The sequence below is a fragment of the Natrix helvetica genome (genome assembly GCF_964273705.1).
Source record: "Natrix helvetica genome assembly, chromosome: 9".
In the NCBI taxonomy this organism is placed as follows: domain Eukaryota; kingdom Metazoa; phylum Chordata; class Lepidosauria; order Squamata; family Natricidae; genus Natrix; species Natrix helvetica.
Window position 1 is genome coordinate 1,442,220 of NC_138560.1, and position 68,726 is coordinate 1,510,945.

The following is a 68,726-nucleotide window of genomic DNA, read 5'->3' on the forward strand; positions in this document are numbered from 1 at the left end:
AACATCGGCGCTCTGCGTCCTTTGAACGCCTAAGTCCAGGCAAGCCCCAGCCTCACTCCCTGCCTTGATCTCCCCTGCCCTGGGAGCGGTGGCCCTGCCTTTGCCGCCCTTGCAAACGCCCGGGCGTCGGGGCAAAGCTGCACCCCTTGTCCAGGGGCCTCTGGCACGGACAGACGGGTCCCGATTCGCCTGGGATCAAAAGACAGGGATGAAATGTTAATTTCCGCCTCCTCTTTGCCCCCCCCCAAAAAGACAAAGGTGCTCAAGAGAAGCCGGAGGGCCAGTGGGGGGGGGGGCATTGGCAGGCCGTCCACATTCCTACAGGGATGAAAAATCAGAAAGGATTCCTGCCGTGGCTTGCTTGCCAAGGGAGAAAAAATTGTCCCCCAAGCGAAGGCAAAGCCAGCAATTACCTTTGCGTAACTCTTGTCAGAATACAGGTGGGGAGTCACACGGGGAGCCTCCGGGGGGAATTCTGGGCCTTTTCCCACCTGGGCAGGATCCCCTGGAGAAGAGGAGAAGATCTCCCAGAAAGATTACCCCATTTCGCTTCCTCTCCTCCTTTGGCCTCCACGGTTTTCCCACCAACTGGGAAACGGCTTCTACAGGTAGTCCTCGAGTTACGACTGCAAGGGAGGCCAGAAATAAACTTACTAGGGTTGCAGGAACTGGGTATGGCTAGTCTGGCAAACAGAAGGTCTTGGGGGGGGGGGACATGATAGCAGCCTTCCTGTATTTGAGGGGCTGCCACGAAGAAGAGGGGGGTCAAAATATTCTCCAAAGCACCCGAGAGCAGGACAAGAAGCAACGGATGGAAACTAACCAAGGAGAGAAGCAACCTGGAACTAAGGAGGAATTTCCTGACAATGAGAACAATTAATCAGTGGAACTCTTTGCCTCCAGAAGTTGTGGATGCTCCAACACTGGAGGGTTTTAAGAAAAGTTTGGACAACCGTTTGTCTGAAATGGTATAGTGTTTCCTGCCTGAGCAGGGGGTTGGACTAGAAGACCTCCAAGGTCCCTTCCGTTATTCTGTTATTCTGCTATTCTCCTTCCTTCCTTCCTTCCTTCCTTCCTTCCTTCCTTCCTTCCTTCCTTCCTTCCTTCCTTCCTCCCTCCCTCCCTCCCTCCCTCCCTCCCTCCTTCCTTCTCCATCCCTGGAGGTTTTCAAGAAGAGACAGGGCAACCATTTGTCTGGAATGGCATCAGGCACGGATGTCCGACCTTGGCAACTTTGAGGTCTGCCAGTCCCAGAAGTCCCCAGCCAGACGTGCTGAGCCTGCTGAAGTCCGGAAGTCTTAAAGCTGCCAAGGCTGGCCATCCCAGGCACAGGCTCTCCTGCTTGAGAAGAGGGATGGATTGGAAGACCTCCGAGGTCCCTTCCAGCTCTGTTCTTCTGGTTGGAAGCCAGACCAGCCAATATCCAACCTGGGGTGGCAAATTCCAAAGTTTGATCCGATGGCCTCTTGACTACTTGCCCAACTGCTGGCCTCAGTGAACTTCTCTCGATGGGCTAACGATGGAAGGGATCCAGCGGGAGACCAAACCTTTAAGCCAAAAGGAAAAAAAAAACCAGTCTTGGGATCCAGATGATCATTTCTTGGGAAATGAAGAATTCTCCCCGTCAGTTTTATTTGTGCATCGCTGACTTTGGGAGGCACGTGGTTGCCGACTCATCTTTCCTGGTGAGGAGCCATAAAGTTCAGAGGAACGCAGAGGTCAGCCTGTCAAAGGGCTCCGTGTCTGGAGCCTGCCTCTTTTAAAGCAACCGACCTAGACGGGGGGACTCAGGGAGCCGACTTACGACTGCAAGATGGGGAGGGGGGACTGGAAGTTCCATGGCTAAGCAAGGCAGTTACGAAGTGAGTCGCGTCTGATTTTATTGCCCTTTTTTGCCACGGTCGCTAAGCGAATCACTGCAGTCATTAAGTTAATCATGTGGTCGTTAAGCGAAACCAACTTCCCCCATTGACTTTGCTTGTTGCAGGCCAGCTGGAGGGTTGCAAAATTGCAGTCGGCTGATTCTGGGGCGTTACAACTCTTGTGAATATATGCTGGTTCCAAGAGCCTGAATTTTTATTAAGTGACCATGGGATTGTTGTAATGGTCGTAAGTGTGAGGACCAGGCCTAGGCCCCTTTTTTCCATGCTGTTGTAACTTTGAGCAGTCACTAAACGAAAGGTTGTAAGTCAAGGACTAGAGTCATAGGGGTGGAAGGGACGTTGGAGGTCTTCTAGTCCAACTCCCTGCCCCAACCGGTACAATTCAGGTAGTCCTCCACTTACAACAATTCATTTAGTGACCATTCAAAGTTACGATGGCACTGAAAAAAAGAGACTTAGGATCATTTTTCGCACTTACAACGGTTGCAACATTCCCCCGTCACATGATCAAAATCCAGGCACTTGGCCACTGACCAATATTTCTGATGGTTGAAGTGTCACGTGATTTCCCCCTTTTGCGACCTTCTGGCAAGCCAAATCAATGGGGAAGCCAGATTCACTTAACAACCGGGTTTCTAACCTAACAACTGCAGGGATTCACTTAACAACCGTGGGAAGAGATGTTGTAAAATGGGGCAACACAGCTGTCCCACATAGCAACAGACATTCTGGGCTCAGTTGTGATGTAATTCAAGGACTACCCTTTTTTCTCAATCTTGGCCATTTTATGATGGGTGGACTTCAACTCCCAGAATTCCCCAGCCAGCAGAACAGAATTCTGGGAATTGAAGTCCATACATCTCAAAGCGGTGAAGTTTGGGAAAACACTGTTCTGAATAAATTTACTTTCTGGCCAATGACCAAAAACAGCTCTAACCTCAGTGAATTTTCCCAAACTTTCTACAGTAGTCGAAATCAACACAGCACCAGCTTTGCAAACTGCAATGTTAAGTTTAGAAACATCTGTTACAAAATAAAATTTTGTGCCATGAAGCCGGCTGCTCTGATCAAAGCCAGACAGATCCTTCACCCATCCCATCCCTCCAAAGCCACCGATCCTCATAAAAAGGATCTATTCTCACCCACTCCCATCCTTGATGACACAACTCTGCCCCCCTCCAGGGACAAAGTCTTACTCTCCAGGCATCTGCCTTGATGGAGAAAGGTCTCCATGGCAACAGGTACCCAAACTCCTGGTTCATCTCTCTCTGTGTTTTTCCCCTCTGGGAGAGCATCTCAGCAGCTTGGATTCTAAATGGCCCAGTCAAATCTGCAACGTCTCTTCTCGGTGGATCTTCCGAAGGAAAGTGGATCCCATACCAGGAGCCACTTTCTGCTGGCAAGAAGCTGTGATTGATGGTTGGGCAGGCAGACTTCTGGGAATTGAAGTCCACAAGCCTTAAAGTGGCCAAGATTGGAGACCCCTGGGACTCTGGCACATCTGTTTACTTCTAGCAAAGGCAGACAAGCCGTTTTTGGGGCACACCAATGGCTCTTCTGAACAGGGAGGAAATTCGTGAGAAGAATGCCAATGCAGGAAGCCAGAGACTTGGGACAGGGAGGGAAAAAAGAGGAGAACACAACGGCCATGCCATATTTTTCTGTCCACTTACGCAAAGGGACACCCAAGGAGGATCCGGGGGTCTAGAATTACCCATTACATAAAGGAGTCCCTTACATAACCCAGCACATGGTTTTAATACAAACACAAAATACTTGTAAACAGAGGAGAAAATTCTTCCTTCTGGCTTCGTTGTTTTGTTTGCTTTCATGAGAGTATAGCTAAGTCCTCAACTTACAACAGTTCGTTTAATGACTGAAGTTACAGCACTGAAAAAAGTGACTTTTTTAAAGAAGTTTTTTATTTTTCTACAAAAACGCATCGTTGTGTGAATGAGTGTGGATGTACAGAGTTACATTTTAGTACAAATACTAAACAACACCCTTCATATTCAACCCAATGAACAATCTTATAGATTCTCTAACTTCCAACCCGCTTTTTAACTTACCTCACTGTTGTTTTAAGGAAATATCAAGGAAAAAAAGTGACTTACAATCGTTTTTTCAGACTTTGCAGCATTCCCAGTGTCACGCCAAATTCACACGTCCGACAACTGACTCGCATTCATGACAGTTTCAAGGGTCCCAGGACCTTCTGACGAGGGAAGTCAGTGGGGAAGCCGGGTTCACTTAACAACGGTGTGATGAACTTAACTCCAGCAGTGATTCACTTAACAACTGTGGCAAGAGCAGTTGTCTTGTTTAGCAATGGAGATTTTGGGCTCTATTGTGGTTATAAGTCAAGGACTACCTATATGTAAATATTTCCTCATTTGGTTCAATCCCCCCTCCCCCCAGCCCAGACAGAGAGTGTTATGGTAACTCCTGAATTGCAGTAGAGCAGGGGTGTCCAAACTTGGCAACTTTAAGACTTGTGGAATTCTGGGAGTTGAAGTCCACAAGTCTTAAAGTTGCCAAGTTTGGACACCCCTGCAGTAGAGGAAGGCGATCCAAAGAGTTTTTATTGGCGGATTTGAGTTAAACGGTTACAGCGTTTAATGATGGCAACTGATCTACAACTCGATCACAATTGGTCCAAATTCTATTATGTTTTTTTATTGTACTATAGGTTGACAGACAGTCTGCCTTTGACAGACATTTCTGACTGTGCAAATAATGGGTGATAACTCTTCATTTTGCTGAACTTGTTCACACTGTGTAATCTTTTATCACCCGCAGTGTGTAAAAATGGTTTCTTCTAATATACTAATTTTCTACTTAGAATACAGTCTATAGTTAATGTGTGGTTAAGGACATGTGGATAAGTAATTCCAATAATTTTTAGTTTTAAATCTCTAATTCTCTCGGTATTCTAACAGTTTAACAGCCATTTATTGCCACAGAGCTCTCAAATCTACCAAATTTTATCCCTCCCCCCATTTTATTGAAAATTTAAAACATTACAATCCAAATACCTTTAAAATAGTTTTGTATAAATTACAGTATACAGTATTTTGACAGTACTAACATAACCGTTTGTTATTCAAATACACTTTTATACATTCCTAATGATTCCTATATCTATGCATCTATCTTTCGAAGTTGTACATTTCATGTTCCTATTATTTATCGATTGAAAACCAGTTTTCCCAAACTGTATAATATTCTGAGTCTTCCTTGTCCTCTAACTTCAAGGTGAGTTTATCCATCTCTGAACAATCCAGGATTTTTTGGATTATCAAGCAGTCTGCCCGCATGGTATCTATCAGATTTCAGATGCTCTGGGAATATCACTGCTAAACCTGAGAATTTGGAGGTGACAAGCCCCTAAAATCTAAATCAGCTTTTCCCAATCTTGGCAACATTAAGATGGTGCCAGGCTAAAAGTCTCTGCAATCCCATCTCTGCGAGCATCAGGGAAAATAAGGCAGAAGTCCACCAATAAGAAGGGATTCTACCTGTTGGACTTCTGCAGACCACAGCTGGAGTGTCCCTCAAATACAACCTCTGGCCAGAATGCCCTTCACTGAGTCAACAGCTGTGGAGGACTGGAGTCTCCAGGTGGTGTCCTCCAGAGGTTGGCATCCTGGCAGGGAATGAAGGGTTTTGTAGTTTACATCTCTGGAGGACTGGAGGTTGGTGCCCTCGGGATGTTGCTGCCCTGGCAGGGCATGAGGGTTGTTGCAGTCTAAACCTCTGGCAAAAGCGCCCCTTCCCTGAGCTGGCTCCTTTCAGGATATTTGGGCCAGGAAGGAAGGAATGGGGATCACTGGCAGGGGAGGAGGGATGTTGTAGTCCACCCCCTTGGAGGACCAGCGTCACCAGCTGTTATGCATCACATGTCGATGCCCTGGCAGGGGAAGAGGGAAGTTCTAGTCTTCCTCCTCCAAATGTCAGTGTCCTGGCAGGGGATGAGGGAGGTTGTAGTCTACACCCTCTGGGACACTAGAGGTTGGTGCCCTCCAGAATGCGGGTGCCCGCAGCTGTTCTGAAGCCCGACGCCCATTCCTGCTTAGGACTGGGCTCCCTCTGGACGGGGTTGATGGGACCTGTTGCTGAGCGCACCTGGCGGGCCCAGGTGCTGCTCCACAGCCCCCCCCCCCCCGCCGTGCCCCCGCTCCGGAGCCGCACCCGGGAGCCGCGCAGGCTGACGCAATCACCCCCCGCCCCGCCCCTCCTTCCAACCCCCCGCAGAGCGGACTCCCGCCGCAGCCAATCCCAGAGACCCCCTCTCCCTCCTCCCCCTCCCAAGGCTATAAAAGGCAGGCGGGATGCGCGCGAAACCAGCAGAAGGCGGCGGCTCCTTGACGGGACGGGTGGTGTAGCAGCCGGGAGCCGGAGCGAGGGAGCCACGTGTGCCCAGCCGGAGCCGAGCTTCCCTTTGGCGGAAAGCCTCCGAGGACCATGACGGCCAGCAAGGGCGCTTCCAACGGGGACATCGGGCCGGAGGCGAGGGGGTCGACGGTGGTGATGGCCGGGCGGAGCAGCCGGCTCTCCCGCCTGCGGGGCTTCCTGCGGGCCAACCTGCTGGTGCTGCTGACGGTGTCGGGCGTTGTGGCCGGCGTGGCGCTGGGGCTGGCGGTGCGGCGTCCGGGCGGGCTGGGCGCTGCCGAGGTGCAGCTCTACTCCTTCCCGGGGGAGCTGCTGCTGCGGCTGCTGAAGATGATCATCCTGCCGCTGGTGGTCTGCAGCCTGGTGGCCGGCGCCGCCAGCCTCGACCCGGCCGTGCTGGGCAGGCTGGGCGGCTGGGCCATGCTCTTCTTCCTCCTGACCACCCTGATGGCTTCCTCCCTGGGCGTCGGGCTGGCCTTCGCCATCCAGCCCGGCGCCGGCGCCGCCGACCCCAGCCTGGCCAAGTACGGCGACACGGACGGGCTGCCCCCGCGGAAGGAGGTGGTCGACTCCTTCCTCGACCTGGTCAGGTGAGAGAGAGGGCGGAGGCCAGCGAGGCTGAACCTCGGCGTAAAAGGCTTCTCCCAGGGCGGGCGGGTGGGTGACGGACGTCCCCTTTTAGATCAGGGGGTCTGCAACCTTGGGAACTTTAAGCCTGGGGGACTTCAACTCCCAGAATTCCCCAGCCAGCTTTATTGGTTAGGTGAGAGGCGGATGCCAGCGAGGCTGAACCTTGGCGTAAAAGGCTTCTTCCAGGGCAGGGGATGGATGCCGGCTTTCCCTTTTAGATCAGGAGCTTCGTGGACTTCAACTCCCATAACTGGGAATTCTGGGAGTTGAAGTCCGCCAGAATTAAAATTCCCAAGGTTGCAGACCCCTGTTTTAGATCCCCTAGCCATCATCACCTTCAGGGGTTGTTTTCCAAAAGGCACCTGGACTTTTTCCCCTGTTTTGGGGAGGAAAACATTTTGCTTCTCATCTTCAGTTCATTAAAAGAAGCAACATGCTTTCCAACCCCCCCCCCCCCCCCCAAGAAACTACAGTTGCCTTTTGGAAAAGAACCTTCTGTCTATGACCTGGATGATTGACAGCCTCCATGGAGGGACATCTTCAAGGCTTCCCAGATGTTGGGGGATTTGCTTCCTGCAAACATCTGGCAGGGGAGGAAAGATTGCCCCCCAACTAGAAGGGGGCATGCACGTCTTGCAGCCTGGTGGGCTGGATTGTGGCCACGTTCTCCTGTGTGCGATGCTCACTTTGGAGACCGAACCCTCCCCCTCCCCCCAATGTGGCTGGGTGTATGAATGAAGGCGTGTGTCTGTGTGTGTGTCCATGTGTGAATGAGCCTTTTGTGTCTCAGCCAGTACAAATAAAACATCCCATGCTTTGCATTTGGGGCTGAGCTCGGCTAGGGAGCCCTGCAACATATGGCAGGGACCGAAAGGCCACGTTGGATTGAGCCACGCAAGGAGCAGCGTTTCCGAGCAGTGGGACTTCCCCCTGGTGTATCCGGATCCGGGCTGGGTGATTTGTTATCAGCCCCTTTTCTCAAGAAAATTGTAGCACACAGCAACCCTCTGGGAACATTGCATCATCGAACTGGATCCAAAGATTGAGCCCCCTTCAATTAACCACAAAGGGCGCGGAGAGACGGTTCGGCCCACTCAAGTTAGCGCTGGCCAGGGGGGTCCCCAGAGGGCTGGTGCTTGGTCCCTCCCTTCCCCTCCCTTTTCTAGCCTTCTCCCTCCCCCCCCCCTCACCAGTTCCACCCCTCTGTGACATTAAAAATCTGGCATTTTTTAGGATGCAAAATTAGAAAGAGACCAACTTTCCTGCTTTCCTGGGGCATCCTGGGTTCTCCTTAAAAGGGCATTGATCATAGTCTGTCCCCCGTCCCCCCTTTACACCCAGACATGGTACAGAATGTTCTCTGGTGGCCCCTCCCCAACAGGCTTTTCCGTAACTGACATGGCTTCTGATGAAATATTTGGGGTGGGAGGCAGAGTAGAGAGACGTAAGAGGAAAGCAGATGGCTTTTGGGATCCTGGTTTGCAACCTCAGGTCTGCCCTGTCCTCCCCCCCAAGAACCATCTGTTGCTTTGAAAGATCCTTTTGGGGGGGTGGGCAGGTACAGAGGCGGGAGTCTCTTCTAACCAATTGTGGCTTATTAGCCAGCTTGTCTTGGTTCCCTCCTGCCATGCATGGTTAAAGCTAATTTCCAACATCCATTGCAATTGGGCAACCCTGCTTGTGTGTGTCGTTACCTAAAGGAAAATAAAAAACTACTTTTTTTACAAAATTTGCACTAATTGCCCCCAAGTTTGGGAAGCCCTGTTGTAACAGCTGCAAAGCTGGCTGGGGAATTCTGGGACTTGAAGTCCCCCCATCTTCAAGCCACCAACTTCGAGAAACACTGCTCTGTCTAAGCATCTTTCTGGATTTCTCCTCGTGTTGTTAACGGAGGTAGCCAAGCAGCCACAATTGGCAGTCCCTGGAGGCAGAAAAAAAAATCCCCGATGTGGGTGATGACTTACACGTCTTCCAGCGAAATTTTAAACTCTGGTGCTGGTTTTGAGAGGTGCCAGGACTTGCAGCTTGGCCCTTGCGTGTCCCGGGCGCAAGTTTTCCCTTCAAGCGTCTTGGAAAAAAATCGCTCTAAAAACCCATTTAGCAACCAACAAAAGCACTGCGGTTTTGCCCAAAAACCACAGTTTGCAAGTCGCCGTTCACTTGAATTATCCACCCCGTCTCTCTGGAACACCTTTGGCCTCAGGATAGGCATATACAAATTCCCAGAATTTCCTAGCCAGCTGAGAATTCTGGGATTCGGAATAATGGCTTAGAAAGAGCCTTTACAGTTTTCCTCCAGAGCTTCTGAGGAATGGAAGTGAAGACAGAGGGTTAGACGCACATCTTAGTTTGCAAAATGCCAGCGAGGCTAAACCTTGGCGAAAAAGGCTTCCTTTTTAGAGCATCGTTTAGAATCGGCAAACCTATGGCATGCGTGCCAGAGATGGCACACACAGACCCCTCTCTGGGCATGCGCGCTGTCACCAGCTGCTTTTCTAGATTTTGGCGCACGCATGCTGGTCTTCGCAAGCACCGGAGTGCTGGAAAACAGCCCGAAAAATGGCCAAACCCCAGACCATTTTCTGAGCCATTTTAGGCTGTTTTGGGGGGACAAAAACAGCCCGAAGAATTACCCCAAAACAGGCATGGATGCACCGGCCACCTCCTTGGTGCTCCGGCAGGGACCCATGCATACAGAGGCTTTTTCTGGTTCCTCACCTATTTAGAACATTCTATGAGAAATACTGTACAGGGGAAGAAGAACAAGGAAGTGAAGAGGAGCTAGAAAGTGGAAGGCAAGGCCAAGAGGAAGAAACATCAGAAGACAAAGAAAGAAGAGAGAGAGCAGAAAAGGAGGACGCGAGAGGGAAGAGTCAGATACAAACTAGACTAGGTGGCTTTTGTAATTCAGGTTTTTTTTCTGACTAAATAATACCTTAAATAAAATTGCTCATACTGTGATGTATGGGCAGTGATATATCCTTAAGAATTGGCTCTCCCCTTTTTTTTTTTACTCTCTCAACTCTGGTCATTACAAATACGTTCTTTTTTTTTTTAAGTCCAGAAGGAGTCATTATACAGACTCCCACCTACCCAGCTTCCTTCCCCTTTAAACAGCTCACGGCCACGAGGCCCTTCGGCTTAAACCTACTTCAACAAAAAATCAGAATTTCCAAGTTTAGCATCATGGAAAATGTGATTTATATATCTGTCCTGTTGACGTCTGCTGGAGGGAGAGAAAGAGCTTTTTAAAAAGCCTTGAGAGGCAGAGAAGATTTAGCTAAAGTGGTGATCGATGCCCTAAATGAAATCCTTCACCTGCAACCCATTTTTTTCCTCTTTCTGACCGTTTTTTTTTCCTTGCAAAATGGGCGTTGCAAGGGGATGGATCTTTCCGCCAAATCTGATGCAACATTTCCCTGTTGTTGAGTTTCTTTGCCAGGGGGAGGTTGGCTGGTTTTTGTTTTTTTCTCTTTCTGTCTTTTTCCTCTTCTTCCCGAAACCTGCCTTAAAAAAAGGTCTCATTTATGAGGGGGGGTTATTTCAAGACCGAAAAGCAAATAGTTTCAGATTTGCAGGCATTTTTTTTCCAGTAAACAGAAAAGGGTGTTGAGTTGTATTCAGCGCATCGAGTAAACTGAGGAAAGCTAGTAAATTGGGGGAAATGCAGATAGCATTTATTGGGGGTGGGGTGGGGTGGGGGACAAAAACTTCAGGAAGGGGAGAAAGACACGCTGGCCTGAATTGCTTGTTTTTTTTGGAAAAAATCTGATTTTTGCAAGTTTTTGAGAGAAGTTTGTTCAAGGAAGACATTACATTTTTTCTTGGGTTCCAATTTTTTTTAACGGTGCTGAATTTGAGCACAATGAAAATCTCCTGGGGGGGGGTTGCAAAGACCCTTGCCCTCCCCCCTTTTATGGGATGGTCTGTCTTCAAACCATTTGCCGTGTTTTCTAGTTTGCAAAGTTATGTGAGTTGTCCTGCTTAAAATTAAGAATTAAAGTTGCAGGCTTGGGGGGGGGGGGGGGGCTTAACAGAACCCAACACAGCTCCACAAAATATATAGTCCTCGACTTACGACCACAATGGAGCCCAAAGTTTTGGTCACTAAGTGAGGTGGTTAAATTGCTTGTCAGAAGGTTGCAAAGGGGATCACGTGACCCCAGGACACTGCAACCGTCATAAATGTGAGTCAGCTGGCCAAGCGGGCAAATTTTGAACACGTGACCATGCGGAGGCTGCAACGGTCGTCCGTGTGAAAAACGGTCGTAAGTCACTCCCCCCCCCCCCCTGAAAACAAATGACTGGAATGACTCTTGGCCTTGGTTTGCAAGTTACCAACATCCAACTTAGCCTCTTGGTAAAACGGGCGGGCAACCGGTTTAATAATAAATAGACTTTAAATCCTTGCAGACAAGGATGAGCCAGGCTGCTATTTGCACACACATCCGGAAGAGCCCAACATAAAAATGAATGGCCAGCAATTCAGGCCGAGAATGAGCCCTCGTGATGACTTTACTACCTGTAGTCTGGGAATTGTGGAGGCTTCGGGAGGAGACGGAAACGCCTCCAGTGGCTGGAGGTCAGCACCACCTCCAGATCCAAGAGGAGCTGGCCAGCTTTGTGCTCCTCATTCAGCCCTCCTGCGGAAGCCGGCTTATAGCTGGCTAGGCTGAACTGAGGGGTCCTTGGTGCACTCTGAGTTTGCTTGTTTTCTTGCAGATGTTTCATGACCCAACTAGAGAACATCATCAATGCTAGAAGGGAGAGTTGAGTTTTGCACAGTGGAGGAGGAGGAGGATGACAACAACAACTATGGGGTCCTTGGTGCTCTTTGAACTCAGTTGCTTTGTTGCAGACGTTTCATTACCCAAGGAAGTAACATCATCAGGGCTAAATGGTGCAAAACTCACTCCTATATAGCACTGACAATGTTACCTAGTTGGGTAATAAAAACCTCTGCAAGAAAGCACCAAGGACCCCTCAGTTCAACACAGAGATACCAATGTTCTCCATTATTGGTACTCCTAACTTTGGGTGACGGGTATCTCTGCCCACTGAGTGCCAGGGGCAGGAGGGAGTGAGCAGAGGCATGGAGATGCGTTTGGGACTTCCCAGATGTGAAGCCACATGGCGCACAAGATGGATCTTGATCTGGCCCAGCAATGATGTTACTAGACTGCACTTTTAATGTACTGAGGATTAGTTGTGGGTCCTGTATTCCCACAGAGTTGTATTCTAGGGAAGCTGGGGGCTAAGAGAAGCCACCAGCAGGTGAGGAGGTAAGAAGGGGGAAAGGGGAGGTGTGGACTGGTGGACATCAACTCCCAGAATTCCTCAGCCAGCCATGGAATTCTGGGAGTTGGAAATCCACAAGTCTTCCAGGCGCCAAGTTGGCAGAGAGCCCCGTTCGTTCAGATGTTCTCCAGAACTTCCTTTGGTGGCTCCTGATGCCAAGGGCACAACATGTTCCTTTTGGAAAGAGAGCCACCAGCTTTGGGGAATGAGGGTTTGATCTTAGGTTGTCCTCCGGTGGTGTCATGTCCAGAACAGGACGAAGGAGAGGAGGCAGAAGGGGTGTGTGTGTGATGAGACTGGACAGGAGTCCAAGCCTAGATCTTGGCCAGGAAAGTTTAACTCCACGATACCTGATCTCTGCGGGGTTTATTCTTGGTGAAGCTATGCTCCTGTGACTGAAAGGCCAGCAAGCATGTTGGCTCCTGTGTTGACACGGTTGCCAGAAATGGATAAATGGACAACAGGTGTGGACGCAGGAAAAGTACTGTTTGAGGTTGCACAGTGCCAACCTTGGAGGGGGCTCAGCTGTTAGCTGTGGCGGCTAAAAGAGAGGGAGAGAGTTGGCCACTTGAACATCGGGAGCAGAGGAAGGGGGGTGGGGTGGACACCCCCACTTTCTGGACCCCCGAGGAGAGAATCTATGCAGCTCAGGGTTGAGTCGTGGGGTCCTCGGTGCTCTCTGAGCTGGCCGGTGGGCTTGCAGAGGTTTCATTTGTTAAACCAGGTTACAGGATCAGTGAGAGTTCTGAATTTCTTGGGCTGGATGTGAGTTCTTTGTGGCTTAGATCCAGCTGGGGAGCATCCCGATCGTCTCTACCCAACGGTGGCAGTTGGAAGCAGTACGGACTTCAACTCCCAGAATTCCCCAGTCATAAGTGAAGGTCTACTTGTGTGTGTGGGCGTGTGCGCGCGTGCTATATCCGTATCTCAAACTGAGCAGCATATAATAATAATAATAAGTTTGAATTTATTAGCCGCTCCCTTTCCAAGTAGGACTTGGGGCGGCGTACAATGGGGCATATAAAACATAGAGAATATACAAAAACACATAGGCATACATACAAAACATACATACGCATACACGGACACGGACTCGGAGGAGGTAACAATTTACACCATATAGATAGTTAAAAACCAGCATTAAAATACCCCAATTGTAAGAACCCAATATACAATTAAAATTTAACGTTTAAAGTACAATTTAAAAACAGTTAGGAGGAATAAGAAAAATTACGATTGAGCCAGGCCAGATAATTGAAAGAGGTGGGTCTTCAGCTGAACACGGAAGGAGCGGAGATCGGAAGTAATCCTGATGTCACGGGGGAGGTCATTCCACAGGGCTGGGCCCATCACAGAGAAGGCTCTGCTCCTGGGTGTCGCCCCCCGGCACTGTTTGGCGGACGGCACCCGGAGAAGTCCCTCTCTGTGTGAGCGAGTTGGTCGTAGGGATGTGTGGGGCAGGATGCGATCCTGCATGTAACTAGGCCCTGTGCCATGAAGCGCTTTAAAGATCATAATCAAAACCTTGAAACGCACTCGGTAGACCACAGGAAGCCAGTGCAGCTCGCGCAGGAGAGGTGTTACAGGGGAGTATCTAGTCCTCCCCATAATCACCCGCGCGGCCGCATTCTGGACCAACTGTAGTCTCCGAGTGCATCTCAAGGGAAGCCCCATGTAGAGAGCATTGCAGTAATCCAGGCGAGACGTCACTAGCGCATGGGTGACTGTGCGTAGGGCATCCCGGTCCAATAAGGGGCGCAATTGGCGCATCAGGCGAACCTGATGGAACGCCCCCCTCGCCACAGCTGTCACATGGTCATCCATGGACAGCCGGGCATCTAGGAGGACGCCCAAATTGCGCACCTGTTCCATGGGGGCTAGTTGGACGCCCCCAATGGCCAGAGATGGAAGCACCTCATTGAACCGGGAGGCCGGAAGCCACAGCCACTCCGTCTTGGAAGGGTTGAGTTTTAGTCGGTTGCCATCCATCCAGACCCGTACGGCCTCCAGACACCGGGACATCATTTCGACGGCCTCATTGGGGTGGTTCGGGGTGGAAATGTATAGCTGAGTATCATCAGCATACAGATGATATCCCACCCCAAAACCACGGATGATCTCGCCCAGCGGTTTCATATATGTGTTGAACAGGAGAGGCGAGAGCACCGATCCCTGTGGCACTCCACATGTGAGTGACCTCCGGGTCGAACTCTGCTCCCCTGCCAACACACGTTGCGTCCGATCAGAGAGGTAGGAGCCAAACCACCGTAAAACGGTGCCCCTGACTCCCAACCCCTCTAGCCGGTGCAACAGGATACCATGGTCGATGGTATCGAACGCCGCCGAGAGATCTAATAGGACCAGGATAGAGGAACAACCCCTATCTCTGGCCCTCCAGAGATCATCCACCAATGCGACCAAGGCCGTCTCCGTGCTGTGCCCGGGTCGGAAGCCGGACTGGCACGGGTCTAGATAATCATTTTCCTCCAGGTGGCGAGGGAACTGCTGTACCACCACACTCTCTACAACCTTCGCTAAAAAAGGAAGGTTGGAGACTGGACGATAATTGACTAGGTCCATTGGGTCCAGGGAAGGCTTCTTGAGCAAGGGCCTCACCACCGCCTCTTTCAAGGCGGCCGGTAGAGACCCCTCGCCCAACGAATATGAATTAAATAATCAAGAATTCCAGCGTTCTCACAGATGCCCATTTATCTCCTCTTCTCTTACCCCCAGGAACATCTTCCCTTCCAACTTGGTGACTGCTACATTCCGATCGGTGAGTTATTTCTTTTTTTCTTCCTTCCTTTCTTCCTTCCTTCCTTCCTTCCTTCCCCTCTCCCCTCCCCTCCCTATAAAGTGGAGGAACAGAATCTAGAGTATAATTTAGATATTACTAAGGTTTTATATTGTGATGTCGTAAACTGCCCTGCTGCGTCGCTTAGGTGAGATGAGTGATGGGGACACGTAATCAGTAAACAAATAAATTGAAAACAAATAAATGAACTGGGCGCAAAGGGTTGTGTGAAAGAGGGGAAGAGGACTCGGGGGCCAAGTGTAGGGCTGAAGACCTTTGGCAACAGCTGTTTTGATGCTCTGGGATGGGATTGAGACAAAAAAATAATCCTGTTATTTGAGCCGCTCCCATTCGGAGGCTCTTTGGAAAGGGACTAAAACTGGGGGCTGTCACCACATCTTATGACAGCAGCACAGGCTGCTCTCTGTGACCCCGGGTGACTTATGGAAGAAGAGAGTTCTGTGGATGGATCAGAGGTTTTCCAAAGCCTCTTTTCCAGAAAGAATGGGAGGATGCGGGAAAACTCCCTTTGACCATCAAGAAGGTCCAGGACAATTACTGTATTTTTCGGAGTATAAGACGCAGCAAGGTTTTGAAGAGGATTTTTTTAAAAAAGTTTTTGCACTCTACAAACCTCCCCAAAATGGCCCGTTTTTCGCAAAAACGGGCCCATTTTTTTTTCAAAAAAAGGGCATGATTAGCCCTTAGGAGGCTTGTAGAGTGCTGGGGGATTGCCCCCCCCCCAAAAAAAAAACGAGTGAAAAATAGCCCGTTTTTCACGAAACCCATTTTTGTAAAAAAAAAAAAAAAAAAAGGAGGGGGGTTGGATAGCCTTTAGGAAGCTTATAGTGCTGCTGGGGGCTGGGGGGGCACAAACTGGGCCGTTTTTAGCTCATTTCTGCCCTCCCCAGCCCCCAGGAGCACTCTGGAAGCTTCCTAAAGGCTCTGCAAGGCCATTTTGGTGAAGAGGAGGGGGTTTCAGGAAGCAAAAACTGCTGTATTCTGTGTATAAGACGCACCCAGATTTTCAGCCTCTTTTGAGGGAAAAAGATGCGTCTTAAATACGGTAATTGCGGGTGTATGTTTATCATATTTAGGGATCACCCATCTCCCTGGCAGAGAGACTTGATGGTGGACAAATAGACATAGCAGCAGCTATTCATAACTCCCGTGTTTCCCCCAAAATAAGACAGGCTCTTATTTTCTTTTGACCCCCGAAATAAGCGCTTGGCCTTATTTTCAGGGAGGTCTTATTATTTTTGAGGTGCAGGAGGCAGCGAGCGTGGTGACCGCATGGCTGCTGCTGGGTTACAATATTTTCAGGGAGGGCTTATTTCAGCACATGCGCTCAAAAACTCAATTGGGCTTTAATATTCGGGGAGGTCTTATTTTCAGGGAGAAAGGGTATTACAATAAAAAAAGTCACAATCAAAAATAAAAGAGTTAAAAATTAAATTCAAATTCAAAATGTATCCAGAGATGCAGGATGAGGATTTCCCTACCTCACTGTTTGAAGGAAGAACTATCTAACTATCTATTTATCTGATTTATGCGTTGCTCATCTTGTCTAGAATGCAAGACTGGAAGAAGGGCCGTGTTTCTGCTTTGGCAGAGAAAGGGTGGGCGAGATGTTCTGTTCCCTACCCTCTCGTAAACTCTTGCTTAAGACCCCCGCCTCGCCCAGCCATTTCAAACTCTGGCATCTCATCATTTTTGTTTTGGGTACACAGGTCATTGAGTCAGTTTGGCTTAATTTTTAATGGCCGTGTTAATTTAAAAGGCCAATTTCTGGACCCCGGATAGACTTTTTGCTGAGTTTTAACAATTTTGTCCTGGCATTAACTTCTCATTCTCCATGCCCCTGCCTTCTCAGTGGTGCAATCACCTGCCTTTTCCAAAGATAAATATACCAGCTGATTTTGCTTTTTGTTAAAGGCAGAAACGGGGAAAAAAAAGATCTCTTTTTCTTCCTTCCATCCCGGAAGCCGATGCAAAGTGGCAAAGGCTTAGTCTTCCTTGGCACGGATTAGGGGCAAAGCTTTTGTCTGCCAGTTTGTGTAAACTCTGAGCCTGAATCAACAAAGACAACTTTGAAAGGAGTGGTTTCTTTTTATCCAGATATTATGTGGTGTGGTCCTCCTGCCCTGGGCATACTGGGTCTTGTGAGGGCATGTGGTTGGCACAAGAGTCACCAGGAAAGATCTGACGGGGTGTGTCTCTCCCAACCCCAAATCCTTTTTCCTGGAGAAAGCGCAGCGAAAACAAGACAATCTGTTGTGTTTTCCTTCTTAGTACTCAACTGTTCATAAAAAGGATGAAAAGAAGAACACGGGTCTCAGCAGCATGGCAGCACTTGAGAATGGAACCAACTTTATGAACAAGACAGTCTTGATGGTAAAAAAAAATGCAAGAATGTTGTGTAGTGTAAGGCAGGGGTCCCCAATTTAGGGCCAATTTAGAACTGGGCCAAGTGAGTGGGGTTCAGCTTGACTCGTATCGTTCACATGAATGCAGAGGTCAGCTTGCTTGGGCAGCGGGTTGGACTAGATGACCTACAAGGTCCCTTCTGTTAAAATAAGTCGAGCGGTGCGCCCATGGCCAGCTCAGGAGTCCTGGGAGTTGAAGTTCGCGAGTCCCAAAGGGGCCGCCGTTCCCTACCTCTGGTTTTCGGTCTGTGCTGACGGTTCTCTCTCTCCTGCAACCAGAGGCCGGTGGGCGAGGAGGTGGAAGGCATGAATATCCTCGGCCTGGTGGTCTTTGCCATCGTCTTCGGGATCGCCCTGAGGAAGCTCGGCCCCGAAGGGGAGAACCTGATCAAGTTCTTCAACTCCTTCAACGAAGCCACCATGATCTTGGTTTCTTGGATTATGTGGTAAGGATGCTGCTCGTAAGGACCCTCTTCTGGGCCACAAAAAGTGTGTGTCACAAGCTCCTTTTGAGGGCCTGAATTTAGGGTTTGGGACCCTTAACTGCTCCAATCCGGTGCTGGTTGACTGTTGTGGCCTGTGAACCACGGAGGAGGAGGAGGCGGTGTGGGGGTCAGGGTCAGCATGAGGGCAGCCTGAGAGCTCCGAGGAGGAAGAGGGAATGGAGCTGGCAGAAAAAGAGAGGCGGATTCTGGGCTGTCCATCAGCCCTCAGGTGGAGAGTCAACAGCCCCCAGGTCTGAAGATGCTGATGAGGAAGAGGAGGAAAAGCTGGGCCCAGTGCCTGACAGAAGGCAGAGGAGAGGAGAGCAGTGGAAATCTATGGGCCGGTCCTTGGGAAGGAAGAGCCAGCCCTGCTAGCAAAGCCCCACCCTAACTCTGGGGATAAAAGGCAATGGGTGGAGATGAATAGCTTTGGCAAACAACTATTCATCTCCCGCCCAGACGAACTTCTTAGCCTGGGGTGAGAGAAATTTTGTGCCGGCGCTCCTAATAAAGGAGTTTCTGAGTTCACTGAAGAGGCTTGTTGTGTTTGGGGAGCTGGGTCAGAGCATTGGTTTTTTTCTTAGGAAAAGTTGGTTTTTGAGGCTGGAAGTGTTTACATCTCTACGGCTTCTTGCCATGTATTCTTTGACGCAGGAGAGGGGTCCTGACCCCTTTGAGTTCTGCAGTGGAGCTGGGTTTTTTTTCCTGCAGCCAGAAGGACTAGAAACTTGAGGTGGGGGTTGTTTGATTGAGTTTCTATAACCTTGCGAAAGCCTTCTTGGATTAAGAATTAGGGCCTAATCCCAGTTTATCCAGAGGCTGAATTCGCTCGTTTCCCCACTGTTGACTGAATAATTAGTTAGCCTGCAATTAAAGTGGGCTGACTCAGTCTCTTCATTCAGCCTTCCCCAATCACCAGAGGTGGGAAATCTTGCCAAAAACCGTAACCCTGGTTTGAAGCGTCCATATTCCCATGGTACACTAAACGCAGACAAGCCATTTTATGGCCCAGCATTTTGTGAGGCAACCAAACCAGCAAATGTTGCAGGTGAGTCTGGCTATATCCTAGCGTGGTATAAGTAGTCCTCGACTTACAGCGGTTCATTTAGTGACCAAAGTTACAACAGCACTGAAAAAAGCAACTTATAACCATTTTCCACACTTACAACGGTTGCAGCATCCCTGCCTGGTCACGTCATCAAAATTCAGATGTTTGGTGACTGGTTCACATTTATGACAGTGGTAGCGTCCTGGGGTCTTTTGAAATTAAGGTTAAAACTCAGTTAAATTTAAAAACTACCTAAGTCATTGCTTATTTTGGGTCTTTCCTTTTTTTGTTCCAACCATCAATAAGATTTATCCCAGATCATCTAATATTCTGATTCGTCTTTGTTCGTCAATTTATCCATTTCAGCACAAATCAGAATTTTCCTAATTACATTCTCTTCTTGTGGGATTTCCCTGTTTTTCCAGTTTTGGGCAAACACAAATTCTTTGTATTATTAAGTAGATTACTCCCTTGTTAAAAAAGACATTAAACATTCAAAATGAATCAAGAATTGGGTGATTTTTGTTAATTAAAAAATTAACAAAAATTGGGTTTTCTGCCTCTGGACAGAATTGCAAGGTGGGTTTCAGTCATGGACCCCCAACCTTTTGGGTACCAGAGATCAGTTCCACGTAGAAAGATTTATCCATGGACTGGAGGGGCCGTTGTTTCGCGTGCTGCTGGCATCCCTTGGATGGGGCTTCGCTTGTTGGCACAACCAGGTTTCTGGCATGCCACGGACCGGTGCCAGTCCACGAACTGGGGGTTGGGGGCCCCTGGGTTAAAGTTCTGCTGATGCCCCCAACTTCCCTCCAGCACTGGATGCTGCCCTGGGACTGGATCTCCAGCTGGGCTGATGGCCTCTTCTCCTTCCCAGGTTCGCCCCCGTGGGTATCATGTTTCTGGTGGCCGGGAAGATTATGGAGATGGAGGACGTGGTGCTTCTCTTCACCAGCCTGGGCAAATACATCTGCTGCTGCCTGGTGGGCCACGCCATCCACGGGCTGCTGATTCTCCCAGGGATCTACTTCGTCTTAACCCGCCGGAACCCCTACCGCTTCCTGTGGGGCATCTTCACCCCCTTGGCCACCGCCTTCGGGACTTCCTCCAGGTACTCAGAGACCACCAGAGGGGCAGGAGGTGGGGTGGGATGGGTGGAGAACCATCCACAAAGATGTCTGCTTGGGATGCAGGCTTCATGTCAAGACCCGTAGAAGACAATCGTTGGAGCTGGGGGTTGAACTGGGGGGACCTGGGTGCTCTCTGAGCTTGGGTTTTTTCTTGCAGACGTTTCATGACCCAATTAGGTAACAGCATCAGTGCTAGAAGGGGAGGATTGTGGACAGGAGAAAGAGGGAGGAAGGGTCTGTTGTGTGTGGTTTTCTTGCAGACGTTTCATGACCCAACCAGATAACGTCATCAGGGCTCCAAGCGAATAGAGGTTGCTCTCTAAGGCAAGCAACTTGTAAATAAATAGAGAGCAAACCCTTCTCCTTTCTAGCACTGATGAGGTTACCTAGTTGGGTCATGAAACGTCTGCAAGAAAACCCCCAAGCTCAGAGTGCATCAAGGGCCCCTTTAGTTCATGTTAAGAGCATCCCCAGAATTAGCTCACTTCAGCCTTCTGGCATCCAGGCAGATGTTGAAGAAACAAAAAGGTGGTAGCTCAAGTGGATGATATTGTGGCCACCATCTTGCCTTCATTGGACACCCCAATGTGCTTTGCTTCCTCGGGACGACCTCGAAGGACTGTTTTGAGTCCGTTTTGGCAAGTAGGTGCCCCTGTTGAGGAGAACGTCCTGTTCTCTCCAGGCAGATCACAGAATCTGCTCTGCTGGATGAATGTGATGGGTCCCAGATGTTGGATGGGTGCTCAAGAACAGGTGATGGGGAGGGATGCTTCGAAGGCAGGAGGAGAGGTGGCGGAATCCTTCCGATACCCCAAGGAACATCTTTGGAGGCCTTGATGGCCCATCCCATCTCTGGCTTCTTCCCCCGCAGCTCTGCCACGTTGCCCCTGATGATGAAGTCTGTCGAGGAGAACAACGGCGTCTCCAAACACATCAGCCGCTTCATCCTGCCCATCGGGGCCACTGTCAACATGGATGGGGCAGCCCTCTTCCAGTGCGTGGCCGCCGTCTTCATCGCCCAGCTGAACAACGTCTCACTCAACTTCATCCAAGTCATCACCATCCTGTGAGTATTGAGGGGCCCCCTCCCCCCCGATCTGTCTTGCTTAGAAGCGACCCCTAAAACGCTTTTGCGTTCACACGATCAAAAGAGGAAGTGCATTGAAGATACGACGGACGTATCAATGCATCCCCCTGGTTTTAATTCCAATTAAAGCTACATAAATTGAAGTCAAGAGTTTCTTTTTGCAAGATCTGCTTTCTGGACCATGTTCAAGATCAGATGTCAACTTTAGAACAGTGTTTCTTGACCATGGCCATTTTAATATATGTGGACTTCAAGTCCTAGAATTCCCCAGCCAGCTAGCCAAGGTTCAGAATCACTTATTTAACTCACCACAGGAATCTTACTCATAACTATAACCCAATCAGTGATCAACATGGTTAGAAACAAACCATGATTACCTAGTTGTGTAAACAAGCCCTGATGTTCCTCTGGCCCCGTTTAAAATTCTCCATATCTTGTGACTTCTCCCAGCCTTGCAATATTCTGCAAAGTTCACCAAGAGGAGACTGTAAAACTCCGGACAATCCAATGGGCAACTTATGAATTTAATAAAATAAAATAAAGCCTCTTTAAACGATTTAATTTGGGGAGATTGAAGCAGTCCTTTCAACGGAACTTCGATTGCTCATTTCTCTCCGTGAGAGGAGTCTGATGTTAAAATTTTAACAGGCTGTAATTTTGTCGGCGGAAAAAAGAGTCATGAGGATGCCCCAGAAACAAAGGAGAAATTCATATGTAGAGGTTGCTTTGGGACACATGGTGATGGAAAGACGCATCTCCCCCCTCCCCCCCCACCAAAAAATAAAATGAAATAGTTTTCAGACTAACAGACTTTAATGAGAGATGCTGAAATCACAGGTTCTGGAGAAATTCAGGGTGGAACCTCAAAAGCTGAATTTTGGCTTGTGTCTTCAGTGAGTTGGAAACTTGGCAAAAAGTTTCGCTCTTTCGGTTGTGCGAATGAGCAAGAAAGCTCCTGCAAGGCAATAAAAAGAGCAGATCTCAATCCAGATGTTCTAATGTCACGAGATCTTGGAAGATGAAAATCTGTAGAGATTCTCTGTCCTCCAGGTCATGGTTATCCCAAAGGTGCTTTTTCAGGAGGCAACTGGACTTGTTTTTTCTTTTGAAGATGTTTCGCTTCTCATCCAAGAAGCTTCTTCAGCTCTGACTGGATGGTGGGAAAGGGGAGGATTGATGCTGCTTGCAGACAGCTGGTCCTTTGCATCCTTTTAGAGGGTCGCTGAGGCAACTTGGAAGCTTCTCTGTGTCCTCAGGGTCAGCTGAGTGGCGCAAATGGTTCCTGCAGTCTGCAATTTTCCTCTGGGAATCCATTCCTACTCCCACCCCATTCCAAAGGTTTTCGTCGTGTAGCTAAAAGTTCATATCTTTGTTTCTTGGAATATGAAGGTGTGAGGTTAGAGGGTCGGTAGCCGACAGCTGCCCCAAAACCCGGGTTCAACCAGGGTGTCTAAACTTTCTTCTCTGCCCTTTTTGTTTTGTTTTGCTTTTTTCGGGGGGGGGGGGGGTAGATATTAGGTATTTTAATGAACTTGAGATAACCCATGCAATTATGCTCAATTATCATGGTCTGACTCACTTTGCTTCATTCTCTGAAAGTTGTTGACTTTCTCCTTGGAAGTCTGTTTTGCAAACTGTTTTTTTTTAATGTCCAGTCTGGGGATCAGGAATTGCTGCCCGCTGAAGGTAGTTTGGTGGTACCTGGATTTACCATGCCAGTATTGCCCTCATCTGCACCTGTACAGGTTTTTTCTGTGAAAACATTTCCACCAGGTTGACGCTGATGTTGAGAAGTCGAGGAAAGAGGCTGCTTCAAAGCAGGAGGGAGTGTCTCTTCCCCTTTGGCAGGGTCATTCCCTTCTATTCCAGCCATGCCTGCGTCGTCTCCGAGGTTCAGCTTTTCTTTGCTATCCTTTGCTAACCGTTTCCATCAGATACACATTGTTGGTCGATGGCGTTTCACTCTTAACGTCTCTGCCCTTCTTGGTTTCAACCACAGCATCACGGCGACTGCGTCCAGCGTGGGAGCAGCTGGGATTCCTGCGGGGGGCGTCCTCACCCTGGCCATCATCCTGGAAGCCATCAGCTTGCCCACCAACGACATCTCGCTCATCCTGGCGGTGGATTGGCTTGTGTAAGTATGGCCGGCGAGATGGGCAACGGCCCACGATCAGGAAGTAATCGGGATTCACGGGTCAGGCTGTTGAAACCATAGAGTAGGTGGGCCAGCTTGTCAGGGAGACCCTAAAGCAGGGGGGTGGGCAGATGGTCCGAGGATTAGAGGTCCTCGACGTAGGACAACAATTGAGTCCAAAATTTCAGTTACTGAGTAAGACCGCTGGGAGTTTTGCCCCATTTTACGACCGTTCTCACCACAGTCGTAAAGCGAATCCCTGCAGTTGTTAAGTTATCAACCCGGTTGTTGTTAAGTGAATCTGACTTCCCGGTTGACTTTGCTCGTCAGAAGGTTGCCAAAGGAGATCCCGGGACATGCCGACGGTCATAAGTACGAGTCAGCTGCCAAGGGTCTAAAGTTTGATCTCATAATCTGGGGGTGTTAAAACGGCCGTAAGTGTGAAAAATGGTTAAAAGTCGCTTTGTTTCGGTGGCATAACTTTGCACGGTCAGTAAACGAACCGTTGTAGGTCGCGAAATAACCTCCATTTTCTTCTTGAGGTTCTGCAAAGGGAAGTGAACTGTGGGGAGGGTCTTTTTTCCCAGTAGACTCCGAAGGGCAGATCACGAGAAGACCTGGAGTAGGTCTCGGGGCTTCCCAGAGATCCTTGCTCTCCGCAGTCCTTCGCAAGACGTTATGTGAGATTTGGGACTTTCCACCTGCAAGGCCTGGCTCAGGAATTCTGGGAGTTGAAGTCCGCAGGCCAGAAAGGGGGCCCTAGCTGCCCACCCTTGCTCTGACCTTTGGGTGCAGCCTGGAAGGAGGACTTAAAGCCAGTTGCTTGTCCAGCTGCCCTCTGGAATCTTGTTGTGTTTGTGTGGAACAAAGTTGTGTAACCAAAGGGAGGAGGGGTCTCCAACAGGCTTGTCTGGTACAGCTGGAGGAACCTGGCGGTGGAGTTGAGGCAGGCTGTCCCTGGGAGATTGGAGTGGAGGTTACTCCTTCCCAATGGGACAAGGGACCTGTGCAAGAAGTCCTCGACTTACGACCGTTCTCTCATTGACTATTTTGAAGTTACGACAGAGCTCCCCATTAGAACTCTGACCTGGTTCTGAAGTTCTACTGGCTGCCAGGTGCACGGGTGACCCGTTTTGTGACGGACAGGCCCTGTTAGATTATAAGCAGAAGGCTACCTATGGACGGCCAAAGAGAACACCTTGGCTGCATTAGAGCCAAAGGTCCGTTATAGCAATCATGAAGATCTAATCAAAGAGAATATTTGTAGCTCAGGGTTGAACTGAGGGGTCCTTGGTGCTCTCTGAGCTTTGGTGGTTTCCTTGCAGACGTTTCGGGACCCAACTAGGTAACATCATCGGTGCTAGAAGAGAGGGGCTTACCTCCCCCTGCTTCTCTCCAAGGGGTTATTTTGCATGCATTCTCACACCCAGTTCCTCCTCCTCCCCCCCCCCCTTGCAGAGACCGGACGTGTACCGTCCTGAACGTGGAGGGCGATGCCTTTGGTGCAGGGCTGCTACAGGTGTACTCGGAGAAGAAATTGGGCCAGACGGGGAGCGACGACCTGTTGGAGGTGAAGACGGAGGCCGTGGAGGCCAGCAAGGCAGAGGGGATAGAGGAGGGGTCCCCGCTGATTAAGCAGAACGGTCCAACCCATTTGGAGGGTAACAAATCTTGCGAAAAAGAATCCGTGATGTGATTGAACTCATCAAAGTCCAGGCCGTTTAGGGGGAGATATTCTTTTTATCAAAACAAAAAAAAAAAAAAGAATTTTAAAATTTTGCTCCGCCTTTCAAGGTCGGAATTTCCCAGGTGACGAGAGATTTCATAACGGGAGAACTTTTCTACCGAGAAATTGGCTTTAAACACAGCCTGCCCCTCCCCATCCCCAGGTTCTTCCTTCTTTGAACTTCACGCAGAGTTCGTACATTTGGAAACTTCAACGCCAACGGATGCTGTGGGATCATCACTCCATTCATCCCAAATTTTTCTCCCTAGTTCTGGTGGCGGTTGTTGAAAATCAGCAGCGAGGGAATATTCGCTGTGCAAATCCAGACATTTCTCTTCGGTGACATTCAGTTAAAAGAAGAAAAAAGAAAGAAAAACTCAGCCAATGAATCGACCTATCCAGATCGCTCAATCCTACTTTTGTTTGTTTTCTCTTTCGGGTGCAATTTTCTCCGCATTTATTTTTATATTTTGGACCAAGCCAGAAGAAAAAGTCTTCAGTCTTATCCTATTTTTTTCCCTCTCATTTGTTTTCCTTCCATTCTTTACTTGATGTTCTCTGGCCAGTCGAGCCAGGAGGACGAGAAATGAACTGGGTTCATTCTTAACTCCGTTGGTGGGTGGGTTTTTTTTTTTCCAAATCCAAAAAACTTGAATATTGTTTGCAAGGCGACCGACAAGACCTTCCTAAATGCAGAAACTGGAGGGGAAGAGATTTCTAATGGAAATTCTTATTTCCATCTTGTAACACTCCCTATGCTGACACTGGGACCTCCGGATGAATTTTTCACTGCCTTTCGACGTGGCTAACTTCGTTTCACCGTCTTCCCCTCGACCCGTTTTTTAAATTTCATTTCTGTGGATGATTGTCCTTTTGTTTTATGAACGGCTGATTTGCGATGTAATTTATTTCCAAAAGAGGGGAGGGGGAATTGCTCGGGTTTGGTTTCACAGCAGAAATACGGGAAAAGAATTTGTTCTGAAATCTTCACGGACCCCCCTGAAGGTTCTCTCCTCTCGTGATTCTTTGTAAATCGATATTCCAGGTTTTGTTTTTTTGTGCCAAACAAGTTGAAAGACTTTAAACGTGGCTCTAAAGAGTTAGCAGCTGGCAGCCTCGTGGCTCTGGTCTGCCCAGGTTTTGAGGCCAGCTTTTACACATGTAGATGTAGCAAGATAGGAAGGGGGGGGGCAGGGGAATAGCAGCCAAATTTTTCAAATTCAATAGAATGGAGTTTGCTATTCCTCCAGTAGATGTGTTTATGGGGCAGGTAATCCTTGATTTATGACCATAATTGAGCCCCAGATTTCCGTTGCTAAGTGAGACAGTGGTCAAATGAATTTTGCCCCAGGTTTCACCCCCTTCCTTGCCACAAGTTGATAAGTCAGTCGCCTGGTTGTTAAGTGAATCTGGCTTCCCCATTGACTTTGCTTGCCAGATGGTCGCAAAAGGAGAATCACGTGACCCCGGGACACCGCAACGGTCGTAAATATGAGTCGGTTGCCAAGTGTCTGGTTTTTTTCCCACGGCCATGGGGACGCTGCAGTGGTCGTAAGTGAAAAATCAGTCCGGGTTTTTTTCAGTGCCATTGTACCTTTAGTCATTGAATGAAAGGTGATAATTTGAGGATCGCCTGTGGTGTGTTTGCAGAGGAAAACGGGCACCGCCTGGCATCCTTGTGCGCAGAGTCTGGGAGCTGGGCAATGTAGAAAGCCATGTAAATAAATAATGAGAGCTAATCTTTTGCGCCTCTGGATAATGCCATCTGAGCATTGGACGGGCACTCCAAGGGCAAATGGGCCACTCTCCCAGGTCTTGGCCATGGCGCATTGGGCCTGACAAGTTCTCTGAAACTTTGGGGCGATCAGTCTGGGTTGGGGCTGGGCTGAAAGAAGACCAGATGAAAACCATGGGGCTGCTCTGTCAGGCCCTCGGCGGGTGGTCCCGCTTGGCGAGAATTCTGGAGAAAAACGGGAGAATTTGGGATCTAGTTTTGTGAGCCTGGGATCCGTGACTTCCTTCGATGTTTGTGTGTGAACATGAGTCCTTGTTTTGTAGCTGGACAACCCGGGGCGATGTTTCTCTCCCCCCCTCCCCCCCCCCCAGGATGAGTGGACACTCCATGTGCAAAAGAGCAGGGTCAAACTGGTTTTTTTTGTTTACTGGCCAACGAATAATGCATTTGCACACGGCACTTGGCTGGGCTTTACCGAAACAATTGCTTTGAAGAGGGGTGTCAGCTGCCCCATTGCACAGAATAAAAGCTGTATTGGGGATTTTAGCAAGTGTTTTGTCTTTTTGGGTTTTTTGCAAAAAAAAAAAAGTGGGGGGGCTTCTCTGGGGCCAGGCTGAGGCTGTGAGCACATGAGTTCCCATCACAGGATTCTGGTCATTAATGCTCAGATATTTAAAAACAAGGCAGCCGCTATTGCGCGGCGCATGGCAGATCACGCTTGCCTGCGTTTTCCGGCAGCAGATATTTCCGTAGAATCTCACCCTTTTAAAATCTGGGCATCGGTGGTTCCTGCCAGTTCTTTCCCGAATTCTGAGGAGCTGTTGAGTTTTCCTCCTTTTTTGAAAAAGTAATGTTATTGAATGTTTCCGTGGGAAAAAAATGAGAACTTATGCCAGCTTGAAAAAAGAAACAAAATAGGGCAGAAAACAAAACAAAAAATAGTTGAAAGAGGAAAAATACATAAATTAGTTCCCCCCTTCATTACAACACAAGAGTATAAACACTTTTAGGAACTTCATACCACCTCTTAAAACAAATGATCTCTTCTTCTGTCTATAAACAAACCCTTAAAAGCCAACCTTGATGTCTGGAAAAGTCCATGAAAGGTTGCCGGAGAGAACGTATCTATTTTAAATTTGATGAAATAAACCAACTTCATATTCATTAAGTCCTTAACATTTGTCCTTAAAAGTTCCTTTTGCTAAGGATTGAAGAAACTCATCTGGGCTATTAAACTTGCCTTCTGAAGGTTCCAGATCTCTGAAAAACAGTTAAACAATTTCCAAAAGACAATAAGAAGGTTTCCCTAACGGCCTAACCCAAACCTGGTTTGAGGAAGATAGCTTATTCTCTCGTCTTCCAGAGCACTAAACCTTTCACAGTTTGCTTTCTTGGTCTCCTTATGAGGAGCAACTGTTTGGAGCACGTGGGCGATCTCAAGCCCTCTTCCTTGTCCAGAGAGGAATCCTGCCATCGTTCCTTCATCATACAATACAATACAATAGCAGAGTTGGAAGGGACCTTGGAGGTCTTCTATTCCAACCACCTGCCTAGGCAGGGGTTTGGACTAGAAGGCAGGAATCATGATTGCCTGCTCGGCTGTGAAGTTTTCCTGTACGGCATTTGAGCTTCACTTGAAGGGCAGGAAGACTTGAGAAACTGGCAGGTTGCCCGCCTGTTCGTGACAACAAAATGCAAAGCTTTGAAATGCAGGGAAAACTATCCTTGTCTTAGCTTGCCCCTCCTGGCGCTTGTAGGGGAGGCATGCGTACGTGGCAAGGAAGGGAACCTGGAGTCCTGACAGCAGGTAGGGGATGTGGGCGCACAGCTCTGGCACTATGCCCTGCGGCAGTGTTGGTTTTTCTCAGGAAATTGATCTGGGCAAAGATGGGTGCCTTCATTTGGCAAAGGCCCCTGAAGCACCCTTGCCATGTTTCCAAGCAATCAAGGCGAGGACACCTGGCAGGGATTTCAGGAAGGCAGCTTTAACGTTAAGAGTTGGAAGGGGCCTTGTAGGTCACCTAGTCCAACCCCCTGCCCCAGCAGGTCACCCTACCTACACCATTTCCGACAAATGACAGTCCAATGTGTCCTTGAAAGCTTCCAGGGATGAAGCTCCCACAACTGAAGGATAAAATTACAGAATCTTGAAAAAAAATCTGCAAGTTTCTTCCCGTTTCCAGTTATACTAAATAAAGTTGAGACACAGTTACTTTGAGTATTTTTTTCCCCCTCACTTCACACAATACCTGAACGGTACAATCTCCCAGTTTCTCTGCGGCTGTTTGCTGCCTTACGACTGAAGGCGACTGAAAGCTGCTTACAAGAATATAAAATCATCATATAAAAACAATAAAACTCATAAAAGAGAGTTTTGAAAAGAGCAGCTCACTTATTCCTTCTGGCCTAATTGGCATTTTCCTTGTTGCCAGACATTAAAAGCCAACAGGGTTTCTTCTGAAGCTAAACCCACCTGCATCTTCCCTGTTTCCAAACTGTCCAGAAACAAACCAAAAATGGGGTTTTTTTTCGTGCCAGACTTTAACTGGGAAGGATCAAGGGGTCCGTGACCTTCCTGGTATTGCGTGCCTTGTTCCAGTGCAGGATTTCCTGTGTTTTTCCCAGCAAGAATTCAAAAATGATTCTTCTGGGCTAGAATTGGAATTAAATCTGGAGAAGTGCCCTGGCCAGCTTCGGGACTCTTAAGTTGGCTGCTGATCTCTGCTGGCAGGAATGTGGCATCGCAGAGGGCAGGACAGGCGATCCGAGAGGTTGTGTAGGGACAGCAACATGGCTACACAATCCTTTGTCCTGCCTAGTGCGTTGAATAAACTGAAAATGGGGAGTTGGGAAGTAAGCTGCATTTCCCCCCCTGGGTTTGATTTCCCTTGGCTCATTTTCAGTTGCTCCGTAAAGACCCCTAAACAGGTGGCAAAATTTCAGCGGATCCCACCAGGGCAGCAGCAGAGAAGGAGCTAGAGATCTCAAAATCTCACACCTTACAATAAAAAAGCACTTGGGTTGCAAAATTCAAGGGGACGCTACCACCGCAGGGAAGATAAAAAGCTGGAAATCTCAAAAGCTCACGTCTTTCAATAAAAAGAAGAGGCTTCCGGGCGCTTGGGATTTTTTTTTTAAGGCCAGGAGTTCGATTTTAATTTATATTCAGGAGCTGGAATAATTCTCTGCCTTTAAGACTGTGGATGAACAGGAAGCCTTTTTGACCCCTAAAAACTCCCTGCCCAACCCACTAGTCAGATGAGATGAGATTATTGCTGGATGGTTCCTGTTTTTGCAATTCTTCTGTCTGGTATGTGGGTAGAAGGCAGCTGCAAAAAACAGATGCTTTAATCGAAAACCTTCCTCCCACTGATGACTGCTCTTTGCCAGGAATTCGAAGACCCTTTGGGGGATTCCAGTAAGCAGATAATCTTCGATTTGGATCATAATTGAGCCGGGAATTATGGCCATAAATTTATGCGGTCATTAAATCAGGGCATCAGGTGACCGGACCAAGCGGTTTCAGGATAAGAACCATCAAACACGATCCGCCATGCCAAGCCTGACTCCTGGCGCTTATCAATTTCTGTCTGTTAGGAAAAAGAAGTGGGGGAACAGCCCACCCAAGAGCTGTGGAGGAAGCCCAACTAGGATAGAAACCAATGTGGGGAGCTTTGGGAAGATGGGAGATCAGAACAGGGAACTCTGTTCTTTCCCCCAAAAAATGGGTGTTTCCCAGAGGCCCAGCCCGGTTCCCATTCCTTCATGCCCTTGCGCTGATGACTGACATGCCCTCTTGCCCTGAATATCTGGAGGGCCTCCACCCACAGGAGCCAAACTTCAAAGAATGCAATCCAAAGGATGACCAGAGTCACCTTTCCTTCCAATTTTATTCCTGAGCCTTGGACAAAGCCCTCACGGGCACTGACCAGGGAAAAAAGGGGGCAGGTCCCTCCTTAGGCATTCCTAGGACAATCGCCCTGCACCTGGCACAGACGAGAGTTCAGACTACGTTGGCATGAAATGTTTGGACACAATCCAACACAACTGCTTGGATGTGGCCATCTTTGGAGCAGCCTGACCTTTCTTAGCTCCCAGCTTTCTCTGGGAAAAGGTCTGGTTCGCATCACCAATGCCAACGTCTTCAAAAGGTTTGGGGAAAGAGACGGCTGAATCGTTCGTGTGTGTGTATGTGTCCGTCTGTCTGGGACAAACTGCCACAGGGCAATTCACTGAGGAACAAGAGTTACACTAATATAAAAGGAAGTGTGGCATACAGGCAATAAAGAAAGGACGGAAGGAAATGTGAATGACAAAAATTGTTTATTCATTTAAATAATTGAATTATTACATCGTCCTGCTGTAAGTTATCCCGTGGAGAGTTGGCTGTGATGAGTTGATTGTGGAGACCTCTCCTGTTCTGGAATCGATGTGTGTACACTAGTGAATCCTATTTTTTCAGTCCAACAATCACCTTTCATCTTTTAGGCCACTCTGTGAAAGTCAGAAAGCCTACGCCTGTTCTTCCAGACGCCCCTTGCCAAAATGAACAGCCGTCGGGCTCCCCTCCTTTTCTCTGCCCCAGCCCACAGCCCCTATTCTAAAAGACAGCTGTCCTCTCTGGTGTTGGTTTCCCCCCCAAATGCAACGATCACGGCTGAGCAGAGGCAGTCTCCCCCTGAATACCAGCTGCTGAGGATAAAGAATGCCGGACTATGGCTATCACAGCCCAGGAATGCGTGGGGTGCATTGAGTGATGGGTTTTGGGGGAAAAACAACAGGACAAACAGCCCTCTGGCCAGTGCTCTGACTCCTTTCAGTGTTGCAAACATCTCCCTGAGTTCCGAAGAGATGCTGGGCCACACACACACACACACACACACACAGCCTTTATATGTGGCAATGACTCAGGCCCCCAATTCATATCAAAGGGAAGGTTTTACTTTGGGGAGACCTCACAACCCTCCCCCCCTCTGCAGCTAGGCCTGGGGTGGGCGTCCCCTTATCTCCTCGCACTCATGCTCTTCAAAGCCGGGTTTGGGTATTCTGGGTTTTCAATCACCCCTTCCCCAAATTTGAGCTCCAGGAAGCTGCGGTAATTGTTGGGCACCAAAGCCATGAAGCCGGCAAATTCAACGGGCACCAAAGGCTTTAAAAAATGCTCGGGAAATTCCACGTCCTGTCGATGGTCCATCCAGGTGTCCTTGGTCATCACACCGTTCTTGGGGTAGAAGGGCCACAGGTCCACATGCAGATGGTTATGCTCGCTGTACTGCACCCGGTAGAAGTCCCCCTCGATGGCCTTTTCCCACACAAAGCCCTTCTCGTCCACAATGGAACCCGACTCGGCGCTCCGGAGCAACTCGCAGTTGGGAATATCTTCCAGGTAGATTCCCAGGTCCACGTCGTAATCCCAAGGGATGATGTCCTGGTGGCGGGCTGCCCCGAGGAGCGTGCCCCCCTCCAGCCAGTAGCGCACCCCAGAGACCTCCAAGATGTTGATGACGTATTTGGCGGTTTCCCTCAGGGCCTTGAGACAGCACGGCGGAGTCCAGCGGTTGTGATAGAGGTATTCCGGCGTGTCGTCATGGATGGTGCCGAAACAACGCGGCGTCTCCTTGCTGCACCCAAACCACTGCTGTTTGCCGTCTTCCAGAATCACCTGCTTGATGCCAAAATCCCGGAAGAGCTGCAGCTGATTGGCCTTGTCCAGGTTGTCGGCTTTCCACTGGTTGTGGGAGGAGGTGAGCAGCGGCAGGTGGAACAAAGAGAAGGGGCGGTCCAGGAGACGGACGGCCCACCCTCGCAGAGAGGTCTGGATGAAGAGGGAGGTCAGCAAAGGTTTGGCCAGAGGCATGGAAAGGTTGAAGAGGCTCCTGGTGCGAAGGACCACCACGGCCTTCCCCTTCAAGGCGGTGCAGAGGTTGGAGGCAGGGGGCGTCTCGCTGTACTCCGCGGTCCATTCCTTGAGGCTGACCTTGAGGTTCAGGCAGCGGAAAGGCAGCAGGGAATGGACCGCAGCTGCCACCATCTCCGCTTTCCCTTGGCTGCTCTTGAGTTCCTCCAGCATCTCCTCCAGCTGCGAGGCGGATTCCACTCTCACCCCGTCAGGTACCAAGGCCACATACTCAGTCCTCACGTAAGTCTCCGGCCTGGACAGGAAGGCCGGCTGAGCCGGGGAAGGTTTGAGGATGACCAGCTGGACGTTGGGCACCTTGGGAAGAAGCAAGGGAGGGTAGGGCAAGCTGTCGGCTACCACCAGGATGGGCAGCTCCGGGTCTTGCTTCAGGAAAGACTGCACCACGCTGGAGACGTAGTTCTCGAAATCTTCAAAGTCTCGGATCAGGAGAGTGACGCCGGGGCGGAGGGGTGCGAGGTGCTGAGGGTAGCTGGGCTGGGCGTGGTCCCTGTGCCGCTGGAGGATTTGCTGCTGCAGCCTGGAGATGTAGTACAGGATCAGGAGGTTAATGGCGATGGCGGCGGCCAGGATGCCCTGGCAGAAGGTCACCCGCATCTTGCAAGGTTAGGGTGGGGGGTCGAGGGGTCTCGGCCTGTGGCCCGCAAAGGGTCCTGCAGCTCCAGACTTGTCCATCCAATGTTAGTTCCCCTGGTAGGCAGAGAGAAAGAAACAGAAAGATAAATGCTGAGGTTTTAAAAAAGGGGGATTTAGATCATAGTCCACCTGGAGATTTTTAAATGCTGCCCCAAATTACACCAGAATCAAAAATAACAACTCCATTTTCATGAGAGAGCCGGCCTGGCATTGTGGCAGAGGTGCTGGCCGAGAAACCAGGGGCCAGGGAGTTCTAGTTCTGCCTTAGCCTGGGAGACTTTGGGCCAATCGCCAGGAGACTGTGAGTTCTAGTTTAGCCACGCAAGGCGGCTGGGAGACTTTGGGCCGTCTCTCTCTCTCTCTTTCAATACAGCCTCCTGCCTCACAGGGTTGTTGTTGCAGGAGAAACAGGTGGAGGAAGGGATATAAGTAGTCCATGCACTACGACCACAAGGGAGGCCGGCATTTCCATCGCTAAGCAAGGCAGCTGTTCCAACGAACGGCCTGGTGCCACAACCCTTTTTTGTGTGGCACCGGTTGTTAAGCAAATCGCCACAGTCGTTAAGGGAAGCCAAGCTCGTCGGGAAGGTCGCAAACCCATTATCGCATGATCCAAGGTCGCTGCAACTGTCCTAAATACGGGCCAATTGCCGAAAGCGCCCAAAGTTGGATCACAGATGGGCAAAAAAAACGGCCACAAGTCAACTTTTTTCAGGGTCCCAGTAACTAGGTAACTGTCGCTAAACGGATGGTTGTAAGTCGAGGACTACCAAAAACCCCGTATTAGATCGTTCTGACTTCAACTGCCAGAATTCTCCAGCTGGGAGTTGAAGTCCACAAGTCTTAAAGCTGCCGAGATTGAAGACCTCTGGATCCACCTGAAGATAAAAACCATACATGTTTATATAGAGATAATGACCCAAATAACAGGCAAGCGCTGCCTTTTATCCCCTTTTCCCACTTCCTGGCTCTGAAAGCCTCCCGGGGGGGCCAAGGGCGGCGGGTAAATCCCTGGAATGGCGGGAGCGCCCTCAGCGTATGCTCAGAGGCCCCCTTCCTTTTTTTTTGGTCCGGGCTGGGCTTCCCCTCACCACTAGGCCCTCCGTTGCCGGGGCAACGCCTGCTCCGCCCACACCCCGCCCCTCCCCAGTTCCACGGGGGGGGGATGGGCCCGTCCGCCACCACGCGCAGCACTTACGCGTCCCCCGGCACCATAACGGCTCCCGCTTCAGAAAACCCCGCTTAGGTGGGGGGGACACGCGTGTCCGCGTCCCGCGAGGACCGACTTCTATTTTTTCTCCCCCCACCCTCAACCGTCGGCATGGGCCAATCCCGGGATGCTTTGCGCGGCTCGATGCCTTCCCGCGCAGCAGCAGCGCCTCCTAGCGGCGGAGAGGCAAACAGGCCGGCCGCGTTGCCTCGGAGACGACGCTTCGGCGCTGGGGTCGCCATAGCAACCGCAGGTCCCGCCCCCTCGGAGGCGCCCTTCCCTGCCGCGCGCCTCAAGGCTACTTCCGGCGCGGCTCCCGTCGGGCCGGAAGTGCGGCCCGCCGGCGCGCGCGCGCCCGTCCCTCAGCCGCGCGCGCCCGACCGCCCTCCTCGGCGCCGTCCTCCTCCTCTTCCTCCTCCTCCCCATCGTCGCCGCCGCCGCCGCCGTCCTTCCTCTGCGCCGGCCGGCCGGGCCGCGATGTGGCAGCAGCCGCCGCCGCCGCCGCCTCCCCCGCCGCTGCTGTCGTCGCCCATGGAAGCCGAGCGGGCCCCGCCGGCCCGGGCCCCGCCGCCGCCTCAGGCGCTCCAGGCCGCGGGGGGAGACCAGGCGTTGCCGCCCAGCGGGGCCGGCCCCGCCGCTTCCAGCCCGGGCAGCGGCGAGCTGAGCCTGCCGGGCATCCTGCACTTCATCCAGCACGAGTGGGCGCGCTTCGAGGCCGAGAAGAGCCGCTGGGAGGCCGAGCGGGCCGAGTTGCAGGTGGGGCGCTGACCGGGCGAGGGGGCGTGAGGGGGGGGAAAGGCGACCCTGCCCGCCGCCATCTTCCTTGCGGGCACTGGAGGGGGAGGGGCTCCATCCCATAATAAGGCCTGTCAACGCCCCCCCTCATATCTTCAGTCTGTATGGGGGGGGTCTCCCAGAGGCGCCCCTTTGCTGTGTGTCGTTCTTAGGGAATGCTGGGAGTTGTAGTCCCTCTCCCCCAGGAGGTATTTCTTTGGAAACCCCGCCCCCTTTTAAACTGGAGGGGGAGGTATGAGCCCCTCCCCCCTTGAGTGTGTGTGTGGGGGGGCTCGGTGCTGTGAGTTTGGGATGCAGAGGGGCAGGAGGTGGGCAAAGGTGAGACTCTTAAGCGCCCCCCCCCAAAGGGTTTGAGAATGAAGGGTTGGATTGCAATTGAGTTTCTCCAGGGCCAGAAGTGTTTCTGATTTCAAAGTAATAAATGCCTGCATCCCGTTCAGCTTCCTTGATCCCAAAAGGTCGAGGCTGGATGGTGTCTGGGGAATGGTTTCCTCCCATCCTTCTTCCCTGGTGGGTTAAACTGAGGACCCTGATGGTTGGGGGCAATATGTACATAATGTTGACATTGTAAACCACCCCAAGCGCTATGAATATGTATAGAATGCTAAATGCCATTGCTGTTTCCATAAAAGATTAGATCACCATTTGCCCAGGATGGAATAAAGAAGGACGCCTGTCCTGGAACACGGGGTTGGACTAGAAGACCTCCAGGGTCCCTTCCAGCCCTGGGATCCTATGAACGTTGCCATACAGGAAAGACGAGAAGGGATTAGGGAGTCAACGAGCATCCCACAAAAAGGTGCATTGCAAACAGCTTCTGTGCTGTGGCCAAAACCACACCTGCAGACATGCTGTTTAAGCCCCCATTGTGGTCACAGTTCAATCCCTGGTTGTCTGATGCTTAGGCCATGAAGAGAGGAAGGGGAGAGGCATGTGAATATCAGTGAAGGATAGCTTGATTTGAAGCGACGTGTAATCGAGGCATTAGGTGCGAAGTCCTGCTTTTCCAGACTGCTCTTAGCGCCATCTCAGACAATTTGGTGTATTGGGTCTATAAAAGAGAAAGAAATTATAACCGGTCTCTTGGAATCTGCTACTGGAATGACAGTGAAATATCCCATATTTAGCCCCCCCCCCTCCCCCCAGCTGGCAGTGCAATGGGACGCGTAGGGAAATGTTGCAGCCACCTACTCAGTAGCAGATCAGGGAAGTATTAAAAGAAAGGAGCATCTGCGGGAGGTAGGGAGTAAAGCTCATCCTTGTCACCCCAAACCGGTTGGGAAGCAACGATCCCCCGGCTGCCATAGTGACGGTGGAGAATATAGAAGGCGTGAGGTGCTTCTATATCTCGGAGCATGTAGAAATATAGGAGTGGGTGTGATTGACTGAAGACTGGAGATAAGTATGGCAAAAAGGCACAACTGCGTGCCCACACCCATAATGCAATGCCCTTCCCCCCCTGCACATGTGCACACAATCCCCCCCCCACGCTCCCCCCCCCACCTCACTGAAGCTTCCAAACTTCCAGTAGGCCAATTGGGCCTGTTTTCGCCATCCACAGGCTCTGGAGGCTTTCCTGAAGCCTAGGGAGGGTGAAAATGGCCTCCGGAAGGACAAAATTCAGCTGGCCAGTGCACACATGCACGCTGGAAGTGGCACAGGGCAACACCTCGCATGCCCTCAGATATGGCCCCACGTGGCACGCATGCCATAGGTTCCCCATCGTGGCTCCAGGTCCTTTCAAAGTCTTTTGACCACAGGTAGTCCTTTACTTGCAATCATTCGTTTAGTGATGGTTTGAAGTTACGGCAGCAATGAAAGAAGTCACTTGGGACTCTTTTTCACATGTACGACCCTTTGCAGCCATCCCCATGGTCGTGTGATCAACATTGAGACACTTGCCAACCTGCTCGTATTTATGACGGTTGGGGCGTCCCAGGGTCATGTGACCCCCTTTTGCATCCTTCTGACAAGCAAGAGTCAATGGGGAAGCCGGATTCGCTTAACACCCGTGTGACTCACTTAACAACTGCAGGGATTCATTTCGCACTTAGTGGTAAGAAAGGGCGTAAAATGGAGCAAAACTCACTTAACAACTGTTTTGCTTCGGAACAGAGATTCTGGGTTCGGCTGTGGCCATAAGTCGAGGGCTCCCTGTATGTCTTGGTGGGTGGTGTGAACTCAGCCATTGGGATTTATGAAACTGGGATCTCCGGCGTGCTTTTCCTGGCGCCATTCCTAGTCCAGCGAGTTTTACAGGTCTGTTTGAAACAATTGAAAAAAACAACAACCCTCGCACATACGGCCCGTCAGAGCTGCAAGGAGGCGGGTGCATCCGTCCACGGTCGGCCATGATTAAAGCCCCACTGAAAGGAAACCTCCATAATCACCTCTTCAAGCCACCCTAATTCTAGAAAATAACACACTTTTGATGCTCTGGGCCCTGCCACAGAGTTTATTCGCTGCAGCCATTCTGCGAAGCCTGATTTAAACTTTTAATTACCTCCTCAGTGCAGCCTGTAATCATTAACCCACTAAGCCTGTTTGCACTGGCACCGAGGTGGCGATCGCATAGCTCTGTCCATGTTCAGCATGGATTTACCCTCAGATGCCAGGCTTCTATTGGAAGCAAACCTCCAGCCTGGGCGAAACGCTTCTCCTAAGTCCCCTTCCCTTCACACAATGATTTCATTTGTTTATTATAAATAGCAGCTCTCCAATTGTCTCTTTCCGCCTGAAGAAGTGCCACCCCATCCAGAACCAACAAGGAAAGATTCCCCAGATTTGGGTGGTCTTAAATCCTCTCGGTCCTGTTAGGGTCCATCCTAAATCTGTTCCTCCCCATCCAGACCACCACATATCTCCAGGCATGACACTTTTGAGACTTTCCTTGGCCAGCCCAGAGTAGAAAGGTACAACTGGCAGTCCTTGGTATACTGAATTCTATGGAGACTCTAGAAAGAGCGCAGAGAAGAGCAACAAAGATGATTAGGGGACTGGAGGCTAAAACGTATGAAGAACGGTTGCAGGAACTGGGTATGTCTAGTTTAATGAAAAGAAGGACTAGGGGAGACATGATAGCAGTCTTCCAATATCTCAGGGGTTGCCACGAAGAGGAAGGAGTCAAGCTATTCTCCAAAGCACCTGAGAGTAGAACAAGAAGCAATAGGTGGAAACTAATCAAGGAGAGAAGCAACTTAGAACTGAGGAGAAACTTCCTGACAGTTAGAACAATTAATCAGTGGAACAACTTGACTCCAGAAGTTGTGAATGCCCCAACACTGGAAGTTTTTAAGAAGATGTTGGATAGGCATTTGTCTGGAATGGCATAGGGGGTTGGACTAGAAGACCTCCAAGGTCCCTTCCAACTCTGCTATTGTATTGTATTGTATTGAGATTCTCAGTCAAGCAGGGCACGGTTGTCCCAAAGGTGCTTTGTTCAAGAGGCAACCAGACCTTCTTCATTTTTCCTTAAAGACGTTTTGCTTTTCATGCAAGAAGCTGAAGAACTGAAGAAGCTCCTTGGATGAGAAGCGAAACGCCTTCAAGGGAAAACAAAGTCCGGTTGCCTCTTTAAAAAGCACCGTTGGGACCTTGGTACAGGTCGTCCTCAACTTACAACTGTCCGTTTACCGATTGTTTGAAGTTCCAGTGACACTGAAAAAAGAGTTATGACCATTTTTCACACTTACGACCATTGCAGCATCACCACTGTCGCATGAATCAAAATTCAAACGCTTGCCAACTGGTTCATATGTTTGACGGTCGCAGTGTCCGGGCGTCACGTCATCCCCTTTTGCGACCTTCTGACAGGCAAAGTCAACGAGGAAGCTGGAATCACTTAACAACCATGTGACTAACTTACCAACTGCAGGGATTCACTTAACAATCATGGCAAGAAAGGTCATAAAATGGGGTGAAACTCACATAACAAATGTGTCACTTAGTAACGTAAATTTGGCGCTCGGTTGTGGTCGTAAGTCTAGGACTACCTGTATAAAATCCTTCATTATAAAGAAACCAAGAGTCATAATAAAAATGAAAAGCACTATAAAATTTTAAAATACGCAAAGGGCCCATAGGGCCCTTCTCCATGTCTTCTTACCCATCAAGAGAGGGAGGTCTGCATTTTTACTGCTGCTTCCTAACTGCAATTTAAGTCTTCGTTTCTAATTGGCCCCGAGGATTTTCTTGGGCATTTTCTGCCTGGCTCTTGACTTTCCAGCATCCTCAAAACCCTTCAGACCTGATGTGTCGTTTTTCCTCCTCCATCAGGTCACAATTCTCTTTGGTTTCAAGCCATGTTAATGTTCCGAGTCTTGTAACACCTGCATGGTTAAGTTGATAAGAAGGACGACATAAGCAGGAAAAGCAGGCTAATGCCAAGATCACAAGTGTTTCTCTACACTGAACCTAGAATCCTACGGCTGGAAGGGAACTAAGAGGTCCTCTAGTCCAACCCCTTGATCAAAGCAGGAGACCTTATTCTAGAGGTCTTCAAACTTGCCAACTTTAAGACTTGTGGATTTCAACTCCCATTCTGGGAGCTGAAGTCCACAAATCTTAAAGTTGGCAAGTTTGGGGACTCCTGCCTTATTCCATCTGTCCGTACTATTAACTGGTTATTTTAGGGGTATTGTTTTTAATTTAATTTGTGTGTTTCTTAGGGGTTTTAAAATTATATTTATATATATTGGCTAACTGTACAGTTCCTTTTAACTCTATTTTAACCTCCTCCATATTTAACTGTACATATTTAATTTTTCTATTTATTGTATTCTGATGTATTCTTTGCATGGACTGTACACCGCCCCGAGTCCCTTTTGGGAGAGGGGGCGGTCTAGAAGCACAAATAATAAATAAATAAATAAATAAATAAATAAATAAATGAAACGTGCAACTCACAACAGGTGTTTTGTGACCTGTTGGACACATTTTAGAAGCATTTCAAGGACGTGAAAGTTTTGTCCATTCCTTGTTCTGCTTATTAATCAGGAGAGTCCAAGCTTGGTGACTTTATGACGGGTGGAATCCTGGGAGTTGAAGTCCACCAGTCATCAAGTCGCCAAGCTAGGAGCCTCCCCTACTTTAAAGCACGAGATATCAGTTACCATGTGGGTACAATTAGTTGTGTCTTTCGCTTTGCGTGTGCAGTGTTTTAATTTATTCCCTTGGGTAGCCCTCAGTCACTCAAGAAGCACTGTAGCTTCATAACAGGACTATCCTAAGAATCACCAGGCCTTATTGGTGGCATTTTCCCTTCAGTTTAATTTCAATTTGGGCACAAGGAATAGTTTACAACCTTTTTGTCTCCATCGAGCTGAAGTCCACAAATCTTAAAGTTGGCAAGTTTGGGGACTCTTGCCTTATTCCATCTCGGTCAAATGGTTGTCCTGTCTATTTTTGAAAACCTCCAGCAATGGAGCACCAGGAGGCAAGCTATCAGAAAATGTCTCCATAGTTGGCTCTCTCTCTCTAGCAAGCTCTCACCCACTACTTCTTGTCCTCTCCTCCTCTGGAGAATAAGACAGTCCCCTCTTCTCTGTCACAGCCCCTCAAGTACTGGATCGTGTCCCCCTTATTCCTTCTTGTCAATACGCTAAACCACCTAGCTCCCTCAACCATTACAGCTTAGCCCCCTCTTTGTTGTTCTTCTCTGCACACTTTCTAGAGTCTCAGCATCTTTCTATTGTTCTGATCAGAACTGGATTTACTGCTGTGGGTTTAGGCTCCCGCTCACACATTTTTTTTGAGGGGGGGGGGCATGATGCGGGATGTTGGTCAGAATTGCCTGTCCTTAACTTGGGGCTCCTTCCTCTTTTAGGCCCAGGTGGCTTTCCTGCAGGGGGAGAGGAAGGGTCAGGAGAACCTGAAGGCCGACCTCGTGCGGAGAATCAAGATGCTGGAGTACGCTTTGAAGCAAGAAAGGTGAGCCACCAGGACGTCCCCTCCTGAGTGTCCCACGTGGAGATTCAGAGGCACCTTAGTTCAGGCAGGGTCTCCAAACTTGGCAACTCTAAGACTTATGGACTTCAACTCCCAGAATTCCCCAGGCAGCATAGCGGAATTCTGGGAGTTGAAGTCCACAAGTGTTGCCAAACTTAATTTATTAAGCTGGAATTTATTAAGCTGGAAGTCAATGCCTGAATTTGGGAAGGGGGGGAAGATACTCTGAGGGGTTCTCTCTTTGAATGTCCTCTGTGTGTCTGTGTGTGTGTGTCAAAGTATGTATGTCTTTGTTTATTAAAAGCTTACCCTGCCTGTATTATTTTATAAGTAACTCAAGGCAGTGAACATATCCAACACAATGTCTTCCACTTGTTTTCCCCACAGTCAGGTGGGCTGGAGTGAGAGAGAGGGACTGGCCCAAGGTCACCCATTCAGTTTTCAAGTCTAAGGTGGGACTAGAACTCACTGTCTCCTGGTGATTGGTCCAGAGCTACCCAGCTGGCTTTCGTGGCTGAGGCAGGACTAGAACTCCCAGTCTCCTGGTTTCTAGGCCAGCACTTTCCCTGTCAAGCTGCCTCTGTAATACGCCGGCCCTTCGGTTTGAAGGCATTCCCTGCTTTAAGGGGCACAGCGAGAAACTACCGCCGGCTTCCCACATCCTTTCCTAAGCTTTCCTTCTTATTTCCAGGTCAAAATACCACAAGTTGAAATTTGGCACTGAGCTGAACCAGGGCGAAAAGAAACCGGATGCCTCTGAACCAGGTAGTGGGGCTGGGCTCACAGCTGCCCCTCGGCCAGGGGGACTCCGGTTCCGGGGCTGCTGTTGGGTGGGCCCTGGAGCTGAGGGACTTGCTGACGGGACTCTCTTTTGCACTTAGTGTCCAACGGGCCAGCCGAGCCCCTTTCCCTGGAGAACAGCCCCTTCATCTGGAAAGAAGGACGCCAACTCCTCCGTCAGTGAGTAGCGGTGGCTTTATGGGGGATGGGGGGGCTTCTTCTAAGGGAAGGGAAGTGCACCCACCCTCCCCAGTGATGGTTTGGGGGGGTGGGTAACAGCCCCTTTGGCAGCTGTTTTTTGGACAGCTTTCACCAGGAGTGTGCCAGATTCTTTGTCATCCAGATAAAATGTGTCAGGTTGAAATCATCTGGTTCCAATTTGACAGAATTGTTCTATCCTTGCTGGGAGGAGCCAAACTGGGCTGTTTCAAACGTTTTGCCCAAGACAGGTAGTCCTCGACTTACGACCAGAATGCAGCCTGCCCATCTCGGTGGTTAAGTCATATAAATAAGTAAATAGAAAGTTACCTAAATAAATAAAGCCAGGACGTTCGTTAGACGCAACCTGATTTTAAGGCCTTTTGGTGTGGCAGTGGGTTAAGCAAAGCAGTGGTTGGGCCCGTTTGCCAGAAACAGGAAGTGCCGGTTTTCAGCAAAACCCTGGTAAAACACAGTGACGTAACCACGAGATGCTGCAAACGGACGTAAATGCAGGCTGGTTGCTAAGCATCCAGGGTGTGGTCACATGACTGGAGGGGACTTGGGGCCGTCAGAAGTTCGGAACCAGAGACGAGACAGAATATTATGAAATTTGGAACAAAAGGTATCAATGGTTGGAAATGAGGGAAAGAAGTTGGAACAGAACATTCTGAGGATTGTAAAACTGGAACGGGATAATACATAGATAAATATATAAAGGAGGACAAGGGATGTATTAATAAGATCAGTGTAGCTACGTACGATAAGTAGAAACTATTGTTACGTTAAAATATGTATGGAAATGTTTTCAATGTTTATTCAATAAAAAATATTATATATATATATATAAAAAGAAGTTCGGAACGAGATCATAAGTTCCTTCAGAGAGGCTCTGTCATAACTTTCAAATCAACCTGCCCGTTGGACTAAAGGCTGCCTCCCCCCCGGGCCCCTGGGGTCTCTCTTCCAGGTATTTGGAAGAAGTGGGCTACACGGACACCATCCTGGACATGCGCTCCAAGCGAGTCCGCTCTCTGCTGGGCCGCTGCTCCATGGAGCTGAACGGGGCTGCCGAAGCTGGTGGACTGGACACCGGACCAGCCCTGGCGGCCACCAGCCTCAACGGAGGAGAATCGCTTCTCGTCAAGCAGATCGAGGAGCAGATCAAGAGGTGAGTGGCCGTTGGGATGGGCTCGGGTGGGAGGGGTCTGTCCAGGTTGGAGAGGAGGACCTCGCTGGGAGTCTTGGTTTGTGGGTCTCCATCACCGCAGCTCTTGCTAGGTTTCCTGGAAGAAACCGGCTCCTTGCATGTCTTCGTACTTCCTGTTTGATGTTGGCATTAAGGTGCTAGCAGTAGCATTGGGCTACTGGTTGGGTCATGAGATGCCTGAGAAAAGCACCAAGCTCAGCACCAAGGACGCCACATTCCTTCCCCTTCTCCCCACAACCTCCTCCCTTCTAGCACTGATGATGTTACCTAGTTGGGTAATGAGATGTCTGCAAGAAAACCACCAAGCTCAGAGAGCATCATGGACTCCACATTTGTCCTCTTCCTTCTTTTCCTCCTCCGCCTCTTTCTCCTTCTCCTCATCTTGCTCCTCTTTTTCCTTTCTCTATTTTTCCCTTTTCTTTCTCCTCTTCCTCCTTTCCGCAAACCTCACTCCTTTCTATCACTGATTATGTTTCCTAGTTTGGTAACAAGATATCTACAAGAAAACCACCAAGCTCCACAGTTTTCTTTTTCCTCCTCCTCCTCCACCACCACCACCTCTATACAAATCTCCCTCCTTTCTAGGACTGATGATGTTACCTAGTTGGGTCCTGAAATGTCTGTTAGGAAACCCACCCCCCTCCCCCCAGCTCCAAGAGCACCCAGGACTCCCCAGTCCAACACTGAGCTGCCAGTGATGATCTTCTCTCTTCCTTCTGGCAGGAACGCAGGGAAGGAAATGAAGGAGCGGGTCAGTAACCCCGTCATGGAGAAAATCCCCTTTTTGAGGGGTTGTGAGGACGACGACAGTGACGAAGAGGAGGATATGGAAGGCCTGTCCCTGGAGACTCAGCGGCAGCATAAGAAGCAGCGCGTAAAGGTATCCCCTTCGCTCCTTGTTGAAGTTGTTGGGCTGCAGCAGGCACCGGGAGGCAGGCAGGAGGCTGAGCTGCTGAGCGGCGCCCACTTTCCGGTGAGGACTAGGACCTTGTCATTTTTAAGGATGGACCCTGGATTTCGGCTATTCTTGCAATAAAAAATTTGTAAAGCGAAACTGAGCTTGAAACGTGCAACTCACAACAGGCGTTTTGTGACCTGTTGGACACATTTTAGAAGCATTTCAAGGACGTGAAAGTTTTGTCCATTCCTTGTTCTGCTTATTAATCAGGAGAGTCCAAGCTTGGTGACTTTATGACGGGTGGAATCCTGGGAGTTGAAGTCCACCAGTCATCAAGTCGCCAAGCTAGGAGCCTCTCCTACTTTAAAGCACGAGATATCAGTTACCATGTGGGTACAATTAGTTGTGTCTTTTGCTTTGCGTGTGCAGTGTTTTAATTTATTCCCTTGGAATAGCCCTCAGTCACTCAAGAAGCACTGTAGCTTCACAACAGGACTATCTTAAGAATCACCAGGCCTTATTGGTGGTATTTTCCCTTCAGTTTAATTTCAATTTGGGCACAAGGAATAGTTTACAACCTTTTTGTCTCCATCGCGCGCCAGACCGCAAACGAGAAAATGGCTTTCCACCAGGGGTGGAATCCCCTAGAGGTGGATTAGGAATCCTGGCCTAACCAAGCTCGGCGGGCCGTGCTTTTCTTGGCAGCTCGCCAACAAGCCCCTGATGCCCGAAGTGGAGGATGAAGACGATGATGAAGATTCAGAGGACGCCCTGAGCGAGTTCGACTACTTGGGCTCCGGGGAAAACGGGGAAGGATCTGGGGACACGCGGCGTGCTGGAGATGGCAACGAACTGGGTAAGTTCTTGGTGGTCTCTCGACTCCTCTATCCGGGAAGGGTACCCGGAAGGAAAAAGGGGAGAAGGGAGTTAAATCTGTGGGGAGGCTGCATCAGATGCCTCCAGGAACAGAGCTTGGCATCTTAGCTGCTGGGGGTGTGGGTGGGTCAGAAGGTGCTTCCTCGCTTGGGGATGGGAGACCCAAATGAACAGAGTTTGGAAGGGACCTTGGAGGTCTTCTAGTCCAACCCCCTGATCAAGCAGGAGGCCCTATCCCATTTCAGACTAAAAGTAGCCTTCGGCTTGCAAACAGTTCCTTTAAAGTTCATCTAAAGGCTCAGAAGAAAAGTGAGTTATGACCCAGGCTCAGACCGCTGCAGCCGCCATCATGTGATCATAGAATTCAGAGGCTTGGCAATTGACTCATGTTTATGACGGTTGCAGTGTCCCGCAACCGTTGTGGGATCACCTTTTGTGGCCACCTGACCAGCAGGAAGCCAGATTCGCTTAACGGCCAGGTTACTAACTTAACGATTGCAGTGATTCGCTTTGTAACTGTGGCGAGGAAAGTCGTGCAAGGGGGCAAAACTCACAAAACAAATGTTTCACTTAGCGTCTATGGAGATTTTCCGTCATGAGGATACGGTTGTGCTTCTTTCCAAGAGGCAACTGGGCTTTCTGGTTTTTCTTTGAAGAAGCTTCTTGGATGAGAAGCAAAATGTCTGCAAAGAAAAACCAGAAAGTCCAGTTGCCTCTTGGAAAAGAACCTTTGGGTCTCACTTAGTAATAGAAATTGGGGGCTTGGTTTTGGTTGTAAGTCGAGGGCTTCCTGTATGGTCTTTGGTGACACCTTCATCCTCCCTGAATTCCAAGAGAGTGCCTGATTAGCAACCATCGACACAGCTGACTCAGTTTCCCCTTCCTTCCTTCCTTCCTTCCTTCCTTCCTTCCTTCCTTCCTTCTTTTCCTTCCTTCCTTCCTTCTTTTTTTTCCTTCTTTTTCTACCTTCCTTCCTTCCTTTCCTTCCTCCCTTCTTTCTTTTCCTCCCTCCCTCCCAGGGCCCCGCAGGGTGAAGCTGCAAGGGATGCTGGCTGATCTCCACGACGTTGATGGACTCTCTCCTAAGCCTTCCATACCGCCAGCCATGACTTCTCAGCCCAGGTCCCACGAAGGTAATTTCTCCACCTTTTTTTGGCTCCCAATTGTCCTTTTCTGTTGCCCTGTCCAAAGTGACCTTCCCTCCCTCCCTCCCTCCCTCCCTCCCTCCGCTCTGCCTTTCCCAACTGCTTCTTCTTCTCCCCCGAATCAGGGTCGCTGGGCTTCTCCTCGGATGTCTTCATCATGGACACCATCGGAGGGGGGGAGGTCAGCTTGGGGGACCTCGCAGACCTGACCGTCACCAACGACAACGAGCTGAGCTGTGATGTGAGTCGCCTTGGAGAGGTTCTGGGGGGCCTGTTGCCCTTTCCCCTGCCTTGCCCTCTCGCTCATCTCCCCGCAGCCGCCCTGTGCGACCGGCTGGGCCAAAAGAGGGCGGGAGGAAGGGGGCACAGGAGGAAGCCCCGGCCGCTGAGCCTTTTCTCTCCTGCTTCCCCAGCTCTCAGACAGCAAGGACACTTTTAAGAAGACATGGAACCCCAAATTCACCCTGCGGAGTCACTACGATGGCATTCGAGCTCTGGTCTTCCACCACCGGGAGTCGGCTTTGGTCACCGCCTCGGAGGACGGCACTCTCAAGCTATGGAACCTTCAGAAGACTGTGGCTGCCAAAAAGTGAGTCCCCAGGGAAACTCCTCCCCTCCCTCCTTCCTTCCTCCCCTCCTTCCTTCTCTCTCTCCCTCCCTCCCTCCTTCCTTCCTTCTATCTATCATCTACCTATCCTATCTATCTCTCTTTCCATCTCTATCATCCATCCATCTGTCTCTTTGTCTATCTCTCTCTCTGTCTATTTCTGTGCCTCTGGGCAGTTGACCAATGAATCAGTCCAATCGTGTAAAAGTGACAGCCTCTTTTCCGCTTCCAGGAATGCTGCGCTGGATGTGGAACCCGTCTATGCCTTCAGAGGACACAGGTGCGCAGATGTGCTTGCTGCAAACGGGGGGCTTTTTAGGATGCCAGGCGGACAAAGCCGTTGGCTCCTCACCTTCCCCTTGTGGGAAAGTACCGGTATCCACAACTTACAACAATTCACTTAGTGTCCGCTCAGAATTACAACGGCACTGAAAAAAGGGACTTGGGACTGTTTTTCACATTACCGTTCCCATGGTCACATGATCAAAATTCAGCCACTTGGCAACCGACCCATACTTACGACGGTTGCAGTTTCCGGGGTCACATGATCGGCTTTTGCGACCTTCTGCCAAGCCAAGCCAATGGGGAAGCCAAATCCACTTAACGGCCGTGTGACTAACAAGAACTGCAATGATTCGTTTAACAACCGTGGCAAGAAAGGTCGCAAGATGGGGCAAAATTCACTTAACAGCTGACTCGCTTAGCATCAGAAACGTTGGGCTCAATTGCGATCGTAAGTCAAGGGCTACCTGTACAATGATATTACGTGGCAATCTGTGGCCTACTTTTGACCCCCCCAGCAGCTGCCCACTCTTACCCGGAGGGGCAGCCCCGAGAACCTCACAATGAAGAGGGACTAACGAAACCATCATCCCAGGAAACCTCAAGATTCCTCATCATCGTGTTTGGAAAGATGGTTTGGGCGCAGGGATCCTTCCTGCCCCTTCCAAGTCCTTCTGAGCCCCTTCTCTTGGCTTCCCTCCTCAGGGGCCCGGTGCTCTCGGTGGCCATGGGTTGCAACAGCGAGACCTGCTACAGCGGGGGATCAGACGCCAGGATCCGCTGTTGGAAGATCCCCGATCTCGGCATGGACCCTTACGACGGTTACGGTAGGTAGGAAGCTCCCCTGGTTCAGCAGCCTCCTCTTCCCCCTTCTCCCCTCTCCTCACTGGCAAAGTGGAAGTACAATATAATACAATAGTAGAGTTGGAAGGGACCTTGGAGGCCTTCTAGTCCAACCCCCTGCCTAGGCAGGAAACCCTATACCGTTTCAGACAAATGGCTATCCAACATCTTCTTAAAGACTTCCAGTGTTGGGGCATTCACAACTTCTGAAGGCAACTTCTGTTCCACTGGGGAATTGTTTTCCCTGTCAGGACGTTTCTCCTCAGTTCTAAGTTGCTTCTCTCCTTGATTAGTTTCCACCCATTGCTTCTTGTTCTACCCTCAGGAGCCTTGGAGAATAGTTTGACTCCCCTTTCTTTGTGGCAACCCCTGAGATATTGGAAGACTGCTCTCATGTCTCCCCTAGTCCTTCTTTCTCTTAAGCTAAACATACCCAGTGAAAAGAAGTCCCGAAAGGAAATTCAGGCTTTTATGCTACTTCGGTCTGAAGAAATCTAAGCGTCTTACAAGTAGAACTTTCTATTCCTCACTTCTGAATTCATGATCCTAACCAAAGGGCCTGCTGGTCTGATTTGTTCCTCCGCTTGCCGGGCACCATCCATGCCAAGCGAAGCGTGCCAGACATTGTCTCTCTCTCTCTCTCTCTCTCTCTGTGGCATAGATCCAAGCGTCCTCCACACCGTCCTGGATGGCCACACAGATGCCGTCTGGAGTCTGGCTTTCAGTCTCGCGAGGAATCGCTTGGCTTCCTGCTCGGCGGACGGCACCGTGAGGATATGGGACCCGTGCAGCGGCGCCTGTCTTAGCACCTACAACGCAGACAGCGGTGAGCCAGCCTGGGAGAGGGGTCTGCAGCGGGGGGGGGGGGGGCGGCGCATGGGATTCCCCTGGCACTACAAAGGGGTGAGGCAAACCCCAGCCTTTAAGATAGGATGGGATAAAATCATCTTTATTGTCACTTTTTCCTGTGAACACATCAAAAGAAATTCTGATGCCTGCTCTCAAAAGTGTGTGTGTGTGTGTGTGTGTGTGTGTGTGCGCACATATATACACATACAAACAAACATAAATACATACATATAATAATCACAGACCATTTAGAACAGGGATCTCCAACCTTGGCAACTTTAAGATTTGTGGACTTCAACTCCCAGAATTCCTCAGCCAGGCTGAGGAATTCTGGGAGTTGAAGTCCATAAGTCTTAAAGTTGCCAGTGTTGGCTGAGGAACTCTGGGAGTTGAAGTCTTAAAGTCGCCAAGGTTGGCTGAGGGGCTGACCTCCCCCCATGGCCCTGTGGGTTCTCTCTTGCAGAAAATGGCACCCCGACCTCCGTCGCCTTCTCCAGCACTGATGCCACGCGGCTGGTGGCAGCCTTCCAGACGGGCAGGGCGGTTCTCTATGACGCAGAGGCTGCCTGCCCCATCTTGACCTTTGAGGGCAGAGCTGCCAGTGGTGAGTTGGGGCAGGTGCATGAAGAGGGAGGTGCTTTGGGGGGTGGGGGGGTTGTGGATTTTTTGTCAATTTTAGGTGGGTGGGTTGAGTTTTGAAATGATAGAAGTGTCCTTAGTTCTACAATAGCAATGGCCCTTAGACTCATAGACTGCTTCACAGGGCTTTTACAGCCTCCTCTAAGCGGATTACAGAATCAGCATTTTGGCCCCAACAATCAGGGTCCTCCTTTGACCCACCTCAGAAGGATGGGAGGCTGAGTCAGCCTTGAGCCGGTCAGGATTGAACTCCTGGCAGTAGGCAGAGTTAGCAATAGCTCTTAGAGTTATATACTCCTTCACAGTGCTTTTCAGCCCTCTCTAAGCAGTTTACGGAGTCAGCATTTTGACCTCAAAATCGGGGCCCTCATTTGACCCACCTCGGAAGGACGGAAGGCTGAGTCGACCTTAAGCCGGTCAGGATCGAACTTCTGCCAATTGGCAGAGTTAGTAATAGCAATTGCACCTGTACTGCTTCTCAGTGCTTGAGAGCCCCCTCTAAGCGGTGTACAGAGTCAGCCTCTTGCCCCCAACCATCTGGGGCCTACGACCCCTCTTGAACCAGAGCACGAGCCCTTCTCTTGCCTTTGGACAGGAGCCAGTCAGATCAACCAAGTGGTGTGTCACCCCACGCAGTCTGTCACCATCACGGCGCATGACGACCGAGGGATCCGTTTCCTAGACAATCGGACAGGTAAAGCGGGGAGAGACTTACGGCCTCCAATTCCTTCCTCCTCTCTGAGCTGGTGGCTTTCTTGCAGGCGTTTCATGACCCAGCTAAAGAACATCATCAGTGCTACAAGGGAGGGTGGGTTGTGGAGTGGAGGAGGAGGAGGAGGGAGAAGTGGGAGAGGAAGATTGTGGAAACCCTGGTCCTCCAAGAGCTTCGTGGTTTGCTTGCAGATATTAGTAGGTAATATCGGGGGCCGGGGGGGGATGAGAAGGAGGAAGAGAAGAAGAAGAAGAAAAGAAGAAGAACAACAACAACAGGGGGCCTTGTGCTCTCTGAACCGGGTTGTTATCTTGCAGACATTTCATTAACCAGCTAGGCAACCTCATCAGTGCTAGTAAGGAATGGGCTGAATTTCAAGCCTGAGCTACAGATCTTCTCCTTCATCTGATTCCTTCACAAGAAATGGGAAGCAATTCCACCTTCGGGGCTGCAAAAGAAAGCCGGCAGGATCCGCTCTAGCACTGATCGTGTTTCCTCTCTTGCCCAGGAAAAGCCGTGCACTCTATGGTGGCCCACCTGGATGCGGTTACCTGCCTAGCCGTGGATCCCAAAGGAGTCTTCCTGATGTCGGGAAGTAGGTATCTTCTCTCCCTTCGTCTCCTGGGCAGAGAAATGGGCAAAACTCACCCAGGGCTTCTCAGCCCAACAGAGTGGGCGGAGGAAGCTGTAAGGCGGGGGTGTCCAAACTTGGGAACTTTTAAGACTTGTGGACTTCAACTCCCAGAATTCCTGGCTGGGGAATTCTGGGAGTTGAAGTTCACAAGTCTTAAAGTTCCCAAGTTTGGGCACCCCTGCTGTAAGGCCTGAGGCTCCTCGTGAACTCTGCTTCTCCTTGGGCCAGACCTGGGCATTTCACCCCCCCCCCCTCCCCTGTGCCACATCCAGCCCTTTGGCCCACCCTGTCTGGCCGGCGTCAGAAATGAGAAATCTGGTGTAAATAACGCCATACACGCAGTGCAGCTGCCTTGGTTATATTCTGAAGAAATGTTGTTATTTCTTTTTGGGGGGCCTTAAAAGCCCAGCCTGGCCCTTTGGTTTTGGCTGAGCGGCTGTGCCCAGAGAGCGGGGAGGCCCTGACCACCCAGGAGGCTCTTGCGTTGTGTAGGTGTGCATGGCTGCAGGTGTGATTGTGGGTGCCTCCCAGCCATCTCTCTCTCCCTGCAGGCCACGACTGTTCGCTGCGGCTGTGGAACCTGGATAACAAGACCTGCACGCAGGAGATCACAGCTCACCGCAAGAAGCACGAGGAAGCCATCCATGACGTGGCCTTCCACCCCAGCAAGGCCCTGATTGCCAGCGCAGGAGCCGACGCCCTCGCCAAGGTCTTCATATGAAGGGGAGGCAGGTCTGCAGGTAAGCCCTGCCCCAGGGAGGTTGGGGAGGGAGGGGGGGGAGACAGGTAACGTCTGGTCAGCATTCAGGGTCTCCCGCTTGAACAGGGGGTTCGACTAGAACAGGGGTCTCCAACATTGACAACTTTAAGACTTGTGGACTTCAACTCCCAGAATTCCTCAGCCAGGAGGGGAGTCAATTCCTCTGGGAGTTGAAGTCCACAAGTCTTAAAGGAGCCGTGATTGGCTGAGGAATTCTGGGAGTTGAAGTGCACAATAATATAGCCATTATTGTCAATGTACATCATATATACAACGACATTGGTTAAAGTTGCCAAACTTAGAGACCCCTGGACTAGAAGACCCCCAAGGTCCCTTCCCAACTCGGGTTACAGCTAGTCCTCGACTTAGAACCGAGGCCAAAATTTCCATTGCTAAGCGAGGCCGTGGTTCAGCGACTTTTGCTCCGTTTTACGACTCCCCTTGCCACGGGGGTTAAGCAAATCCCCCACCGTCGTTAAGTCAGCAACACGGCCATTAAGTGAATCCGTCTTCCCTCTTGACTTTGCTCATTGGTCGCTAAAGGGAGATCACGCAACACCCCCCCCCCCGGGACTGTCATAAATATGAAGCACGTGGCTAAGGCTCCGAATTTTGATGCTGCAAATGGCCATAAAAGTGTCAAAGGCGGTCCCAGGTTCCTTGTTTTCCGTGCCGTTGTAAGTTTGAACGGTCCCTCAATGAACTGCCATGAGTTGAGGACCGGCTGTATTCTATTACGGGGTTTTCAGGACCTCTTCTCTGCCTCCCATCTTCACGAGGCTCTTTTCCCTTTTTCCAGGAATCCCGTCTCTTCCGCTTCCTCCTTTCTCTGGCCCAGCAGTGGTGCTAACACGGCGCGTCCCTCACCTGCCGGGACCCTCCCCGTCTCTCACCTGAGCTCGGGACCGATGCCTGCTGGACAGCACGAGGGGCCAGCCGTGGCCCCTTTCTCGCCCTCGCAGCTCACCTCTCTTCACCAGCACTGAAAACATTTTTCCACTCATTTCAATGCCGCCCCGTGGTTTTTATTTCCCAGCTCAGGGAGTGGAAAAAAACGCCCAAATTACCACATCCCCCAACGGCCATCGGAAGGGGAAGGAATCCCCCTGACTCAGCTGCTGGAGTCTGGTGGGGAGAGGCACCTGGACCCCCAAACCTCAGCCTCCTTGGGAAAGGGGCGTTGAACACCCCCCCCCCCCAACCTTCTTGGCTCGGTTGACCTGAGGACATTTTTGCTTTTTTCAAATGTTTCGGGCTGCTTTGATGCCGCACAGACTCTTCCCGAAGACGGACAAAATGCACTGGATCCCCAGCTCCAAAGTCGGGGCTACGGGGCTCAAGATCCGGAGGAAATCAAGTGCCAACCTTTGCTCCTTCTGAGCCACGAGATGACACCCCCCCTCTTCTGCCTCCCCTTCCCCTCTGCAGCCCCTTCGGATCTGCATGTGGGGTGGGCCTCACTCAGTGGCGACGGTATTTGGAAGAGGAGACGGGGGTGTCGTTCTCGTCCAGCCCCCTGCCCCCCAATTTCTCAGGCAGGTATCCTGGAAGAGGCAGGAGATTGTGGGTGAGGGTCTGCTCTGCTTTTGTGGGTCTGCAAACGTGGCCCCTTGAAGACTTGTGGACTTCAACTCCCAGGATTCCCCAAAGAAAGTCCACAGGCCTTCAAGGGGCTGGCTGTGGAGACTTCTGAAGGGACAGATGAGAGAAGGGCGTCGGGGAGCAGGGTTGACCAATCAACCAGGAAGCCATCCCATGCTGGTCTATCCTGCTAGAGACTAAGCATCCTGGCTTGTTCCCATCCTTGCTGGCAGGGGGCTTTGGGGGCAGGAGAAGGGGGGCGGGGAATGTTGTGAATAGGGTGACGAGGATGGTGATAGGTTTGGGGGAAGAATGTTGTGAGGCCCACCCTGTGGGGGTCACTCTTGGGGGACCCTGAGAGGGAGGGGAGGGGGTTGTAAAAATGGCTGATTGTCTCTTCCTGGGCTCAGAGGAAGGGGGTCCTGCTTCTGGGTGGGTGGGCTGCATCCTTGCAGAAGGTGGGGGCAGGTGCCAAATTTGACCTCCTCTTGACAGCTGGAAGCAAAGCAACCCACAGCCTCTCTCCATTTGGGCCCCTTTGAAGAAACGTGGACTTCAACTCCCAGAATCCCCAAGGTAACCAGCCACGGGGGTTGAAATCCAAACGTAACCGGTGGGGGAATTCCGGAAGTTGAAGCCTCCCCATCCTGAAGTACAATAGCTGGGGAATTCTGGAAGTTGAAGTCCATACCTCTTCCAGTTGCTACGGTGTGGGGGGGGACAACCCGCTTATTGGAGAGCCGTTCCTGAATCCGGATTCATGGGAGCAAGAGGGGCACGAGGACCCACCTTTTGGGGGTCTACACTGCAGACCAGACCATCCGTTCTCCTGGAGGGGTGGAGCTGTTGTAAATTGTTCTCCTCCCACCCACCCACCCCCGGGGCCTCCATCTTCTGTGTTCCATCTGGGCTTGTCCTAAATTGGCCAACCCAACCTGGGGTGGGCAGCTGCAAGCCTCTGTCCCTGGCCTGGGGCACCTGTGGAAGGAGACTCAGGCGGTTCTGCGCAAAGGTGTGGGCAGAAGCGCAGCTCTTGGGGGCATCTCTGCAGCGAGGGGGTCCTAAAAGTCAAGGGAGTGAGCACCACCAGGAGATCAAAGCCTCCTCTTTTTTTAATGCACATCTGTGGGCTTCGGTTTCCCGACTCTCACCTCCCTCTTGACCTTATAAACTCCCCCTCTCCCTACAAATGTCCCCCAAGCTGTTTGCAAACCCCCCTTCCCTGCAGTGGGGAATAATTTATTTTTTTGTGGGGGGGGGGAGGGAAAACGGTTTGGGTTTCTCTTTTTTCAAGTTTTATCTCCTTTTCGTTCTTCGGGGGGGGGGGGTGTCTTTGGGTCTTCCTCGTTTGCTTTTGTATATTCTGTACAGTCAAAGAAAACTAAGATTCAGAAAGAAAAAGGACACACACACACCTGGGCACTGGGAAGGGCTGCTGATCCTGGAAATAACCACAATCCCGTTATCACTGTGTGATAGTTTCTACGCACCACCAGTCGTTTTTTTTAAAAAAGGAAACGTCCAATTCGAACTCGAGACAGGGGAGAGGAAGGCCGATTTCAAAGGGGAGAAGCAGCCGTGTCACATGTACCCCAAATCCCCCCCTCAAGACTCACTACTGGCCACTCTCCCCCCTCCCCATTCCCCCCCTCCTCTTCTCTGGAGGGCTCATCTGTCCCGGCACGCCTGCTTTTTTTAAAAAAACAAAACCCGCCAATTTAGCTTTCTCCTATGTATTTATTTGAACTCTTTTTGTCTTTATAATTTGGGGCCTTGTTTTAATCCAAAAACTCAACTGTATGTGGGACAAAAGAAAAAAGAAAACTGCCTCGGTAATAATATTAATAATAAAAGTAATAAATTTAAAAGAAACCCAGGTGATTGTTTTGCAAACAGAGCGAGAAATTGCAAATCCTTTTTCTGGTTGTCTGCAATGTTGGAGGGGGGGCGTTTTGTGCTCCCCCCTTTGCTGCTTTCAAGGGTTGGGTCTTTCTGTCACTTTTCAAAAGGAGACCCCCACATCTGACCTCAAAGGGGAGATGCCTGGGGGCCAGGCTGCTTTTTCCTTCCTGGGGGGAAGGGGAGGCACCCCCTCCACACAACCCTGGTTGCTACTTCTCTTCCTTTAAAAAAGGGGGGGGTGCCATTTGGGGGGGGCAGCATTCAGGAGAAAGGCTGCGAGGGGGAGGCCCCAGGTGGGGTGATAAAATCAATATTTTATTTGTTTCTTTACATAAATGAACTCGAGGCAGTGAACCTATCCAGCACACCGTCCTCCTCTTTACCCCACAACAACCCTGTGAGGTGGACAAGGCTGAGAGAGTGACAGGCGTAAAGTCACCCGGCTGGTTTCCATGTCTAAGGCGGGACTAGAACTCGCCGTCTCCTGTGATTGGCCCAGTCACCCAACCATCTTCCATGTCTAAGGCGGGACTAGAACTCACCATCTCCTAGTTTCTAGCTGGGGAATTGTGGGAGACAAAGTCTGCACATCTTTAAGCAATCCTGTTTGAGAAGCCCTGCTCAAAATTAAGCTGCTGGTCCTTATGATCAAGAAACGTTTTAAGCTCCCAAAAGTAGAAAATGGACCGGGGGGGGGGGGGGTGTTGTACAGCTACTGATCTGGCTGAGGAATTCTGGGAGTTGAAGTCCACAGCTTTTACAGGCCATGTTTACAGGCCCCTGCATGAGATAATCAGGAACCAAAGTGGCCTGTGGCCTGTCAATCATCCTGTGGCCTGTTTCCTTTTACGTTGAGATAGCAACCCTATTTTTTAAAAAAACCACTTGAGGATTTCCCGTCCAGTCCTTCCCCTTTGCTGCAATCCAGGCCCTGAGAAGCAGGAGGGGCATCCCCCAAGACAGCTTGGCTCGCTGTTGTGACCCGGGCATGCCACGGCAAGTGCCAACCGCCCCGCCTGCCCTGGGCATGGTTTTCCGGAGCGCCTGTCAGCTTTGACTTTAGGAAATGATGCATGCAGGGCCTCCTGGGCGCTGCACCTGGCTCAGAGAGGCTTCCTGGCTGTGGCGGGCAGGCAACGAGCGGTGCCCGCAGGGTGGCACCCCAAGGGCAGCTCAAGGTGAAAGCCTGTTGAACTGGCTCCGTCACCTTTGGGAGCCAGGCCGGGTGGCTGCCAAGGGAAGAGCCCTCTGGAAGTCTCGGGGCAGGTGGGGCTGCCTTTTCTTAACCGGGTCTTGTGGTGCCTGGGCTTCCGGCCTCCTCTTAAGCAGCAGCAGGATAGAAGCAAGTCATTGTCACTCGGGGCAGAAGTGTGTGGGGGTCTTGTATGCCCTCTGACATGGGTGGGGGGTGCTTACCCAATTCAGTAGCCTCCCTCAGGGCCAGAAGAGGGTGGCATGTGGAGCGGAGGATGAGGAAGACCACTGGATCCTTGGCTCTTGGTAGTTTTTCTGCAGACGTTTCCTAGCCCAAGTAGGTAACATCATCAAGGTTAGAAGAGTGTAGTCTTTCCTCTCTCCTTAGAAACCCCACTCTCTTCCAGCACTGATGATGTTGCCCAGTTGGGCATTGAGTCTTCCTTCTTTCCAAAGAGTCCTTGGTGCTCTCTGAGCTTGGGGGGGGGGGGGGGAGGTTTCTGCAGACATTTCATTCACCAACTAGGTAACAGCATCAGTGCTGGAAGGGAGGGGGGTTTGCGAAGAGGAGGAGGGCAACCGCTGTGGGGTCCTTGGTGCTCTCTGAGCCGGGTCATTTTCTTGCAGACGTTTCATTCACCAACTAGGTAAAGAAAATGAAAAAAAAGTTTAAAAAGGAGAGCCAAAAACCCATGCAGCTCCTTGCCACCAATCAGCATCACCCGATAAGCAGAGATCAATCCCGAGATTAAAACTAGACCAACAACCGAACAGTAAACAACACCCCGATCAAGGAACAATCAGACAAGCAGTGATTGACAGTGAACAACATCCCAATCAAGGAACTACCGAGAACCCTCCCACCAACACGGACAAGCCAGGCCATTGGATATAAAGAGTGGAGACTCCACTCCTGCCGAGCACTGATGATGTTACCCAGTGGGGTCACGAAACGTCTGCAAGAAAACCACCCAGCTCAGGGAGTACCGAGGCCCCCACAGATGCACGAGTGCCCTCCTTGCCAGCAAGCCCAGGGCTCCCTGCAACCAGGCAGTTTGCCAAGAATTGTGGCTGGTAGACCTTCGAATGTGGCCTGCAGGGCTAAATGGTTGGAGGGCAGCTGGGGCTGCTGCAAAGGAGGCCACCAAGCCATCTGTAGCTTTGCCCCTCACAATAACGTCCTCGGGTCAACGGCCGAGAAACTCTGGTTGCTTCAGCGTTTCCCTTTGAGAAGATGAGCCACAAACTCCCCCTGAGCCCGGGAGTCTCTCGCTGCTCCTTCATCTGCTCACCCACTTCCAAAATTCTCGGCTTGCCAAGTGAGAGCAGGTGGCCAGCAGGTGAGATGAAGGCCAGGCCTGGCGAAGGCTGGGTGGACACGGAAGCTATCTAATTCCCAGCTTCTTAATCTGGGATAGCTGGCTTTTTTTTGTTGTTGTTACAAATTTTAAAACCTCTTTTCTAACAAAGTGTTTTCCTGTTTTCTTTCCCCCTTTTTACATTCTCTCTTATACATAATTAATTTTACATCGCATTATCATTTCTAATTTTGGCCCCATATTTTCTTCCCATATTTCCATCTTGAATTTATATTTTTCCTTAGCAAATAAACAAAAACATTTTTCGCCCTTTCAGAAAAAAGTATACCAACTTTAACATTTCATTATCAAGTTCAATTTTAATATGACAAGTATTTTACTTAATTGGTTACAGGATAGATGGCTTAATGGGGACTGGGCTTCAAATTTTCCCATGGCACCACCCCATTTCTGAGCCTACGCAGAGAACACAGGCAGGCTGCGATTGAGTCCCAAGGGAAACAGCTGCTGAGTGAGTTTTGCCCCATTTTACAACTGTTCCGTCCACCGTCGTTAACTGAATCCTTGCAGCGATTAAGTTAGCCACAAGGTTGTTGAATGAATCCGGCTTCCCCATTGAATTGGCTTGCTGGAAGGTCGTAATGACCTTCAGGACATTGCAACTGTCATAAGTACATGCCAGTTGCCAAGCTTCTCAATTTCGATCACGTGACCACAGGAATACTGGAGTGGTCGTAAGTGTGAAAAACAGTCCTAAGTCGCTCAACTTACAACCATTTGCTTAGCGATTCATCTAAGTTACACAACAAGTGACTCGCAACCAGTCCTTGCACTTATGACCGTCGTAGCACCTCTGCAGCCGCATGATCAAATTTTGGGTACTTGGCAACTGGACCGTGTTTATGACTTTGCATGCTCCCCTTTTACGACCTTCCCAGCCAACAAGCAAAGTCAATGAAGGAAGCCGGATTTGCTTAACGAATGGCTGTTTCACTTAACGACAAGTGATTTGCTTAACAGCCGTAATGAATAAAAGGTCCTGAAATGTAACAACCGCCTTGATTAACGATGGAAATTCTGGGCCCAATCGTGGTCCTAAGTTGAGGACTAGTTAGGTGATCCGGTTTTATTGCTCGCTTTTTCGTGACGTAAAAACAAGGCTCTCGGGAAGGAGATGATTCACACCCAGGACTGGCACGCAGGCTGGCATTCCAGGCTGTGGGAACCGCACCGCCGAGGGGCATAAGCCGGCAGCCTTTCCAAGCAGGATGTTTCCACCAAGGCAGACAGGAAGAGGGAGCCAAGCTGCCCCTCCTTCACTTCCAGGAACAGCACTCGGATATCGGGCGGCTGCAGCTATTGTGGGGGGGGGGGGGGGGAGAGCTCTATTATCAAGAGGGCCGGCAGCCTCGGAGGAGAAGGACCACCGAGGCTAAGAAACACAGGAGGGGGTGAGGGGGTTTGCAAAGGAAGGCCGTCCGAATCGATCCATGGAGTTGTATCTCACTTTTGCTCCTTTTACAAATAACTCCAGACAGTGAACGCCTCCAGCACATCTTCCTCCTCTTTTTCCTACAACAACAACAACCACCTTGTGAGGTAGGTTAGGCTGAGAGAGAGGGGGGCGGGAATGGCCCAAAGTCATCCATCTGGCTTTTGTGCCTACAGCGGGACTAGAACTCCCAGCCTCCTGGTGATTGGTCCAAAATTACCCAGCCATCATTCATTGCTTAATGAGGGACTAGAACTCATCAACTCCTGGTGATTGGCCCAAAGTTACCCAATTGGCTTCCATCGCTATGGTGGGACTAGAACTCACCGTCTCCTGTTGATTTGGCCCCAGCCAGTTTTCCTGCCTAATGCGGGACTACAACTCACCATCACCAGGTTTCTTGTCTGTGCCCTAAGCACTGGACCAAACTTCTTTTTTTTTAACAGAAGGTGCCACAAACTGAAAAGGAAGATGGATGGACTCCAACTCCCAGAATCCCCCTAGCAGTCCAGCCCTAGGATTCTATCTCCCACCCTCTGTTGGCCCAGAGTTAGGGTCCCCAAAGCCTCCCGAGGATTTGATGAGAAGGGGGAGCTGGGTCTCCCTGCTACTAAATTCAGGCCACACCTGAATTCCGACACCTGTTGGATGACTCAAGGCTCTCATTCCGGGAAGAAGCGCCGGAGGAGAGCGGGTTCTTATCACACCCTCCCTTTGGTTCTTGGTGGGTCTGAAAGGCTCAAGTCATTGCCAGATCTCTTCTCCGCCAAAACATTCCAAGCGGCTCAATAAGAGCCAGGGATCAATCAATCAATCAACCAACCAACCAATTAATTAAAGTTATACAGTCCCTAAACATACATACATATCCCGAAAATACATCTGATTAAAGAGGGAAATATGTAAATACGACAAGGAAAAGAGAGAATGGAGAGAAGAGGGAAGGGTAGGTAGAGGAGAAAGGAGAGGGAAAGAAGAAAGGGAAAAGGAGAGGAAGAAACGGAGGGGAAGTAAGAATAGGAGAGGAGGAAAGAGAAGAAGAGGAGAGGGGTGGGGAAGAGGAAGGGGGAGTAGAGAAGGGAAAGGAGAGGAGGAAAGAAGAAAGGAGAGAAGGAGAGACGAAGGGAGGGAAGGAGAGGAAGAAGGAGGGGGGGTTGATGCAAAATAAGATGGGTGTAAGGGGTGTCAGAAAAGCAACCTCCATGATATTTTTAACTTGAGGAGGAGGAAAAATTGTTATAAATGTGAAAAGGTAACGCATATCATCAATGAGAGTCAGGAGATCTTATGTTTGGGAAGGTATGTATGAGAAATAAAAATAAAATAAAAAATTCAAACAAAAAGAAAAGCCCAATCTTTCGCCACGGCGCGGCCAAGAGACACAACGTGTGAATGCTTGCAAGGGAGGTTGGCAACCGGGCAACGTCCCGATCGCGTGCAGAGAGCGGGCTTCTGGTTGGGCCACGGGAAGAAAAAGACTGCGTGCGTTGTGTTGTGTGTTTCCAAAAGGAGCCCAGTCCCGCTCAAAGAAAGCCAAAGCTTGCAAATCCTCGACGGCGCCTGCCATCCCCCTGCAGGACTCTGCACGCGCTCCCAGGCGCCGAGAAAGGGCACTCTGCACATGCTCGCAGGCCCGGGCTCCAGGTGCTGGACCCAGGCAAGGGCTGGTAAGCGGGGAGGGCAGCCTCTCCTTGCAGCCCGGCCGCTGCAATCGCCACCCCGGGACCCCCGCGCGACCCCCGGGGCTCCGCTTCCTCCCCGCCGGCTCTTCGGCTCGTTCCGGCTCCAGTCGGGAGCGACGGGGCGGGCTCCGTGACTTCATCCCCGGGGCTGCCCATTGGCCGCGCCGCGTGTCACTCCACGCACTTCCTCCTCGGGGAAAGAAGCGGGTGGGGGGGCAGAAAAGTTTGTCCGGCGGGGCGGGCGCTGCTGCCGCCTCCTCGGAGACGCGTCCCGGGGGCTGCAGAGACGTCGGCGGGCTTTCCCGCGTGGGACAGAGCGCGCGAGGGAGAGAGAGACGGCGGGGAGGGCAGCCGAGGAGCCCGCGGGCGTCTGGATGGCGTCCCTACCTGCCGCCCCCGCGCCCGTGGGCGCCCCCGAGCCCATCCAGCCGCCCACCTCCCCTGCCGGCCCCGCGGGGGTCTCCTTCCAGCTGCAGATCGGGCTGACCCGCGAGTACGTCCTGCTACCCGCCGCCTGCGACCTCGCCCACGTCAAACAGCTGGCCTGCTCCATCGTGGACCAGAAGGTGGGGGGGGGGCGTCTCGCGGGGAAGGGGAGTCGGGGGGGTGGGAAGAGGAGCGCCGGTCTCCAGCAGCGCCCCCCGTTTGGGGGGGGGAAAGGGGACCACCAGGAGAGCAAGGCAGAAGCCGGCGTCTCTGGACTCCGCGGTGACTCGCGGTGGGAAGGAGCGAGATCCGGAGAAGCCGGGGCGGCGGGCAGGTTTCCGGGGGCGATCTCCGGGAGTTCGGAGCCCCGCCGGCTGGGGTCCCGCGTGGGGTCGCTCCGCGGCTTCTGCCCCTCGCCGTTCCCAGGCTCCGCAGCGCTGTAGGGCGGGCGGAGGCTGGAGAGAGCCGTCCGGGGAGCCTGGGGCTGGGCCGCCCCCGCTGCCCTTTGGCCGCCTAGGTGTGTTGCATAGGTGAGCCCAGGGAGAGCTTCCAGGTGATGGTTGTGGCCAAGGTGCTCCTGGGTTTTCTCCCCCACCCCCCAAAAAAGGCAAATGGGGTTTTTTTTCCCTTTGAAAACTTTTCTCAGTTCACTTCTCAAAAAATGAGAAAAGTCCAAGTGGCCTTTTGGGGAGGGGGAGGGGGAAAAACAACTTTGGGACAGGTGGGTTGCTGGACACACAACCTGCCCTCCTTGAGTTGCCCACGGAAGCCTTTGGGCCAGGGGCTTCTTGGCCTGGAGAGGGAAGGGAGCCAGGAGCAGGAAAACAGGTTCTGGGTCCTTGCTAGCCCAGCTCAGCTCACCTGGGCAGGTGTCCGGCAGATCAAAGGGGCAGGAATGCACGGAAGGTCTCCGGGTCAGGGCCTTGGTTGGAGGGGGGAGGGAAAAGCAAAATACACCCAAAATTAGGAAGAGAGAGAGAAGCAGTTGAGTAAAGAGGCCAGGTTAGAGCCGGACAGGTGGACCTACCTTTATTACTTGGAATACGGAATTCAGTTTTGGTCACCACTATGTAAAAAAGATGTGGAGACTCTAGAAAGAGTGCAGAGAAGAGCAACAAAGAGGATTAGGGGACTGGAGGCTCAAACATATGAAGAACTGTTGCAGGAACTGGGCACGTCTAGTTTAATGAAAAAAAGGACTAGGGGAGACATGATAGCAGTCTTCCGATATCTCAGGGGTTGCCACAAAGAAGAGGGAGTCAAGCTATTCTCCAAGGCACCTGAAGAGCAAAACAAGAAGCAATGGGTGGAAACTAATCAAGGAGAGAAGCAACTTAGAACTGAGGAGAAACTTCCTGACAGTGAGAACAATGAATCAGTGGAACAGAAGTTGCCTCCAGAAGTTGTGAATGCCCCAACACTGGAAGTCTTTAAGAAGATGCTGGATAGCCATTTGCCTGAAACGGTATAGGGTTTCCTACCTAGGCAGGAGGTTGGACTAGAAGACCTCCAAGGTCCCTCCCAATTCTGCTATTGTATTGTATTATTCTTCCAAATAATTCAAGGTGGTGAACCTATCCAACACACCTTCCTTCCTCTTCCTGTTTTCTCCACAGCAACAACCCTGTGAGGTGGGTTGAGCTAAGAGGGAAAGGGATTGACCCAAGGTCACCCTGCCAGCTTTCAGGCCTGAGGTGGGACTAGAACTCACTGTCTCCTGGGGATTTGCCCAAGGTCACCCAGCCAGCTTTCATTACCTAAGGCAAAACTAGAACTCACTACCTCCTGGGGATTGGCCCAAGGTTCCCCTGCTGACTCTCATGCCTAAGGCAGGACTAGAACTCACCACCTCCCTCTCCCTAGGCTGGTGCCTTAACCATGGGACCAAATGGCCTCTCGATATCAAATATCCTCCAAAAAATGTGGAATTCCAGAACCCATAATCCTCCAAACACTTCTTAAGGTCTGACTTGTTTGCAAAAAGAAAGAGGAGGGGACTTAAAATTTGTCATGCTGGATAAAGCATCTCCCCCCACCCCACCCCACTGGCTCTACAATGGTTTGGATTTCGCACACAGAATAACAAGAGTTGGAAGGGGCTTTGGAGGTCTTCTAGTCCATCCCCCTGCTCAAGCAGGAGACCCTAGACCAGGGGTGTCCAAACCTGGGAACTTTAAGACTTGTGGACTCCCAGAATTCCCCAGCCAGCACAGCAGGGACCTCAAGAGCTCAGTGCATTCAGGGCTGGTTTCATTCATTTTCATAACAGGGATATGGGGGGGGGGGGAGCAAATAAGCACGGCTGGCTGGGGAATTCTGGGAGTTGAAGTCCACAAGTCTTAAAGTTCCCAGGTTTGGACACCCCTTTGCAGACAAAGGAATGTACGGCGTCTTCTTAAAAACCTCTGGTTTTTAAGCCAAAATGCCCCACTGACCCCCCCCCCCCCCCAGTTTAGTTGGAAACAATGGTTTATAGTCTGTTTTTCAAACTTGAGCCCTGGTTGGCCTTCAACTCAAGTGGCCCAGTTTGAAAAATGTGAGTTTATGGGAGGGGGTTGGAGCATATACAACTATGGCAGCACCTCCTGAACGACAACGGGGAGATAAGGGAGCCACAGGGGAAAATAAAATTGAGGGCCAGGAAACCCCCCAGAAATGGAAACAGGGCAAAAGAACCAAGGAGTTGTGACGCTGACTTAGAAGAAAAGAAAAGAAAAAAATCCACGCTGCCACATTGTGTTGCAGTGGCGGCTTGCAGAATTTGTGCCACGCAATGCATTTTGCATTTTGCAGGTGGCGCTTTCGTGGGCGGGGGGATCTTGCTAGGAGTCTGGGGATCAGCAGGGGGCTGGGGCTCCATAGGGCTAGGGCAGGGAGAAGCCAGTGCAGAAGCCTCCCTGATGGGTGCCGAATTTGAACTCGGAGCCGGCTGGAGAGACCCCCGGCGGCCACCTCTTGTCTCCCCTCCCTGCGCGAGGGATGGTGCTGCTGAGCGAGGCTTTTAACATGACGGCAAAGGAGCGGAAGCGCAGCTGGGCCCTGCCCGCCCGGCTCTCTAGCTCGGCAGGAAAGGGAAACGGTCCCCCCGTTTTGGAGAGCGATAATCTTTGGGGGCTTCTCCCGGATGGAAGCCGCCCTCCCTGCATCCGTTGCTGCTGCAGTCAGAAGGAAAGCCGGATGGCTCAAGGCGAAGAGGGGCCTTTGGGGATATTCCTTTCTCCCCCCCCCCCCGCCCGGCTTCTGAGTCGCCCAAAGGAGGTTGATTTTAGGCGTTCATCGTATTTAAAGAGCGCCCGTCTCCCAGCAATGGATGGAAACGAATCCACCTAGAACTAAGGAATTTCCAGATAGTGAGAACAATTAACCGGTGGAACTGCTGGCCTCTGGAAGTTGTGGGGGCTCCATCCCTGGAGGCTTTAAAGAAGAGATTGGAGAACCATTGGTCTGAAATGGTCTAGGGTCTCCCGACTAGAGAAGGGGTTGGACTAGAAGGCCTCCAAGGTCCCTCCCGACTCTGTGATTCTGTTACTCTATAATCCTAGAACATTTAATCGATGGAGCGGCTTCCCTCCGGAAGTTGTGGGGGCTCCATCCCTGAAGGCTTTTAAGAAGAGATTGGACGGGCATTTGTCTGAAATGGTATGAGGCTTCTTGTTTGTGCAGGGGGTTGGACTAGAAGACCTCCGAGATCCCTTCCAACGTTGTTACTCTGCTACTGTTCGACTTACAATTACAATTGAGACCAGAAATAAACTTATAAGAGGAAGAACGGTTGCAGGAACTGGGTAGGTCTAGTTTGATGAAAAGAAGGACCAGGGGAGACATGATAGGCAGTGTTCCGATATCTCAGGGGTTGCCACAAAGAAGAGGGAGTCAAGCTATTCTCCAAGGCACCTGAGGGTAGAACAAGAAGCAATGGGTGGAAACTAATCAAGGAGAGAAGCAACTTAGAACTGAGGAGAAATGTCCTGACAGGGAAAACAATTCCCCAGTGGAACAGCCTGCCACCAGAAGTTGGGGGTACTCCATCACTGGAGGTTTTCAAGAGGAGGTTCAGACCACTTGTCTAAACTGCTATTTGCAGGTAGTCCTCAACTTACAACCATTTGTTTAGTGACCGAAGTTACGACGACAGTGAAAAAAGTGACTTATGACTGTTGCAGCCTCCCTGTAATCAGGCGATCAAAATTTGGATACTTGGCAACTGACTCATTTCCACTTAATGCTTCACATATTTTACTTAGCAACTACGGCAAAAATTGTAGAATTGGCATGCCTCACTCAACAGCCGTCTTAGTGATGGCAATGCCGGTCCCGATTGTGGTCGTAGGTCGAGGACTCCTTGTAAAATGACCGACTGAGCTGAGAAATGGCTGGCCAAACATCCGTTTTGAACAGGGCTGAAAACTTATGACCTCAGTCGGGTCCTTATTCTGGCTGAACAGCAGACAGGAAATCGGGGGGGGGGGGGCTCAGACTTAAGTGGACGAGCAAATTTGTTAGAAGGTGTTGCCTTCACGAAGGGACGAAGTGGAATCTGATCTCTGGTTAAAAATAGCAGCATTGGAAGGGACCTTTGAGGTCTTCTAGTCCAGCCCCCCTGCTCGAGAGGAAATGTGAAGCGGGTACCCACTGTGGGACAATACACTAAAAATTTAGATAAAGTGGGACCCCGTCCCATGCGTTGACGAGTAAGACGGGGTTTTTATTTGGGGGCGTTTGTGTATTCCGAAGACTAGGCCTCTTTCTGTTTTCGTGATAGTCCGTAAAGTGGGTGAATTCACTTTATTTCACTCTGCTGCTACCCCTGTTTTTAATTTTAGGCTTAAGTGCATTTGGGGTGAATGGAATAGTTTGATAAAGGCCCTTTTTAGGTGTGGATTGAGGATGGGCAAATAATCTCATTTCTGAAAGCGAGGGAAAACCTTAAGGCACTTGAAGAGAAGTGGACTTCAGCTCCCAGAATTCCCCAGCCAGCAGGGGAATTCTGGGAGTTGATGTCCGCTTCTCTTCAAGGAACCAAATGTGAGAAAAAACATCCTTGAAAACCCAAATTCTACCAGCTGCTTTGCAAATGTCAACCTTTCAACCCTGCTTGCGGAGGAGTCCCCGTTTAATTCTGGCGATCCTCCACGTTGAGAGGCAGTCTACCTTGGAAACGCCCAATGCTAAAAGGCAGAGAACCGACCCACGCCTGCATTCTTGGTGATTTTCCTGGCTGCACATGTGCTTGCCAGCTTTTGCCTTTGGAAAGGCTGAAACGGAAAGTGCGCGTTTTGTGTGTTTTTTATTTTTTGTTTCCTATGGGGTGTCTTCCAACATCTGGCAGAACTACAGACGGGAGATCCCTTGTTCCATACCCTCTCCGAAGCCCAAAATAATCCTGTAGGAAGGGGGGGAAGGCAGGCAGGGGTCTGGCTGCCCCCACCCCCACCCCAGCCCTGATGCAATCCCACAATCAGAGGGAACAGTCCCCACCCCCCAAAAAGACTGGCATTTGTGCAACCTCTGGGTGTTTTTCCAGTCTGCCCCCTCCTTGCCGTCCAGCCTCGCTGGTGCCAGCTGGATGAGCCACTGGCATTTCGCCCCCAGGCCCCCCTTTCCTTCACTCAGCCTTGTTTTAGCTGACCTTCAACTTATTCTCAGTTTTATAAGTTGGTTTTCTTGACTCGGGTTTGAATGCTGGGCGGCTGGCAGTGGTGGAGGGGTGGGTGGGCTGGTGCAAGAAGATTGGAGACCCTGAGAGCCCCCCCACCCCCATCCGGGCTGAGAGGTTGTGGCATTTCCAAGGAGGGAAGGGTTGGATTTCAGAGCTCTTGGAGGCAGAGGCCAGGCTCCCCCCCCCCCCCCCCCCCCGTCTCCAAATGGCGTCCCTCGCCCACAGATGTGTGGGACTCCAATTCCCAGGGTGGAAAGACCTGGAGCTCCCCTCCTCCTTCCCTCCATGAGCTCTGTCCTAGCTTGGGGGGGGAAACGGACATCCCACCCCCAAGGGCTTGCAGTTGGCGTTTCTGATGGCAATACTGCAGTGTAGAGCGATGAAGATGGGGAGGGGTAGTGGGCTAAGAAGGATGTGGTGCTGTTGGTGTTGTGTGTGTGTGTGTGGTGCCATTTGTTAGGTGTGTGTGCGGAAGAAAGAAGGAAGGAAGGAAGGAAGGAAGGAAGGAAGGAAGGAAGGAAGGAAGGAAGGACTGAGAATAACAGAGTTGGAAGGAGCCTTGGAGGTCTTCTAGTCTAACCCCGTGCTCAAGCAGGAGATCCTATATTATTCTGGGTAAAAGCTTGTCCAACCTCTTCTTGTAAATGTTGAGGGATGGAGAAAGAAAGAAGGAAGGTAGGGAAGAGGGAAGGAAGGAAAGAAAAAGAAGGAAAAAGGAAGGAAGAGAAGGAAAGAAAAGAAAGGAAGAAAGAAGGAGGGAAAAGAATGAAAGAAAAGGGAACAGAAAGAAGAGAGGAAGGAAGGAAAGAAAGAAAAAGAGAAAGAAAGAAAAGCAAGCAAGAATGAAAAAAGAGAAAAGAAAAGGGAAAGGAAGGAAGGAAAGAAATAACTAGAAAGAAAGAAAGAAAAACAAGCAAGAAAGAATGAAAAGAAAAGGGGAAGGAAGGAAAGAAAGAAATCGAAAGAAAGAATGAAAAAGAAGAGAAAAGAAGGAAGGAAGGAAGAGAAAAAGAAGAAAAGCCCTCGGGGCCAATCTGTCCTGCAGAGGAATGTGTGGAATCAGCCACGGCAGACCTTCCAAAATCACAGCCGAGATTTGCATAACCGTTGGTGCCAGGAGGCCTCGCATGGCCGCCCCGCCTCGCCTGCTTGCCTACCTGCCTGGAACACGTCGGCTTCCTGTGCAGCCCTCGGCCCCCGCCTGCCTGCCTGCCTGCCTTCCCCAGAACCCTCCAGATTCGAATTCACCCCTCGGCCTGCCCTCCCCCCCCCTCGCCAGCCCCATGGTTGCCGGTCTGCACTTTTGAAAAGCCTCCTGCAAAATATGTGCCAAGTTGGCAGCGCCACAGAGGCCCCCCTGCCCCTTGGTTTCTGCAGAGGTGGGGTGGCCCCAGAGCCAGAGGGAGAAGGAAGCGCTGTCCCCCCCCCCCTGCAGGGGAATTTGTCGCCCTCCCTGGCACAGTCTTCAAGGGGGGCCCCGGAGGACTGGGGGAGGGGGGGGAAGGCAGGTTAAACACCCCGCTTGGATGGCAGGTGCTTTATTTTTTTCGGCTTGCGTCTTCCCGAGAAGGCACCTAAATAAACCTTTTCAAGTCCAGGATCTCACAGAGCTGGGATGGGCAACAACGGGCAGTCCTCAACTTACATCCGTTCATTTAGTGACCATTTGAAGTTATGGAGAAGTTGAAAAATAGCGACTTACGACGATCTTTTTTACACTTGCGACTGCTGCACGGGCTGGTCATGCGGTCAGAATTTACACACGT

The 68,726-nt window shown here is 50.7% G+C and overlaps 4 protein-coding genes across 4 annotated transcripts in view; 3 read left to right on the top strand and 1 right to left on the bottom strand.

Moving 5' to 3' along the window:
* The first annotated feature begins 6,245 nt into the window (after window positions 1-6,245).
* SLC1A5 (solute carrier family 1 member 5) lies at window positions 6,246-27,932 on the top strand. Its single transcript, XM_081962232.1, has 8 exons — window positions 6,246-6,865; window positions 14,937-14,979; window positions 17,290-17,391; window positions 17,703-17,869; window positions 19,834-20,067; window positions 20,958-21,152; window positions 23,173-23,307; window positions 24,766-27,932. Exons 1-8 carry the CDS (start codon window positions 6,348-6,350, stop codon window positions 25,001-25,003), a joined length of 1,632 nt encoding a protein of 543 aa, XP_081818358.1. The 5' UTR covers window positions 6,246-6,347; the 3' UTR covers window positions 25,004-27,932.
* Window positions 27,933-31,074: 3,142 nt separating this feature from the next.
* FKRP (fukutin related protein) lies at window positions 31,075-34,676 on the bottom strand. Its single transcript, XM_081961485.1, has 2 exons — window positions 34,520-34,676; window positions 31,075-33,375 (listed from the first exon to the last, which is right to left on the bottom strand). The coding sequence occupies exon 2, from the start codon at window positions 33,280-33,282 to the stop codon at window positions 31,771-31,773; it is 1,512 nt and encodes a 503-aa protein (XP_081817611.1). The 5' UTR covers window positions 33,283-33,375; window positions 34,520-34,676; the 3' UTR covers window positions 31,075-31,770.
* A 211-nt stretch (window positions 34,677-34,887) lies between these two features.
* Window positions 34,888-55,158, top strand: STRN4 (striatin 4). The gene is made up of 18 exons (XM_081961594.1): window positions 34,888-35,287; window positions 41,151-41,254; window positions 41,964-42,037; window positions 42,154-42,232; window positions 43,221-43,421; window positions 44,184-44,340; window positions 45,064-45,214; window positions 46,254-46,367; window positions 46,505-46,620; window positions 46,793-46,968; window positions 47,219-47,266; window positions 47,974-48,095; window positions 48,773-48,937; window positions 49,424-49,564; window positions 50,195-50,293; window positions 50,820-50,906; window positions 51,497-51,685; window positions 52,505-55,158. Exons 1-17 carry the CDS (start codon window positions 35,009-35,011, stop codon window positions 51,664-51,666), a joined length of 2,283 nt encoding a protein of 760 aa, XP_081817720.1. The 5' UTR covers window positions 34,888-35,008; the 3' UTR covers window positions 51,667-51,685; window positions 52,505-55,158.
* A 5,928-nt stretch (window positions 55,159-61,086) lies between these two features.
* PRKD2 (protein kinase D2) overlaps window positions 61,087-68,726 on the top strand; it is a 25,702-nt gene continuing 18,062 nt past the window's right edge. The window contains exon 1 of the mRNA XM_081961503.1: window positions 61,087-61,441. Within this exon, the coding sequence (XP_081817629.1) occupies window positions 61,250-61,441 (192 nt within the window). The 5' untranslated portion in view covers window positions 61,087-61,249. The remainder of the gene's footprint in view (window positions 61,442-68,726) is intronic.

Bases quoted from the DNA above. Each gene is read 5' to 3' on its own strand.
- STRN4 (XM_081961594.1), top strand. From the start codon at position 35,009: ATGTGGCAGCAGCCGCCGCCGCCGCCGCCTCCCCCGCCGCTGCTGTCG. The intron at 45,215-46,253 runs GTAAGTTCTTGG...CCTCCCTCCCAG, and splicing joins TGGAGATGGCAACGAACTGG to GGCCCCGCAGGGTGAAGCTG. The intron at 48,938-49,423 runs GTGAGCCAGCCT...TCTCTCTTGCAG, and splicing joins CACCTACAACGCAGACAGCG to AAAATGGCACCCCGACCTCC.
- SLC1A5 (XM_081962232.1), top strand. From the start codon at position 6,348: ATGACGGCCAGCAAGGGCGCTTCCAACGGGGACATCGGGCCGGAGGCG. The intron at 17,392-17,702 runs GTAAAAAAAAAT...TCCTGCAACCAG, and splicing joins TGAACAAGACAGTCTTGATG to AGGCCGGTGGGCGAGGAGGT. The intron at 23,308-24,765 runs GTAAGTATGGCC...CCCCCCTTGCAG, and splicing joins CTGGCGGTGGATTGGCTTGT to AGACCGGACGTGTACCGTCC.
- FKRP (XM_081961485.1), bottom strand. From the start codon at position 33,282: ATGCGGGTGACCTTCTGCCAGGGCATCCTGGCCGCCGCCATCGCCATT.